This window comes from Mytilus galloprovincialis, chromosome 4 (genome assembly GCF_965363235.1).
Source record: "Mytilus galloprovincialis chromosome 4, xbMytGall1.hap1.1, whole genome shotgun sequence".
NCBI classification, from domain to species: Eukaryota; Metazoa; Mollusca; class Bivalvia; order Mytilida; family Mytilidae; genus Mytilus; species Mytilus galloprovincialis.
Window position 1 is genome coordinate 24611026 of NC_134841.1, and position 71273 is coordinate 24682298.

Genomic DNA, 71273 nt, shown 5'->3' on the forward strand with positions numbered 1-71273 from the left:
CAAGTTTTTCAATGTGATTGTTATTATATACTCGATTTAGTGTTTTACTAACATCAATTGTTAGAAATTTTATTTTACTTTTAGTAATATCCCACCATTCTTGTATATCACTATATTTGTCTTTACTATTTTTCCATCCTTCCCAAAAGATTTTAAAAGCATTTGAAAACTGTTCAGACTTAATTGTATTTAAATTCATAATCCACATACCCGGCCCTCTTTCTATATCATCTAGCTTAATTTTTGATGTAACTATTTCGTGATCATTAAATGGGAAATGAGATATACGAGTGTTAAATATTTTACTATTCAAAGATTTGCTGCAGAAAATAAAATCAATACGAGACTTCGAGTTTCCTCTTTGAAACGTATAACGTTTTGTATCTGGAAATCAAGATCTCCATACATCATCTAATTCATATCTCAATAAAAGATTTTTTAATTCAATTGTACCGACGTCATTATTTTGATGTGATGGCATTCTGTCTATTTTTTTTGTCTAAAGTACAATTAAAGTCTCCTAATAATACGGTGTAGTGTTCAACGCTATCATCGTCATACACTTTATTTAAGTTACGCAAATTTTCGGAAAAAGTCTTTCTATCGGTACCGTTGTTTGTTGTATATACATTAATAATATGATATACAGCATTATCTTTTTTTATGTCACACATTTGACATCTTCCGTTTTCATCGTAAAAGTTACATTTTCGGAAAAATTCTTTTGCAAAAGGAATCCCAACCCCCCTCGAATCAGAAGTTCCGCAATTCCAAACTGATTCACCTCCCCCAAAGTTTTTCCAATCATTACCCCAGTTATCAATATCAGATTTGGAACAATGTGTTTCTTGAAGACAAATAATATCAAACTTTTTTAAAACTAACCAATTAAAAATCATATCTCGTTTTTTATTGTTTCGTAAACCATTTACGTTTATAGAAGCAATTGACAAAGACATATTAAGTTCGAATAGTTTTTTTTTTTTTCCTTCGTCATTTAAATGTTTCATTAATAGTTATCCCACGATGACACACCAAGTCTGAGTGGGATAACTATTTTACATCTCAGCTGTTTTAGATTAGACGAAAAACCATTTACAATTCATAAAATCTAGTTTAGAACGCCACACAACCATTATAATATACTTTATACATTACTATATGATTTATACCCTTTTTGACCCCCGAACACGATGAGTAGATATCAAACAATGTCAACTCGCCCCACTGGCCAATCGGCCCAACCTATATCGCCACTTTATGAAAAAAAAAATCGCCCCACTCTTGTTTACCGACTCGCCCCACTTTTGAAAAAGTGTAAAATCAAACTGAACAATCACTGACAACTCACACATTAACGAAAAGGGTTTAAACCCCACTGAATTAAAGTCTGCCAACTCGCCCCACTTATAAAAATATCTTGCTTCCTTTAAGTATGTTTAATTACTGATAGTTCGTATCCAGTCGTCCTGGTGTAGTGGTTGTGTCGTGGCTTGATATGCCAAAGGTCTTGAGTTCGAATCCCAGCATATACACTGGATTTTTTCTATGTGAATTTTGATAGATAGTCTTTTCTGTATAATTGTATATTTAATTATAAGTTTTATAGTGGATTTGACATTCCCGCCAAAATGTTACAGAACAAAGGAAATCATACAAAGGAAGCATGCATAACAAAGAAACTCAAACTGGGGTGAACTGGTAGGGGTGATCCGGCTCAGATCACCATTGTTAGAACAAAGGAGCTGGGATGTAACTTGAATGCTTTGAACCTGATTATGTCTACTCGGTAAAATAAACTTAACGGATCGTTTATGTGTATACCTTTGTGTAAACAAATCAGGTAAAACTTTAATTATGAAGCGTCGTTTAAATACCGTATAAGGTGTTATAAACAGATACTTAATCATGTTTTCCACATATAACATTGGTAAGCGTCGTTTTAAAACCGTAAACGGTCTAATAAACAGATACTTATTCATCTTCTCCATATATAACATTACAGTTTGGTATATCTTAGCAATGTTTGCACTTTTTGCAGTATATACATATAGGCATATAAACGAATTATTTCTAAATAAAATAGACTTTACACGATTGACAGCGCTTGTTACAAAGAAGGTTTATTTGATCAGAGTCACTTTTATTTCTACTTATGTCGTTTGTGCCTAGACAGATAACAACCTTTTCAATATCTTTGTTTTCAGTTTTTTGAAAAGCTAGATCAATGTTTTGTTCAATTTTGTCGAAGGATCCTCCAGATATTGAAGCGTTTACTACCGAATCGTCGATATGTCCGAGACTCATGCAATTAGATGCTCCAAGGAGAACAGACACGTCTCTCGTTCACAATTCGTGTTGTCTGATGAGATGGATTCTTTGTCGTCTTCGTCAGTGTGAATGTTTTTTGTATTGTCTTGTCTTCCCTCTAATATTTCAGGACCTTTCACGCTAGATTCACAATTCCGATCACATCAATTTTGTACTCGATTACTCAAATTTTCACGATCAAGCGTATCCAAGTTCTTGATCCAACCTGTTTGCATTGGGAATTTCTACCGACTGCTACCAGACCGTAAAAGTCTCAAACTCGACCATTAACGACTACTTCACGACTGATCATGAAATCCAACCACTAATTCAACATCTTTTCGATGATCCCGACCAATTTACGATCTTTACATGATCTTTACTGGACTTTTTCGACTAAATCAACAATACGGTATGGGCTTTGCTCATTGTTGAAGGCCGTACGGTGACCTATAGTTGTTAATGTCTGTGTCATTTTGGTCTTTTGTGGATAATTGTCTCATTGGCAATCATACCACATCTTCTTTTTTATAATACTCGATCTCAACACGATTATGGCCAGACCAGATCGACCTGATCGTACACTAGTATTGGTGGCAGACATAATCGGTATTGGTCGGGTGAGAACATATTCAGTATAAAACATACAATGAATAAAATGTCTAATTTTCGAGCCCCGACACAATAGAGGAGAAATTAAGTCACCTTGTCCGTCTCACGGCCCGGCAACAGTCCGTACGCTGTCTAACTCTAGTTTGCCCCAACCAATAGTATATAAAACTTATATGCAATGCTTTGCACCACAAAACACAGAAAATATTTATCTGGGTTGTGTCAATTATTCCGTTTTATCGTTATGACCCTTTAGAAATGAAAAAATAGCCGAATTTTTAGTTTCCATTCTTATGTTTGCCTCAACAAAATGTTATGGAACTTACACAATACTTATAACCCCAAAACTCAGATCATGTTGGAATAGCGGGTCATCATACATTTATGTGATCCGTGGACAAAACTTGAAGTGTGGCGAGGAAAATGAACATGAAGCAACGACGCTGAGAAATATGTGTGAGGCTTCAGTAGGATGAACGTCGTTTCTTGTAAATGAGAGGCCTGAGAGACAATTGTAAGATTTTTTTTTTGTTTCTTGTAGAAAACAATGCTTAATTTGGCAAAAGGGTCCAAGAGAACCGAGTATTGGAATGCAGTAAAATAAATTCTTCACAAAGCACAATATGAATGAAACAAGAGGCTCTGGAGAGCATGTGTCACTCACCTGTGTCTCATATGGTTATGAAAAATGATTTATGTAAAATAAGGTGAAAATCATAACAAAAAGTACAACATACCCATATAACGATTAAGACCAAGTTTGGTTTAATTTGGCCTAATAGTTAAATTAATAGTAGGTCATTCCTGCAGTATAGTCTTACATTAGGAATAGCCAGAATAGTAAAATACAAAATGTTGGAATAGCCAGAAGACACCGGAGAGACCATAAGCTTTTAGTTTCAGTAGCAGTAAGTCATGGGGGAGACAGTCAAATGCTTTTGACAAGTCCATAAGGATAGCTGCAAGGTATTTATTTTGATCTAAGGCTAATTTTCAATCTTCAATCACTCTTAATAAAGTTGACTCACATCCAAAACCAGATCTGAAAGCTGCCAAAAAAGGACTGAAGATTTTATCAAAGTACTGTACTAATTGTACTTCTATGGCATTTTCAAAATTTTTTAAAATAGCCGGTAATACACTTACCGGTCTATAACTTCCCTTTTCTAATACACTATTCTTTTTGTGAATAGGTGCAACTTGAGCTTCTTTAAGACGGTCAGGGAAGGTCGATGATGATAATGATAAATTAACAATATCTGTAAGGGGTTTTACAATAGCAGGTTTAGCAAAATGCAGTAATTTAGGTGAGATACCATCTATACCAGTGGCTTTTTTAACATCAAGATCTGGAATATTATCTTTAATGGCCTAAATACTCGGGTGATCATCATCAACCTTTATTTGACTGCTTCCTATATTCTTTGCAACATTTATAAAATAGTCATTAAATACCTCACACACCTCCTCCTGTTTTGTAATTAAAACATTGTTTTCAGAGAGGACAGTTTCCTTTTGGTGTACATTTCCCTTATTTATAAGAAAAGGTTTCACTGTTGGCCAGAAATCTTTCGATTTCGGGCCTCCAGCACACCTCTCTACAAAATATTGGTTAATGGATTTATTTTTTAGTTTTGTAACATAGTTGCGTTGCCGCCTATATGTCTCCCAGTTCTTACTACCACTGAATTTTTTAAATTTATTATACAACATTTTTTTCTTATAAATATTATTATAGAGTTTAATTACTTTCTCTTTAGACAAAACAAATAGGCATTACTAATTTTTATTACCCTACACCCAAAGACATCGTTACTTGTCATAATTAATCTGACAGTTCAACTTTAACAGCAGATAATAGAACAACCCATTTGTCAAATAAGCCTTGGGTCATGAGTGAGAGGTAAATATTTACAAAACATTAAAATATTTAAATATTAAAAATTTATTGGTTCTTTATATTTTGCCAAAAATGCTCCTGTTTCTTTTATTTAAACTTATCAAAGTAGTTATTGAGTGGAAACCGTTTTTTAAAGTGTCCTATTCGTCCTATTTTTTTTTTTTGTAATTGTTAGCTAATTTTGTTTAGCCTTTTTCTAATTATTATTCATTACTTCAATTAATAAATTAGTATACATTTCTTAACATTATAATAAACACTGTAACATCTAAACCAGCAGCCATCCTTCACCGGGGTAAGTTGAGTTGCAGAGACCACGTGACAAAGAAATGGCGGGAATCGGAATTCTTGATGTGAGAAATTTGAGTTTTGAATTATGAATTAAGAATTTTTGAATTTTGAATGATCCTTCTTGGCTTTCGTACTTATCTAATCTGACGGTGTCTGGATGTTATTTTTCTTTTTCAGTCTTTTGGAGTTCTAACTTTGATCTCAGGTGACGGACTCTGTTTTTCGTTTTTCTTCTTCAATCAATTGCAGTTCTAATTATGATCTCAAGTGACAAAGTATGATCCTCATTTCTCTCTTCAGTCTTTTTAGAGTTCTAACTCAAATCTCAAGCAACGTAGTCTGGTTGTTATTTTTTCTCTCTGAATCTTTTGGAGTTCTAACTTAAATCTTAAGTCATGCTATTGTTTTGTGCTTGATGATGTTTGACATTTTGTTTCAGATGCTCCGTCATATTTGTTTATAGACGTTAGGATTGTACATCTAGTGTTGTTTGTTTACAATAACAATATGGTTTTAGTTCCCAATCATTAATACAAGAAGATTGGTTCCCGTATCTATTTGCTCGAATTATTTTATCCAAGATAATCAAGTTGTTCGTTTGAGTGATCTCTGTAGTTACTTCAAATATTCCCTCGCTTGGCATCACTTCAAATATAATAAAATAGCGTTGCTTCTTGTCTAACGTGGGTTTGTACAAATATTGCCAAAGAGCAGTCTTCTTTCCATGTTCTAAGTGTTTCAGATTAGAATGAATTAGTTTGGCATCATGAATCTTTTTCAAGATAAGTAGAGCACACTTTGACTGATGAGATTTAAAATAAGTGTTAATGGTTTCTACGACGAAGGTAGTAATATTTTTAATAACGGTATTATTTGTAGGAATAGTTTCCGATGTATAGCAAGCACAGCTTGATTCGGGAATAAGTGCATCGGTACAAGTCCTGTCTTTCGGAATTTTATTAAATAAACTAATTCCAGAATGTTTAATTTCTTCTTTATCCTTTTGTTGAGGGTTGTAACTATTGGTCGCTATATCAATTAAGGTTTTATGAAGATCCAATGGTGACGTCAGACGATTGATATTAGTTTGCAAGTTGTATTCTATATGAGGATATTTTTTCTTCAAAATTGTAGGCAGAACTATAGAAAAGAAAGGAAGTTTTGCTTCTATACGACCAATCGGTGTATTCCTTATCTTATCACTCATTGTTCCATGGTCACTCATAAAAAACAAAATAGACCTTTCCAAATGGCCACCTTCTTTCAAAAAGACTAGAAAATTATAAAAATCAGCATCTCCTAACTTCAGAAAGTTCGTAAAATCGTGTCCTATCTCGTTCAACCAGGACATCGCAAACTTCCTGTTGTTCTTGTACTTATTTAAAAAACGTTTAAAATAATCTATTTGAATGGCATGCTTCGGACTATCGCCATAACAAAGAGAAGATGTACCTCCTAGAGTAATATCATTATTTTCTAAAGTCATAAATATCTTGGTGAGTTTTGCCTGGTATTTTCGCTCGGAATTTATTGCAAGATAAAATGGCCGAAGGTAATGTTCCCCTGGAGATCCATTAAATCCACGACCTACATAATTAAACGTTGAAAGTCTAGGATAATCCTCAGAATACATCGTTGCTGCGCCTCTTTCTGAAAATTTCTTCCAAACAAATGGTTGATTGTCAAAAAAGTTTTTCTTGTTGAATGGCACACTATAATTTCCTGTTAAAAATGCCATAAAGTTAGGATATGAATTACCGCCTACTTTTGTATAACCATTAAAAACATAAGCGCTAAGTGTTTTTTCAAGATATGTAAGTGTTTTTGGAAGTTCACGAATAGCAGCAAGTCTTGACATACTGTCTACTCCAAATAACAGTACACTAAAGCTATCATTATCCGACTTAAAATATTTTTGTTTTTTCTTTATATGGTAATGTAATCGTTCATAGATATTTTTTCCTTCAAAGACACAAACTACTTTTGCAAAATCAGATTCCATAATAGCACTCCGTGACTCATTGAACCATACTGAAGTACCAAACAAAATTTTGTCATCGCTTTGTTCTTTTCGAATCACACTTTGATAATAGCATTCAATATGTTTTCCTTTTGTTCGATTTTTGTTTATATGTATCATCTCATCGTCATCAATATAAACTAATTCAGTGTTTTCGGAACAAACAATAGGATTTGGTTTCCAAAAGAACGGCAATATCGATTCATCGAAAGGATTTACTTTTGGAATTTCACATTTCTCGTTTCCATTTATATTAATGAAATTAAACTGAACATCGTCTTCTACATGTAACTTGAATCCGTATAAAATAACTAAGCAACAAAGCAAAAGAACCACTTGCTTTCGTCGCGTGCAGTAATTTATCGGAAAAGCCCTCATGGTGTATACCGTAACGTATAAACCAATTAATGTCCTGGCTAATGATGCGTTTCTCTTATTCAACACAAGAACATGTTATTCCTCTGAAAAAGAAATGAAAATGTAAAGATATACCTTTTTGGATTGAGTTTTGCTGGATTTTCTTCACGTGTTAAACTTGAAAAGGTTTTATTGAAAGTATAATTAATAAAGAATGCAATGTGATGATTTCAGTAAAAATGTAAATAAGTTTTGCACGATTGTCTTTTTTACCATTCCAACTAAATTAAGAAGTAGATATGTTTTATTTCTGCATTAAATGACTGATACAATAATGTTTTACATTACATCAAAGGCAAACATAAGAACAAAATATTTGAGGCATAAAGGGTCGCAAATCGATGACAGAAAAATCTGAACACTAAATGGGTAAAAAAATGGCAATAAAACACAGAAAAATCCTCCAAATACGAAAACGAAACATCCCAAATATCAACTAGAAGATGATAAATTCCTACTCCATTAATTGCTCATACTCGTGCTACTCAAAATAATTAAGATAAAAATCAGTGCTAATAAGCATTGGCGGTACGTAATACAATGTATGACAAAAATGAAGACGGGATTGTGATATAAACTCGTTAACTGTCATCTGTGAAACGTACATGAATATTCATAACGGCCAAACAGTCAATTAAGCAGCCGAACTTGACTATTTAATAAAGGCAACAGTAGTATACCGCTGTTCGAAATTCATAAATCGATGGAGAAAAAACAAATCCGGGTTACAAACTAAAACTGAGGGAAACACATCAAATATAAGAGTAGAACAACGAAACAACCGAAACATTAAGTGCAACAAAAAAAAAAAAAAAAAAAAAAACCGACAACGCAACACACAAAAACGAAATACATGATAACAATAGCCATTTTTCTGATTCAGTACAGGACATTTGAAGGAAAAATGGTGGGATGAATCTGGTTTTGTGCCTAACACACCAATAAACAATACAATAGAAAATTACGACATGCTTATAGTTATTAAAGTTACTAGCAGTAGGCTTATAATTTAATACGTCAGACGCGTGTTTCGTCTACATAAGACTCATCAGTGACGCTCAGAACAAAATAGTTGTAAAGCCAAACAAGTATAAAGTTGAACAGCATTGCGGATCTAAAATTCCAAAAAGTTGTGCCAAATACGGCTAAGGTTATCTATTCCTGGGATGAGAAGATCCTTAGTTTTTCGAAAAATTTAATGTTTTGTTACAGGAAATTTATAAAATGACCATATAATTGATATTCATGTCAACACCGAAGTGCTGTATACTGGGCTGGTGATACCCTTTGGGAAGAAACGTCCACAAGCAGTGGCATCGACCCAGTGGTGTAAATAGTTATCAAAGGTACAAGGATTATAATTTAATCTTTAATATATTTTTTTGTTCTGTTAAATTGTTCCTTTTAAAATTGTTACACGGTGATGACTGCTGTACCCATATTTTGACTATTTTATTTATTATGTCTCTTTAAATCACGCATCATTTTAAATATAACAGAATTTAAAGAGACTGTCATCAACGTAAGAGGTTTAGAGCTATAAAACCAGGTTTAATCCACCATTTTCTACATTTGAAAACGCCTGTACCAAGACAGGAATATGACAGTTCTTGTCCATTCGTTTTCTATGTGTTTTGTCATTTGATTTTGCCATGTGATTATGGACTTTCCAATTAGATTTTCCTCCGAGTTCAGTATTTTTGTAATTTTTTTTCTTTTTAATACGCAAGACGCGCGTTTCGTCTACATACGACTCATCAGTGTTGTGCCAAATACGGCTAAGGTTACCTACCTGTGATAAGACAAGAATTAGTATTTTAAATAATTCAAACTTTTGCAAACAGTAAATTAAAAAAAATGACCATATAATTAATTAACATGTAAAGAACGAAGTGCTGACTAACTACAGAATAAAAACGAATACTTGCAACAATTGAGGTCAGCACATGAAAACAGCACAGCCGAATCACTTTATGTATGTCAGCTGAATAGATAGACGCACAAAAGTGACGTCACAGGTAAATTACTAAAACTTTTCACAAAATAGGATATAGTTCAAGATTAGGTTTGTAATATTGATTTCTAGATATATATAACATGTACATAATATATAATTGTGTTAGTTATTAGAAAACTAATTGTATTATCTAGCTATGTCGCGGTATTTCTTCTAAATCAAATTGTGAACCAAATACATCGTGTAAGTTTAGTTGCCCCAAAATAAAATCTCATAAATGAACTGGGTGATTAATTATCTTCAACCTCACACAAGAATGGAACAAAAAAATCATTAATTACAACTACAAACGATAAGACATTTGACAATATCCGATCAGTATAACATAAAAAACATGAAAACTAACTACATGTACATGAATATTGGATAACAAATACCGTGACACGTCTTATAGCTATGCGAATTCTTAAGACATTCGACGACGTAATGGCAAACCATAGTCTAAGACGTGACAAAAATGTTCTTTAAAACATTTAAACAAAGATTATTTTTTAATTTTTTACTGATAATTATTTGAGCAAACACATATATTTTAATCGTTTTTATATGCATTTACTATGTGTAATTAAATGTGGCATATTTATTACATTCAAGTCTTACTATAATGAATCAAATTAATATCTTAGTTGATGCAATGCAATTTCTTTACAGCAAATACTCTTAATACGGCTTTAATTTATTTTTTGTATAATTCATCTTTATCTTGCGTTTTAAAGTCCTCGAAATGTATAATTTATACGTAGTAAATACTTAAAATTTTTAACAAATACTCTATATCTTTCTTAAAAGAGAAATTTTCTTTTAAATATGTTTACCAGGTTAGGTTATAAAATATAATAACCTCAAAGTTGGTTTTTGATAAATTGACCTCTTAATCTTAATGGTTATCAAAGGTACCAGGATTATAATTTAATACGCCAGACGCGCGTTTCGTCTACATAAGACTCATCAGTGACGCTCATATCAAAATAGTTGTAAAGCCAAAAAAGAACAAAGTTTAACAGCATTGAGGACCCAAAATTCCAAAAAGTTGAACCAAATACGGCTAAGGTAATTCATTCCTGGGATAAGACCCAATACGTTAAATTTTTGATGAGATCAAACTGCAATTAATTTTGGAACCCTGATTGAAACAAGGCCAAAATAAAAATTGTTTATACATGTTTAGATGCAACATATCGAAGAACCCAACGTATTCAATTTTAGTTGATCTCAATCTATTTTTTTTTATTTTGAACCACTAAGACCTTATGATGGACCAATTTGGAAACGGGGCTTAAAAATAAAACAATATATATATATTATACTCTGTTAGATAAGGCATATCAAAGAACCCCGATAATTACATTTTTGATGATACCAAAGAAAAATCATTGCTGACTCAAATGGGGCGAGAAACACAAAATCTAAATATACTGTTAGATTCAGCATATTAAAGAACCCACATAATTCAAAACTACAAATTCTAAATTGTTATAATTGTGTTATGGTAAATTTTGCATTCTTGTCTTGATTTTTGGTAATATGCTATGTCTGTTTGATCTTTTAAGCATCTTTGTTGCATATTTGTTTGTGTTTATAGTGATTGAGATTATAACACAATATTGACTGCTGTACCCTTATTTTTGACATTTTTACCTTTTATGTCTGTTTGTTTTGTTCACACATCGTTGTCAATAAAATGGAATTAGATGCGACTGTCATACAAGTGAGAGGTTTAGCTAGCTATAAAATCTGGTTTTATCCATCATTTTGTTCATAAGAAATTGCCTGTATTAAGTCGAGATTATGACAGTTGTTTTCCATTCGTTCAATGTGTTTGAGCTTTTGATTTTGCCATTTGATTAGGGACTTTCCTTTTTAATTTTACCCGGAGTTCGGTATTTTTGTCATTTTACTTTTTTTTACAAATATTGTTGATGGGGTGATTAAAAGTAAGTTGATAACCAATATCAGTCCCTATAGATACTAACAGATTTTTAACTGACTGTATATTCAAATCTGGCTCCTTTGCAAATGTTTTATTTCTAACTGCAATGGCTTGGAATTTATCAGGATTTGCGTTCATGCAATTAATTTAATACCAATTAAGAATTGAATGCTCTTTTTTGTAAATTTTTTGGGGTGTAAAAGCGTTGACCGAAGTATATTTTGTATGAAGCGCGGAAATGTGTAATGCAATTGATGAAGGAATATCACGAGATTGCTAGTTAGCCAATCAGATTAACGTATTATAATGAAACATACATCTAATGTTATTTTTCAATTATAACATTACTTTATTTTCCATGTACATGTTGTATACATAGTAAATTTTCAAAACTACCATCGGTATACGAGAGAGTAATATCGTTATATATAAATCATATAGTGTTCCATGTTCAATAAAATTAAATATGTCATTTACAGAAAATATTAAATGATAAAGGTCATAAGAATGAACCTTGGGGTCAAGCTTTCTAGAAATCAGGTCAGTTTTGTTGCCTACGATCTGTAAGCTAATTTTTAAAATACGTTGCTGTATGTCATGTCCTCTGATGTCGTTAATGAAAGCATTGTTATTCTGGGATTTAAATGTTGTTATGTACTATTATAATATTTTTTTATGCATTTCAATCCTAGCAAAATCCCGACATAGTGAAACCAAAAATTTTGCAGTCCTCCGCAAAGCATGCAGTATTGATGAATTATATCATAGACCGATATATAAGGGCGGAATACTAGGCCAGTCCCGGTCAGCTGGTCCCGGTTATTTTTGACAGTGGTGGATCTAGGGGGAGGGTCCGCGGATTGGAGCTCCCCTTTTTTAGACGATCAATGCTTTTGAATGGGGAAATAAAGTTGGAACACCCCGCTTTTTGTCCTGGGTTGGGAACCCCCTTTTAAAATGGCTGGATCCGCCCCAATTGATCAATTTTCGTTTTCATGAAAAGGCGGAAAACAGAAAATTATTGAAGTGTCTATTATAATAACACTTGCTCTGATTCAATTATTTTAGTTTTAACGCTGATGTTTCTTTTTTTTAATGAACTCGGTTGACATATTGATAGATACAACAGAAAATTGCAAATCAACAAAATAACAATTCAGCAAAATAAGTAATAGAAAAATATCATAAAAATAGAAAACATTGGCCCCGAGCTCTTAGATTATAGGACTTAGTCTAGTGTTCCGGAAATCATGGAATTGTGATACGAGAAAAATTATCAAATGATTTTCGTGCTCATTATTTGATAAGGTAAACAAATCTTCAAAATGAAAATGTTAGGTGTGCCTGTCAAGTATTAAGTCTGTTAGAAAATTGGCATGTTCAAATTTGTTTTGGTGAAAATAAAAAGTATTTAACTATAATTATCAAAATTTTGCAGTGGTAAAATAAATCGCATACTCGAGAATAAACTCCTAAAAATACTTGGAAATAAAGATATTTCAAGTATTAAAGAGATTTATGACAGAAACAAACTGTTGTAAAACGCCAAACGGATAGCTTGAAATGAACCCGCCCCGATGCCTTTAAAGCATACTATACGGTTTTACCTGTTTTTGAAAGCTGTACGATGGCATGCAGTTGTTTACATCACTATCATTTGTTTACAGTTAATCATTAAGTCATTGGCAAAACATTTTCAAAAATAAATCTCCACGACATCATTTAATTCAAGTGAATTCAAAATATGGTACGAACGGACCCAAGGGGCGACCGTGTAAGATGAGAATGCGTTTCGGGAGCGAAGCGGCACCAAATACCGTCGAAGTCATACGTATGACTTTGTCAGTATTTATATATTCTTTTTTTTTTAATGTTATGTACGGAAGCGTATTAGCGCCACACATTTTTTTTTTTATTTTTCTTCCTATGTTTGCGTTATAACGCAAACCTTTGCGATATAACGCAAACCTTTTGCGTTATAACGCAAACCTTTGCGTTATAACGCAAACCTTTGCGATAAAACGCAAACCTTTGCGTTATAACGCAAACCTTTGCGTTATAACGCAAACCTTTGCGTTACAACGCAAACATTTGCGATATAACGCAAACCTTTGCGTTATAACGCAAACCTTTGCGATATAACGCAAACCTTTGCGTTAAAACGCAAACCTTTGCGTTTAACGCAAACATTTGTTTTATCTTATTTCTTATTTAAGATTCAAAGGAAACAGTAGTTATTAATGGAGGAGGCTGGATATAATAAAATTTATCACCTTTGTAGTAATTGCAAAGTAAACTGCTTGAATAATTAGATCATATCAATGACTAATAATGAGCAGAATAATATAAGAAGATGTGGTATGAGTGCCAATAAGAAAACTCTCCATCTAAGTCACTATTCGTAAAAGTAAACCATCATAGGCCGAATTACGGTCTTATGTAGACGAAACGCGCGACTGGCTTATAAAATTATAATCCTGGTACTTTTGATAACTATTCAACACGGAGCATTGGCTCACACTAAACAACAAACTATAAAGGTCCCCAAAAACGATATCCAAGTTACTACTAGTATATATATTACAAAGAAAATTGAGTAAATTGAGGTTATACCTAAGAAAAAAATCAACCCTGCTAATATAGCTATAACCGAATATAAATATACTTCCAAAGTAAGCTCTCGTTTGAGAACTTTGTAAAGTAGGTTACATTCAAACAAGCTACCCTTTGGCAATAAATGTATAGAATGAAGATGTTTTATTAATAAAATTATGTTCTCTCTATTCAAATTGCTACCCAAGCATCTTAAAAATACTTCATTATATTGAAATGAAAATTCAATGACTTTCTATCAAAGAATCTTGATCATATTCTGAGATTTAAAAAAAAATGTTTCCTTATTAATAATTCATTTTAAAGCAGAAAGATCATTTTGTCTATTTGACTTGGAAGTTTCACAATTGTATGACATTATTTTTGATCTTTCAATTTTAATATGACTATATACTATATCTATTTTCTTGTTAAATTATATACTTTTCTGATGCACAAATCAGTCTTAATTTATGTATAATTGCACTTCAATTATTCCATTATTCCTATGCATATTTATTATAATGATTTGGCCTTGTATGTATGTTTCTTTTTTTTTTTATCTACTAGTAAATCACATCCGAAATGAATGACAGACGGACATATATACAAAACTTAATGAATAATTGAAATAAAGATGTTTGCGTTATAACGCAAACATAAGAAGAAAAATAAAAAAAAAATGTGTGGCGCTAATACGCTTCCGTAGTTATGCTTAAATCATGTATCATATTTCTCTCCTTTTAGACTTTTATGCGAAAAATGAAGAAAGCACTCTGAATTTCTGACCGTTCGTATTTCCTGTTTTGAAGAACGTTTTGCATCGCTTGTTTACATCGTCAAAGGTGCTTTCATACACGCCCGCGTTCCAAGGTCGTCAAAGCTATTTTTTTAGAAGACCCCTTAAAGCGACCGTTTCCAAGGCACTCGTCGTAAGAAACATGCATTACAATATGCGCACTGTTAAAGGGGCCGAGCCACCAACTTCCGAAGCAAGGTTGTCAGCTCTCCGAACTTTGCCGAAGTCCTGCGTTTGATTGCCGAGTTTATGAGCTTCGGTCCTTGATTGGAAGTTGCCGAGCCACCTTAAGCTTATAACTCAAATGCAAAAACAATAATTGAAAACTTACAAGTTGCATACGAAATTAAATGTGCTTGAATTATATTTTCTATTAATCATACTTATTACATGTAACAACATTAATGGCACTAATGTGTATACACCAGATGCGTATTTTGACAATTAATGGCTCATCAGTGATGCTTGAGGCGGAAAAATTTAAATATTCGAAATCTAATTATAAAAAAGAAGATGTGGTATGATTGCCAATGAGAGAAGTCTACACTAGAGACCAAAATGACACAGAAATTAACAACTATATTAGGTCACCGTATTTAAACTATTCAAGTAAGGTGTAAGTGGTGTATCATGTATGAGGGTTGACAGGTACAAAGGAACATAGGAATGAGGGACCGGGAAGTGGGAGTAGGGGGATTGAGAGTAAGGAAGTTATGGTGCTTAAGCGAGAGTCAGGAGCCACTGCCTACCCCCTCATTTTTACATAGATATATTCTTACCTTTCAGTACATTTGTTTTGCAATACAAATTCTAAATACTTGATTTCAATATAAATTCAAATTACCTATGACGTCATGATTCTGAAGAAGAAGAAGAATGAAAGAGATGAACCAGAATGACGACTGTTGACACAAAATCATCTTATGTTAGAAATTTCACTTTCCCTAGAAAAACATCTATATTTCCTAATCATCTTATGAAAATTAACCGTTTTCTCATGTTTTCTATATAAAATTTAACTTTATGTCATAGTGTCGGCCATTGTTTTAATCTACCTAGCAATAGTATTGTCACGGATGCATAAACAATAATTTTACCAAGACAAAGTCTAAAACTTTTAAAGACTAAGCCGATTTAATTTGGTGCAGAAAGTACAATTTAAAGTGTTTGCCAGTGGATGTATCTACAGTTTCTTTGTATCTCAAAGATTAAATAAAATCAGCTTGTTCAGTGTCCGTACTTTACTCTAACTTTTACGCAATTAAGTTGTATCATACACTGTTTTTATCCAAAGCCGTGTAGCAGTTCACTGTCAAAAAAATTGTCTTACACGGGAGAAAAAAACTATGGCAAAACTTATACAAAAGAAAGAACCAATCACAGTGGATATGATTGTAAAACTATTTGACCTGTATCCTGATAAATCTAACGTGTCCAACTGTATGTTACTGTGTATGTTATTATTGGCTTATGCTGGATTTATTTTAGATACAAACTCTCGCATATAGAAATGAGAGATACCAGTTTAAAAAAAAAAAACTTTGAAAGTGTTGTTCATAGTAGAAAGTCAGATATTAATAGACAAGGTAGTAGAGTTGTGATTGCAATCACGAACATGTCGGCTTGTCCTGTTTATTTTTTAAAACATTATTGTGACGTGGCACGGCTTAAGATTCATCAGAGTACATTTTTCGTTTTTTACATGTCCGAAAGAGATACTTTAGTATTGAATACATCGAATAAGCCTTTATTTTATACTAGATCCAGAGAAATTCTAAAAACCTTGGCATTTAAAATGCATTCTTTCGCCTTTTTTCTCGACTGGATGCTGCAAACCTACATCCTATAGAATTTTTGTGTTTTGTGTCAACGAACTTTGTATAGAAAGTAAATGATTTATGTTCGGTTGAACCCGTGAAAAAGAACATAAACAAATTTCTTTTCGTAACAAGGCATGATAAGTAACATTACGCGTAGTAATTTGCACTTGTGGATTAATCCGTGCATACTAAGCGGGAATATAAATCATTTCACGGTTCGCATTCACAGTCAGGATTCTACTTCGTCAAAATTGTATCCCCATTACGCCAGTTAATTTTCACAATCGTAGAAATGGACGCCATTGTAGGGATGACGCGCTGCCAATTTTGCTATTGCAAACCGATAAATTAATCCGCATAGCACCATTGCGATCCTGATATGTCAGTTGTATTTTAAATAGAGATGTCAAAAGATCTGAACTTTAATACTCGGATACTCGGTCATGATACTCGAGTACTCGCGAGTACTCGGATGAATCTTAAAAGTCTATCGAAAAGTTTAGATTTTAGGTTGGATGCAGTGTGTTTGTTCTAACCTTTCAGAAACATATTAACGAAAGACAAACGTACTACAAAAATAGCTTGATCCTCTGATTTTTTTGTGTCAATTAAACATGAATTACCGACCGCCGTTTCTACAATCAAAATAGAAATTATTATTTGTATACGTATATTTGTATACGTGTTCATGAACCATTTTCCAATAAAATCCTAAATATTTGCATATTTAGTCCGACAAAATAGATAATATATGTATCGTCTGTTCATGAGGAGTTGGTATTTTTCATTATACGACTTGATTAATTTACTTATGTTTTTTTTTCGTGTTGTTCAGTGTTACTTTTTCTGTGTTTTGTTTTTTTGCACTATCGTTTGTCTGATTTTTTTTAGTTTAAATGTACATCTTCTCATTCCAATCACGTTAACATAGAAGTTTTGATTAACAAACAAAGGTAAGTTTTTACGGCTTGTGATCAGTTAGTTATTAATCCATGAAAGTGTTGATCCGTGTGCAAACACTGTTAAAAATGTCTCTAATCAGTTGCGTAGGGTTCACCGCAGGTAACTTTGATTTTGTTCTTGTTTAGAAATATGATCTGGTTAACAATTTCATTAATAGTTATCCCATAAGGACGCGGTGTGTCAGTGTAAGATCATCCCGAAGGCCGGAGGCCAGAGGGTGATCTTACACTGACACACCAAGTCCGAATGGGATAACTATTTTACATCCCAGCTGTTTTAGATTAGACCGAAAACCATTTACAATTCATAAAATCTAGTTTAGAACGCCACACAACCATTATAATATACTTTATATATTACTATATGATGTATACCCTTCATGAACCCCTAACACGATGAGTAGATATCAAACAATGTCAACTCGCCCCACTGGCCAATCGGCCCTCACTATATCGCCACTTAATGAAAAAAATCGCCCCACTCTTGTAACCGACTCGCCCAACTTTAAAAAAGTGTAAAATCAAATTGAACAATCAGTCTGACAACTCATTTATTTAACGAAAAGGGTTTAAACCCCACTGAGTAAAGGTCTGCCAACTCGCCCAAGTTATAAAAATATCTTGCTTCCTTTAAGTATGTTAAATTTCTGATAGTTTGTATCCAGTCGTCCTGGTGAAGTGGTTTGTGCCGTGGCTTGATATGCTAAAGGTCTTGAGTTCGAATCCCAGCAAATGCACTGGATTTTTTCTACGTGAATTTTGATAGATAGTCTTCTCCGTATAATTAATTATAAGTTTTATACTGGATTTGACATTCCCGCCAAAATGTTACAGAACAAAGGAAAGCATGCATAACAAAGAAACTTAAACTGGGGTGATCTGGTTGGGATGATCCGGCTCAGATCACCCCTGTTAGAACAAAGGAGCTGGGATGTAAGGCGAAAGACTGTTAGACTTTTTATTTTTTGTTACAAGTTGAGCACATGAAAACATTCCTTCAGGAGGAAAGAACGTTGCTGGTACTACTATAACAAATAATATACTCAGGATAAACATATATATGTTGTTAATTGATTTTATTTAGTATTACAAAGGGGATATTTCAACGGAAGTAAAGTGTGCGGAAATGTGGAGAGAAATATATCAAGATGTATAACAGGCAATCGAGTATCCGAGTACTAAAACTGTACTCGAGTACTCGGCCTTTCGAGCGAGTACCCGAGTACTCGTTGCCATCCCTAATTTTAAAAGATAAATATATCTACTAGCTAATGAGCATCAGTTAATGATTTTGTCTGCATTGATTCAACTTAAAACTATTGTCTAATCGGTTGTCAGGTGGAATTTTTGATAATTCATAAACATTTAAAAAAATTCTAATTAAATATTTTATGGAAGGGCAGACTAAATTTTTCTTAGTTGTTGAAGACTATAAATCTTAGTTATCACACAGATTATTTTTTTTCGAAGATATGCATTTTCATCATCCAACTTGAAAGACTGTCGTCAAGTAATTTTAGTAAAAATATAGCTATTCGAACACACCTACTCTGTTTTTATGATTCATTAGATAGGTATTTCACTTGACCCATATATTTCATCTTTTTGTACTGTGATTTTTTTATGTTATAAAGTCAACATGTAGCTTAAATATATAAAAAATGATAGAATTGGAAGCGAGATGATGTATCAAATATTCTTGCTTTGTACGTTTTTCAAGACAAAAATATTCAAACTCAAACACGCCCTAACTTAAAAAGATGCACTTGATTTTCTCTTTTCGATACAATTGTTACCCATTTTTTAGACTTCTTTCTTGAGTCACATAATGGAAGGACAGACACGAAAATTACTGAACTAATAGATTAATATGTTATGCGTCCGTGGTAAATTTTTCAAAAAAATCGGAGGTTATGCATTTTCTACATCCAACTTGATAGATACCCATGTCGTCGACTTAAAATCTAATTGTTCTGCTTAACTATGTAATAGATAAATTGAAACCTTATGCAAATGGTGTTTTTAAAATAGAACACTTCGTAATTGAGAAGAAAATTGTCATTTTATTTCTATCTATTAACTTTTAATGTTTATGTTACTATAGTAAACATTACAGTAAGCATTTATCGCCTTCTCTAACAAAGAGCATCGATTCTTTTGTTCTATTTCAACTGGGTTTCCGACTGTAGAGGGACAGTCAAACACATAAATCGAAAAAAAAACTGACAACGACATGGCTTAAAATGAAAAGACAAACAAACAAAAGTACTCATGACACAACATAGAAAACTAAACAATAAGCAACACGAACCCCACCAAAAACTGGGGTGATCTCAAGTGCTCCGGAAGGGTAAGCATTTAAAGCCATATACACATGCTGGTTGAACTTATTTCTGCTACTTGCATTCCTTTTTTTTAATGTTATTTTTACCTTTTAGATTTATTGCAAAATCCCTCAATTCAACACAATATTTATGCACAAATTTCAAAATAGATTTCAAACTAAGAGCCTGCCTTTTTTGAAGAACAAAAGTAGCTAACTTCGAGAAAATATCGATGTAGTATGAGAAAATAGATCAATATAATAAATTCAATCAGGAGTTGTCTCCCATAGGCCTAGGTCTATAAATTAATTATGAAATTTAATTTCGCCAGATTTCAGTTGCTTCCAAAGACTTAATGTTTTGTCAATGTCATTGTTTATAATTATTTTACTTTGTTTATATATATTTGTATACTTGTTTTGTTTAAATGTTCTTTAGTTCAAATCATTTTACTCACTCTAAACATAACTGTTTTTATTTTGGAATTCATTTGCTTGTATAGCTTAAATTTTGGCAGTCAGGATTATACTTTGTCAAAATTATCTCCCCATTACGCCAGTTAGTTTTCACAATCGTAGGAATGGAAGTCATTGTAGGGATGACGCGCTGCCAATTTTGCTCTTGGAAACCGATTAATTTATCCACATAGCACCATTACGATCCTTATATGTGACCAGCCACGACATATCCAGACTTATGGAGGTAGAACGTCATTGTGAGAAAAACGCCGTTAACTATATGTGACTAGCCACTTCCAGGCTTAGGAGGGTACAGTGTCTAAAATTTGCTTTTTGTATATTTATCTAGAATATTCCGAAACAAAACTCTCTGTCATGTTATTATGCCATATTTGTTGGAAATATAGCAATGAATCGAGTCATTTCGAATACCGGTATGAAAATAAGACTGTTCTATGACGACTTTTATTTATTGAAGGCACTAATTTATAAAATACAAAATTATTGTATTTATTGGCTCTTAGTAATGTTCAATAGCGTATTTGAATAAAATTTCAAAGACTTTAATTTACTACAATACAAATGTATTTATCAAAGTTAAACAGAGAGTTCGATACATGAAAGTTGTTATCATCAGCTGCTGACATTGTGGTTGTTTATGATAATAAAAGTTGAGGATGTAGTTGTAAACAGTTTGTCAAGTTTTTGGGTTAGGTTTTGTTAATATAAGTGAATTAGAATTAGTTTTTGGCAATCGAAGTCATTGCAGTACAAAGTGTGACAGGCTTTTTTACAGCTAATTAAATATATGTTTATATTTAATCATGGTACAAAAGTAGAACGAAATTCAAAACAGTGTGGCTGTGGCCATTGATTGACACATTAAATTCATCCATTGACTGGGACAATTTAGGTGAACGTTTGTATGTAACGACCACTGCTCACTATGTACTTTTTAAAGACACTTAAACTATGGGGTCACCAAAGGTTCTCAACACCTTAATAAAGTCATTCGAAAAACTAATCAGAAATAAAACGATGTTTTTATTTATATCAATTATATAAATCAAAACATAAAGGTTATTCGTGATTAATTTTTTGAATTATTTTATAATTAAAGGCGTTAAGAAACCTTTGGTGACCCCACAGTTTAAATGTCTATCGTAGGTACGTCGTGAACAGTGGTCGTTACAGACAAACGTTCATGTAAATTGTCCCAGTCAATGGATGAATTTAATGTGTCAATCAATGGCCACAGCCACACTGTTTTGAATTTCATTCTAATTGATGTCATGTGGTTTTATTTGTAGATTTCTAATTCTTTTACACTGTCCAGCAAAGAGAATGGTTACCATGTTAGTTGGTGTTAATTGACGGCTAATTTGAGTGAACTTTATAGTTGTAAACATTAACAATGTAAAATTGTTGGGATTTTATTAGTTGTATAAATCCTTCTATATATTAAAGCCTGCCACTTGTCCCTGCAAGTGACACCATGACACAATATAAGCGTTGCTTCTTGTTTATGACACAAAAATAGTTTATGGTCCATGTGAGCGTTCCAGTTATTTATTTGATAAATATTTTATGTTCGTTTAAGCGAAACTGATTAGAACATAAGTCATGCATGTCTCTAAATATAGTATGCGTCGCGTAACAGTTTATAAGTAGGTGTTCTCATATGTGACCAGTCACGACATATCCAGGCTTATGGAGGTAGAACGTCATTGTGAAAAAACGCCGTTAACTATATGTGACTAGCCACTTCCAGGCTTAGGAGGGTACATTGTCTAAAATTTGCTTTTTGTATATTTATCTAGAATATTTCGAAACAAAACTCTCTGTCATGTTGTTATGACATATTTGTTTTAATGGCAATGAAACGAGTCATTTCGAATATCGGTATGAAAATGAGACTGTTCTGTGACGGCTTTAATTTATTGAAGGCACTAATTTATAAAATATAAAATTATTGTATTTATTGGCTCTTAGTAATGTTCAATAGCGTATTTGAATAAAATTTCAAAGACTTAAATTTACTACAATACAAACAATTCTTAGCTTTATTTTAGAACATGTAATTAAAATTGTTGAAATGAAGTTAGTTTATTTGTCAAAGTAAGCTTTAAGAATTTTTTTTTTTAAATTCGTCTTTTAATTTAGATTTGTCAGGCATGTCTCTAAACATAGTATGCGACGCGTAACAGTTTATAAGTAGGTGTTCTCATATATACATTTGATACGGTACATTTATTATGGATATATTTCAGACTCCATTTATGAAAGAAAATTTATAATGCAGAACATTTTTTTGTAGCTCTATTTTAGGACATGTAATTTAAACTTGTTGAAATGAAGTTAGTTTAAAATTTGTCAAAGTAAGCTTTAAGAATTCCTTTTTTTAATTTAGATTTATTATGCACGTCTCTATACTTAGTATGCGACGTTAACAGTTTATAAGTAGGTATTATCTTATATGAGATCTTGGATACGGTACATTCGTTAGGGATATATTTCAGATTTCATTTATGAAAGGAAATCTATAGTGCAGAAATTAGATTTTTTTGGTATCAAATCAAAATAGTAGATTCAAATATTTTTCACTTCAAACGACAAAGTAAGACTTCTTTTAAACTATATATGATGTATAGTTCGGCGTCAGCAAAAAAGAAGCCAAGGAAAGTGTTTATCTCTTCTTCACAACTACGTATTTCATTGAATCTCGATATTTATCATGTTTATAATTTTTCTAACAATGACGTTCTACCTCCATAAGCCTGCAAATGTCATGGCGGGTCACATATATGCATTTGATACGGTACATTTATTATTGATATATTTCAGACTTCATTTATGAAAGAAAATCTATAGAGCAGAGCATTTTTTTTGTAGCTCTATTTTAGAACATGTAATTTAAACTTGTTGAAATGAAGTTAGTTTAAAATTTGTCAAAGTAAGCTTTAAGAATTCCTTTTTTTTAGATTCGTCTTTTAATTTAGATTTATGTATTTATCAAAGTTACACAGAGAGTTCGATACATGAAAGTTGTTATCATCAGCTGGTGACATTGTGGTTGTTGATGATAATAAAAGTTGAGGATGTAGTTGTCAACAGTTTGTTAAGTTTTTGGAATCAGTTTTATTAATATAAGTGAATTAGAATTAGTTTTTGGTAATCGAAGTCATTGCAGTACAAAGTTTGACAGGCTTTTTTCTGCTCTCTATATTAAACATGGAAGCTTCTCCTGATAGAGATGCATCAGATACTGAAGAACCGGAACCTAGGCAAAATTCCGATCAACGAGAAACGGACAAGTCATTAGCCGACTCCAGTGCGTTTGCGGCCATGGATTTGTTTAAGACTTATTTAGACAATAAACTTCATTCACTGAAAAGGGAATTAAAAGAGGATACAGCCAATACACCCGATGAGGTGGTGAAGAAAATAAAAACAGAACATTCATATGAGTTCAAGTACAATGGAAATAAGACTCAATTCGATTTTAACAGTGAGATAGATTCTGAAATCAAGAAGACAAAACGGGCTGCAGAACATGATGATTACAGAAAGATTAAGGATATTTGTTATACTGTAAGGGATAAGATCCATAAGAGGAATAAGTGCATTAAAATTGCTGACAAATCACCCGCAGGTTGGGATACCGTTAAGGAGTACCTTTCGGATGAACTTGCCTCCGATTCGGACGACGAGAAAAGGATAAGATATGCCGAGAACAGAGCGTTACGTGCAAAGAAGTTCTGTAAACAGAAAACATTAAAGAAACCTGGAAACAGTGTTACACTTAAGTCAATTGAGCCGCCACGTGTTGCACCTGTTGCAACGGCCACTTCAGCAAATGTCGGTGGTAATTTTCGTGCCCAAAGGAGCAACTATGGACCTGTAACATATTTCTGTTTCAGCTGTATGGAGCAAGGACATTGGAGGAGAAATTGTCCCAAAATTATCAAAGTTGCCCATGGTCAGCAGTGAAACAGATATAAATGATAAGTATTATTTAGATTCTCCACTGTTTTGTTTAGATAATGAAGACAGTAATCTAACTTTAGACTCCAAACTTTATGAATATGAAAACAAAAGTTTTAAAAACAGATGTAGTGTAAAAGGTAGACTTAAAAGTCATATTTCATATTGGAAAAGTATTGGTGCTAGTGAATTTGTTTTAGATAATCTTGAAAATAGATATTTCATTCCTTTCATTTCTACTCCTCCCAGAACAGTTCATAAAAACAATAAGTCAGCGTTAGACAATGAACATTTTGTTACGGAAGCGAAATTAGATCTTTTGAATAATAAATGTGTAACTCAAGTTAAAATTAGGCCCCATGTAGTTAATCCGTTAAGTGTTTCGACTAACAAATCAGGGAAGAAAATACTGATTTTAGATTTACGAGAAGTCAATACACATGTTTTGAAGAACAAAATAAAATTTGAAGATTGGAATATTGCGTTAGAGTATTTCGATAAGAATAATCACCTTTTTAAGTTTGATTTAAAAATCAGGATTTCATCATTTTGATATATCAAAACATCACCATACGTTTTTAGGATTTTCATGGAATGAAAAATATTATGTGTTTACGGTGTAACCTTTTGGCTTAACGTCAAGTCCATACATTTTTACTAAATGTTTAAGGACCTTAGTGAAATACAGGAGAGAAAATAATATTCAGATTCTGCTTTATCTTGATATCGGATGGGGTACAAATCAAGATTTTCAGTCAAGTTTGTGTGATTCGCAATTTGTTTTTAATTCATTATCAAAGGCTGGTTTTGTAGCGAATCTAGAGAATTCAACATGGACTCCATGCCAAGAATTAATTTGGTTAGGTTTAAAATGAAATTCAAAAGATTATTCAATTCAAATTCCAGAAGATAGGATTAAGGATTTAATAAGTATTATTGAGAAAGTCAGTAATAAACTTCCTTGGGTGACAGCTCGGAATTTAGCTAGAATTGCAGGTCGTATTATTTCTATGTCACCAGTTTTGGAAATGTTACTCGTATTATGACTAGACAATTATATAAATTAATAGAATCATGGTCAACATGGGACACAATTTTTAGAATGACAGATCAAGAGATAATAGGCGAATTGATGTTTTGGAGAAAAAATGTACATTCTCTCAATTTCAAATATTTGTCTGAATATAAAATTCCTTCTGTTATAATGTACTATGATGCAAGTAATTTTGCTGCTGCAGCATATTCTTGTCATTCAGATAACACTGTTTTTCACAAAATGTGGACAGATATGGAGAAGAAACAAAGCTCCACTTGGGGAGAGTTGAATGCTATCGAATCTTGTTTAGATACGTTAAAAACAAAATTGGAATCTAAGATTGTTTGATGGTTTACAGACAATCAAAATTGTGTACGAATGATACAGTGCGGTAGTAGAAAACAAGAATTACATTCATTGGCAATGTCTATATTTTCTATCTGTTTGCATAGATCAATAAGTATAGATATTCAGTGGATACCTAGAAATTTAAACACGGAAGCTGATACAATTAGTAAAATATTTTATTTTGATGACTGGGGAGTGTCCTCAGAATTTTTTGCGTATTTAGATTTTATTTTCGATCCACATTCTTGTGATAGGTTTGCAGATAGCAATAACAGACAGAGAAACTGAGAAATTTAATTCAAAATATTTTACTTCTGGCACTTCAGGTGTGGATGCTTTTGCTTTCAATTGGAAATAAGAAAACAATTGGTTAGTTCCGCCAATAAATTTGGTAAATAGGGTACTGAAATATTGTGTTATTTGCAAAGCTATTGGAACTTTGATTGTACCAAAATGGACATCTGCATCATTCTGGCCTTTCTTATTGAATTATTAACAGTTCATTTCAAATATTTTAGAATTTAAAGATTCATGTAAAAAGTCAATTTTTTGTTCAGAAAAGGTAGCGTTTTAGCTGTACGCATTGATATGTCATAATACAGAAGTTTTAATTGACATAGTCATGACAGTTTTAGTTATCTTTATTATACTTTATAGTAAAATATGTGAATGAATTTGTCGTATAGATAAATAATGTATTAGATACTCAAGGGATATGAATGAAGTATTTTTGAAAAGACATTATGCAAGGTTTATTTATGTTTTTGTGACTGCTGAGGCCTATTTGGGTGAACAAGAGTGCTGTTGAGACCCACTTGGGTAAACAGTATTGGGATGAAAATGTGACTGTCGAGGCCCACTGGGGTAAAACAGTGGGTTTTGATTTTTAGAGAAGTGAAGCGTATACACGTCAGTGCTTGTTGTATATAAATATAAATATTAACGTTTTCTTATGATTGTCAATAGTTTTGGTCACTAATTGCAGTTAATTTAAGCATTTTTGGGGAAATAATTTTTATTTTATTTTTAAAATTATACATTTTTCAGATTTATTCAGCGTTGGCAGATGGAAAAAAATGTGTTTAGAAAAGAACAATACGCTATCAAAATTGGGTTCTAAATTACCTGAATTAATCTTGGGTTCAAAAGCAGATATACTAGGAAAAAATATAATTATGGATTTAAAGCTTAGTGCAAATGGTGTAAACATTTTAATGGAGTGAAAACTATGCCTGCTTTAGATTATCATGTTTGTTTATACATTATATCTTTATTGCAAACGAAATGTTCCGTAGCTAAATTGGATATAGTGGTTTATTCTTTAACATGGGCACATCAAATAGCTGGATTTAATAATCCTTGTCAATCTTTGTTAGTAAAATATTTAGTCGAAGGAGGAAAGAGACAATTATGTCGTCCGTGTATGAAGAAAGACATCATTACACCTGAAATTCTTAAGAATTTGGTTTTAAAGTTTGGAACTACTTCTAGCTTATATGATAAACGTTTAGTAACAATGTGTTTAATTGGATATGCCGGATTTTTCAGATTTTCTGAGATAGCAAATATAAGGGCTTGTGATTTATCTTTTTATGACACACATGTTAGCATTTGTTTTAGAGAAAAGTAAAACTGACCAGTACAGAGATGGAAATTATGTTCTGATAGCCAAAACTAATAATGTCCAGTTCTCATGTGTTACAAGATTATATAAAATGTGCTGATATCAATTTAGAAGAGGAAAAATTTATATTTCGACAGATATCTTTTTGCAAAACACTCAATTGTTATAGATTAAGAGATTCTGGTCACATCTCTTACACAAGAGTTCGAGAATTATTTTTGGAAAAGTTACATTTATTAGGTTTAAAGAAATGTAATTTCGGTTTACATTCTCTACGTTCGGGCGGGGCTACAGCTGCTGCAAATGCAGGTATTTCCGATAGATTGTTTAAAAAACATGGTAGATGGAAATCACAAATGCAAAAGATGGTTATATTAGAGAAAATATTGTTCATCAACTTTCTGTATATATGAATATAGGCATTAAATAAATATATTAATTCAATAGTGCAATTATTTTTGTCCTACACGCCTTTTCCTTGTGTCGATAAGCGTTGGTTCTTGTTTATGACATGTACATGTACTTTAAACTTGTTGAAATGAAGTTAGTTTAAAATTTGTCAAAGTAAGCTTTAAGAATTCCTTTTTTTAATTTAGATTTATTATGCATGTCTCTATACATAGTATGCGACGCGTAACAGTTTATAAGTAGGTGTTCTATTTTATGCATTTGATACGTTGCATTTGTTATGGATATATTCCAGACTTCATTTATGAAAGGAAATCTATAGAGCAGAAATTTGATTTTTTTTTGGGTATCAATTTTAAATGTAGATTCAAATATTTTTTCACTTCAAACAATAGTGTAAAACTTCTTCAAAACTTATATATGATGTATAGTTTAACGTCCGCAAAATAGAAGTGTTTATCTCTTCTTCACACATACGTATTTCATTTGAATCTCGATATTTATCATGTTTATAATTTTTCTAACAATGACGTTCTACCTCCATAAGCCTGCAAATATTATGGCGGGTCACATATGTCAATTGTATTTTAAAAGACAAATATATCAACTAGCTAATGAACATCAGTTTATGATCTTGTCTGCACTGAGTCAACTTAAAACTATTGTCTGATCGGTTGTCAGGTGGAATTTTCGAAAATTCATAAACATTTAAAAAAATTCTGATTAAATATTTCGTGGAAGGGCAGACTAGGTTTTTTTAGTGGTTGAAGACTATAAACCCTAGTTATCACACACAAAAAAATATAATTTTTCGAAGATCTGCATTTTCATCATCCAACTTGAAAGACTGTCGTCAAGTACTTTTAGTAAAAAAACAGCTGTTCGAACACACCTACTCTGTTTTTGTGATTCATTGGATAGGTATTTCACTTGACCTATATATTTCATCTTTTAGTACTGTGATTTTTTTTTATGTTATAAAGTCAACCTGTAGTTTTGATATATAAAAATGATAGAATCTGAAGCGAGACGATGTATGAAATATTCTTGCTTTGTACGATATCAAGACAAAATATTTAACTCAAACAAGCCCTAACATAAAAAGGTGCACTCGATTTTCTCTTTTCGATACAAATGTTACCCAATTTTTGGAATTTTCTATCGAGTCACATGATGGAAGGGCAGACACGAAAATTACTCAACTAAAAGATTAATATGTTTTCCGTCCGTTGTAATTTTTTTTTTAATCGGAGGTTATGCATTTTCTACATCCAACTTGAAAGATACCCATGTCGTCGACTTGATATCTAATTGTTCTGCTTAACTATGTACTAGATACATTGAAAACTTATGCAAATGGTGTTTTTAAAATAAAACACTTCGTAATTGAGAAGAAAATTGTCATTTTATTTGTTTCTATTAACTTTTAAAATGTTGGTCACTATAGTAAACATTACAGTAAGCATTCGTCGCCTTCTCTAACAAAGAGCTTCGATTCTTTTGTTCTATTTCAACCGGGTTTCCGCCTGTTGGTCACCATGATTTGTATTAAGATATCTTGTATCTTAAACACTTTGATCATATATACGATAGGACATGAATAGAAATAAAGGTACATTGTAATAAATAATCGCAAAATTCAGTGTACCATATAAAGATAAGGAACTGGTCCGAGACCACAATTATTTCGTAGTGTATATCTTTTAGAACATAAATGAAAATAAAAAAAATCCCACCTGCGCTTTCTCAAAGAAACTTTTACAGTGTGTTGTACTACTTTTGGGACAAATTATATCAAAATTATAGAAAATTTCATCGGCTCTAACTCAAAATATGGACAATTTTATGTTTTGGGCGTCTTGAAATCTTTTGACAGCTTCCGAAGTGCTAATTTTAAACCTTTTTCAGCTGGTCCAAATCACTATTTTCCTTTAAAATTCTGGACCCAAATTTTTTTACAGTTTATTTCATCCCACTACTTGCAATTTGAGGCATTAAACATGGAGAAATAAATTTGGAAGGGGTATAAATATTCATGGCAAGTAACCCACTGTCAACACTAGGGACTATATTTGTGGTCTCGGACCAACTATCCACTAATTTGCAAGTTCAACTGAACTGTTTTCCCTTTTAATGATTACACAGGGACTTTTGTTTAGTAAATTATGGTCATCGAGAATTTTCCATGCATCTTGATAAAATTTAGAATGGAAATGGGGAATGTGTCAAAGAGTAACAACCCGACCACAGAGCGGATAATAGCCGAAGGCCACCAATGAGTATTCAACACAGCGAGTAAATCCCGCACCCGTAGTCTCAGCCCTGAACATTCGTTCAGTGATATTACATCTTCATATTAGATAGTAAAACGAAACTATACTAATATATTTTCTTTATCATGTTTACATTCACATGTGGGTCATTATCAAAAAAAGTGCATATTTCGACGAGGTAATATTTTGAAAAATGATGTCATTGTTTAAAACATTTATATGTGGCCCGCTATGCTATAGTATGGTAGCAACGATATATAGAAATATGCAATGGGAAAAATGAAGAGTTTCTTTAATTTTAACAATTTTATGTCATCCTTTGATAGAATCGTGTCAATGGTGTTACCAATTTAAAGCATACATTTAGGTACTAAATATTATTGTTTAACATCAAGCAACTGTTCCAATTTGTTGTTTAGGTTTAAATTACGACTTATAGACATTATTCATATAGCTGTGCATTCTATTTAAACATAAATTTCAGAATACATTGTCGAACAAAAGTTGGTTGTCCTAATTATGGCCTTTGTAAATACTAAAAAATACACTCAAACTGAATATATGTGAATTGTATAAGATTAAATGATAATAATATACCTAATCCTTTGTACACGACCTAAAAACACTTTCATTTATGAATAAAGATAAAAAAATGTCGCATTTTGATATAGTAACACCACTGACCCTTCAGTAACTCCAATGACACAAAAGTATCACCATTGACATCACATTTCACATTTTACCTTTATCAAGTACTGAACACAAAGCCAAGATCACCGGGCAAAAGAAAAAGATGAAAAAATAATTTTCAGGCTAAAAAATCTCAAATTATATAACATAACATCCATAACTAAAAATGTCAATAGTGTTATTAAATAGTGTCATTGGTGTTACCAGCATACATCAGTTTGTGAAAACTGTGTATATGTAATACATGATATTGTTGAATCTTTGTTAAATAAGTATTGTTTTTCATAAATAATATGATGTTTCGCTTGTTAAACATGAAAGAAACACAAAACAATGCTGATTGTCATGATATATTCAGTGGTGTTTCTGAACTGGTCAATGGTGTTATTTTATCAAAATGGTCTCACCATTGACAGTAACACCAATGATTTAAGGAGTATTTTAAGATTCAGTTACGAAACAAGTGCTCCATTCCCCTTTTCTATATGTTGTTACAGGTGCATGTTTCTATAATCAATATATTTCATTATTCAAAGTTAAGGAAATGTTTTCAAAAACATGATTTTTATAAAGGGTACACCATGGACACTATTTCCAATTACGATATGAGCTTTACTTAATGCTCTTCAACTTTGTACTTGTTTGGCTTTATAAATATTTGGATATGAGCGTCACTGATGAGTCTTATGTAGACGAAACGCACGTCTGGCGTACAAAATTATAATCCTGGTACCTTTGATAACTATTTACACCACTAGGTCGATGCCACTGCTGGTAGACGTTTCGTCCCCGAGGGTATCACCAGCCCAGTAGTCAACATTTCAGTCTTGACATGAATATCAATAATGTGGTCATTTTTATAAATTTCCTGTTTACAAAACTTTGAATTTTACGAAAAACTAAGGATTTTCTTATCCCAGGCATAGATTACCTTAGCCGTATTTGGCACCACTTTTTGGAATTTTGGATCCTCAATGCTCTTCAACTTTGTACTTGTTTGGCTTTATAAATATTTGAATATGAGCGTCACTGATGAGTCTTATGTAGACGAAACGCGCGTCTGGCGTACAAAATTATAATCCTGGTACCTTTGATAACTATTTACTTACTTTTACGATTTTTTCACTAAATCTTCAACACAATTGTTTGTTTTCTTTTGCATAACATGCTTTAATACAGGTAACATTGCTAAGGGAAAAACTGTTGTAAATGCCCAAATTTTGCGAAAGATAACTCTTATCCTACTAATTTGTCCTTTGGTTACACCATTGACTTAAAAAATGTTACATTTCCTTCTGGTGAAAATTTTTATTATAAAACCAACAAACATCTCCTAAATCATTAAAAAATGTTTGTATGTATCAAAATGCAATAAAAAGTGATAAATCATAATAACAAATGATATGAATAATATTCCTATTTCAAGTCTGAAAGGATTTATAGTAAAAAATAACAGTTGATTCTGGCTATCTTCAAGGGTTTGAGAAAACATGAAGGATGTTTTTATATTTTTATAACATTTCATACTCTAAACTGTATATTGTGTATCACAAAACATTCATCTCTAACATATGCAAGTGTTATTTTGATATATTTTCATGTCTGTGACTTAAAAAGATCCAATAACATAGTTTTGCATGTTTTTTTGATAATGACCCATGTACAGTATGAACAGAACAAGTTTGTTATTGTATCATTGAAATCTATGAATATTATAATACAGCGTGAAAACAATGCATGTTTAAGAAATTTTAGAATACTGATTATAAATTTTCTTTCTTTAGAAATGTTTTTATTTTAAAATAAGCTTAGAAATGCGTTTATGCATGCCTTCGGAGAATATAACTTGTCTAACGGGATGAAAATATGTTTTCACATTTTTTAGAAAAATTCTCATTCATTTTCAACCTAACCTCAGGAAGTGAGTAGGTACTAGGAAACTATTTATACTCACCTACTACTTGTATTTTGGTTAACTATTTCCTGTTCTTTTTAAAACAAATTTTCTTGTCTATTATGCCCGAATATATATCTTCAATGTGTCCACACACTACATGTTTTCAATCTACATGAACAGAATTGGATTTCAACATCCTGTTCTATCAAAATTTACATTTTTTGTTAACAATCTATAAGTAATTTGATACTCTCTACTTTTAACGTGTACTAGGCTGAAGTTAACGAACAATAGCTAGCGAACAATAAGCTAACCCGAATAATCCAGTCGTTATATTCGACTCACTATCGATCGCTACATTAACGCCTGATGCATTCACCTATAAAATCCTTCAGCCAGAAATTTAAATACCGCTATGAATCGGTCTCCCTAATTAGCGACAAGAAGAATTTTAGCGACAAGAAGCGCCAAGAAGCGACAAGAAGAATTATTTTAGCGACAATAAGCGACAAGAAACTATTTAGCGACAAGAAAACATATTTTTTTAAATTAAAATTACTTATTCCAATAAATATTAAAAGAATATGCAAAAGAACACAATTTTAGCGACAAGAAAGTTAATATTGATAGAAAAAAATGAAACATTTATTTACATAATATTTGATCATTTATTATGTGTAATAGTCAGTATTACGTTTACCCTGTTGTATATGGAATAACTTTTCCTTGTGTTTTAGAACATATTATTTATCTTATAATTTGTGTTTTAAAACTCTTTTCGTACAATATATATTAAGCTCACAAACTGAATTATTTGTACATCATTGTCCTGAAAATATAGAAACAAATTGTGAAATACAAAGAACTGAAATCAAACAAGAGTAAAGAAAATTGAAATGTGAATATTTTCATCATTTTATTTGTGTATTGCCTCATTAAACGATATTTATCATGTTTATGCATATTGATTGAAGATGAAAGGAAATTAATGACAATCTTTTCAACAGGTGTTCACTATTCACAATGATTGTATATTCTGACGCGTGTAATTGTATAGTCTGACGCGTGTACAAAGTTGAAGGTGTTAATTGGATGTTATTGTAGCAATAAAACAGGGGACACGCGCCTCGTTAATCTCATTTGATGTTCCACATTGTGTGTACTATTATTACCTTAGGGTGAAGCCACATCTAAAGTTGTTCCTATCAAGAACAATGAAGTATCCTGTTAGAAAGGAAATAATATTTCATGTTTTTGTTTCAATAAATCCTTCAAAGGAAAGTTGAAATTTTTTTGTTTTTGTTTCCATTTTATAGCGTGTGCTTTTCCTTTGCTCTACCAAACTGACTGAAGCCATCCAACTTGTATGTTTAGTATAAAGTAAATTGTCAGCATTTCAGTTTATTACATATGGAAACAACAACACTACAAGGTCAATTAAATAGTTCAACTGAGAAATAAACAAACACAGAAAGGGTAGACGATGCATGAAGATACTGTTGGTTTTTTTTAACACATATACATGCCTTTCATCGTTAGGAATTAATCCAGTTACTTTGTACGTCTTTGATACTGCGCGGTATCAAACGATCCCTTTGGTACAGGGTTTCAATTTCCTTTTGGGCAAGGGAAAAAGGTTACGACTCGAATGATAACAATTTGGTTTCTTGTGTTAAAAAGAATGATCTATATTGTAAACAAATAAAAAAGGAATTTATTGCTTTAGAACCTCAACCTAATGATTCTAATTTGTTCATCCTTAAACGGTATTATGCATCTCTGAAAAGAATGAATTCTTACAAAAAAAGAATTAGTTGGTTCGATAAAATGCCTGGCCATTCACTTGAAACAATGAATAAAGCCATAGCAGAGTACATAGGAACTTATCCTATTGAAGAAGTTAACAAGCATGGTAATGCTAAACTGACAAATCAAGAATATATCAGAACATCACCTGATACTAAATCGCAAGTTAGATCAGAGATAGAAGCTGGTAAATCAGTTAAACAAATTTTCACTGATAACTTTGAATCTGAACATCAGCCACGTGACTCAAAATATGTTCAAAACGTTAAATATCATGTAAATAATGAAAAAAATCCTTTCAACAAACAAAATATTGCTGATGATATGCAAACTGTCATTAAAATGAATTCTGCCAAGCATCCTTTTTTGAAAGAAATTGTTCAGACCACAGGCAAACCACCAAGTGTTATCTGCTACACAGATTTCCAAATGGAACATTTTGCCAGTGCCTGTAAATCATCAATAATTGGTGTTGACAGAACATTCAGTTTGGGCGCCTGCTTTGTCACGACAACTGTTTTCCAGGAAAACAAACTTAAACGCAAAGGGAAAAACACAAACCCAATAATAATGGGACCAATTTATTTGCATTGGGATGGTGCTTGCCACACCTAACAACGTTTTTTTTTAACTCATATTGACTCAGTGCTTGATACAACGATTAGTGATACCTTGCTTAGTTATAGCAATCTTGTGATTGGTTCAGATGAGGAAAAGGCTTTAGTTTAAGCTATCAAAGACAGTTTTCCAACATCTGAACTTACATTGTGCACAAGGCATTTGAGTGAAAATGTTACAAGGCATTTGAGAACAAAGGTTGGCGTAAATGACAAAAACGCAAAACAAGTTTTATCAGACTTATTTGGGGATAGCAGTCTGATAGAAGCAGATACTACGGTAGATTTTTCCACTAAGGTAACTGATATAGAAAGAAAATATGAAGACTTCGTTGGTCCATATCTTACGCAAAAAGTTATTCCTAATTTAAGGGATTACGTGTACAATTCACGAAAAACAGAGTCGAGAGATAGTGACCACATGACATTGTGTTCAGCTTTCGTAAGCATGCAAGCACATTTTTTCTTAATCTCCTAAATTATGGCTAGTACAAGAGAAAAAAGAGATAATGCTGGTGATAAACTCAAAGACATAATTGACAGTTTGAAGCCGAAAACAACAAAACAAAAAGAAACACACGAGAAAAAAAAAAACGAAGATAGCGACAGTGAAAGCGATGGGGAATTTGCGGAGTCCTTTGAAAAGTTAACTGAGGATAATGACAATGAGGAAATTGATGCCTTAGAAAACGAACTTAAACGTTTGAAACCCGAGAAAGGAAAAGTGAAGTTTAAACGAAAAATTGAAGAGGAAAAAGACAATCTTAAAAACCTTCAACTACTGCCAACAGTGCAGCCGTCCGTTGCCGCGTTGGTTCAAAATTCTACAAAAGGTGAGCAAAATCATGAATTTTCTGACATTATTGCATGTAGCACAGAGAATCAGGCAAAGCAATGCAGATTGTTGATTTTCTTTTGCCAGAGCCTATCCCTCAGTTCCAAACCATAACACATGCCGGGGATATGGAATTTCGGGTAAACAAAAAGAAAACCTTAGACAAATTTCTATCGAAGAGTGGGGTTTCGCTAACATTAGAATTTTACAGGAATTGCTAAAAAGGAATACCACGTTAAATGTTAATACATATCTTAACTATACAGCTGACATATTCCGTCTCGCCTCAAAATATGTTTGGTACTCTGTCCTGTTCTATGACAAAGAGTACAGAGACATGCAGGCGGAGGAAAAATTTACAAGGGGGACGTATCGTCAGGATTTAAGAGATTTCAACTTGTGTCTAAACGTGAAAATCCAACAACGAGAGCCATGAACTATGCCACAAAACCGCATGGAAACAATCTGCTAATAACGATCGTCGGCGAGGCCCATTTTACCCGACGGGCAAGAAATCTGCAGGAACTTTAATAATAACTCTTGTTACCGCCAAGATTGTCGAATGATGCACCATTATGCCATTTGTATGTCAAGCAGTCATTCTGCTATCTCAGGTCACGGACACAGCAGTGCCACTCATATTGATAAAGTCGCAAAAAAACCCGTATGCGTCTCAGAATTAGGATTAACTCATGCAGCAAAAAACTTAAATTGTTCACGTTTTGAGGCGTGGTACCGATTGCTGCCTGCTTCTGTTGACGACAGAGATTTTATTTTAAACGGTGTAAAAGATGGTTTTAAGCTTAGTGTTGTTTATGGTCCGCATCTGCTTGTAGATAGGAAAAATTAAGGACCTCATTAATTTGTTTACTTATTTCTTTTGTAGGATCACTTTCTAAATGTTTGTAAAATTTTGTATTTGAAAGCTGACGATTCCCTTCTTCAATGTAGTCGGTTTTGTTGATCTCTACAACTGCACTTCCTTTGTCTGCTTGTTTAATAACAATATCATCACGGCTTTTTAAATTATTAATGGCTTGGCTTTAGAAAGCATTTCATTTATTCCAGAGTTGATTTGTTTATATGAAGAGATAGAAAAGGAGAGTAAAAGTTGGAGAAGCCGTAAAGAACAATTGAATTAAGTTTCGTCCCAACGTTTCATAAATCTGAAGGACTTTACACCCGGTGTTTGTGGTGTCAATTTTAATATTCAACCCGTTTGGTACTTTGTTGTTATAAATATATGATTTAATGTTTGAAACATGATGTTCAACTTGTATTTTCTGTTTTGTTAAACTTCGTAGTTTGTTAAAATAAGTTCTTTGTTCCATGATCTTAGCAGGAAATAGATATGAAAGGATTACACACAAAAATATGTGTAATGCGTCATTATGCGTGTTGCCTGCGAGAATAATATATAACACGCATCACACATATTTTTGTGTGGAATCCTTTCAAATCTATTTCCTGATAACACTTGCTCCCAAAACTTCATAAAGAAGGGATTCCGGGAAGACCGATAGTATCTGCAAATGGCCATCCAACCGAAAAAATATCTGAATTCGTGGATTACCATCTTAGACCACATGTAAGAACAATGCCATCTTACATTCAAGATACTACAGACTATTTGAAGAAAATGAATTCATTAAATCCCTTACCAAACAACACAATTTTGGTATCGATGGATGTGTCTTCTTTATACACAAATATTCCCAAAAATGAAGGAATAGTCGCTTGTGAACAAGTATGGAACAATCGTAAGGATAAACATCCCCCAACTAGTTAAGCAGCTTACCACACAAATCATGCAAATGGTGATACAAGCATGAAACTTTGTAAGAACATGCCTTTAGGTGTATGTAATCATATTAGGGGGGTAGCCACGAAAAAAAATTATCCGATCATGGCGGCCATCTTGGATTTTCGAAATGACGTCTTCACAGGGAACAGACATCATATGTATGGCCCGTTTTGCTTGTATTGTATCCAAAATGTTACAAAATGGAGTAAATCATTGTTATATAAGATAAAGTATCACTTTCGGTCAAATATCGGTCGATAACCCACTCCTGGTTTTATGAATATCCCGAATATGACTGTTTTATAACCCAAATAATGTCAGTCGTTATATTCAACAAATCTTCGACTAATCTTCGAATGCTACATTAGGTTTAATAGGTTATGGACCAATAGAGGGAGTAATTTTATTCTAGTTAACCTTTTTGATAGTGTGTGTTCTCATTGTTATAAGACGTGTCTCGGTACTTGTCTATCCCAAATTCATGTATTTGGTTTCGATGTTATATTTGTTATTCTCATAGGATTTTGTCTAATGCTTAGTTCGTTTCTGTGTGTGTGTGTGTGTTACATTTTAATGTTGTATCGTTGTTCTCCTCTTATATTTAATGCGTTTCCCTCAGTTTTAGTTTGTTACCCCGATTTTGTTTTTTGTCCATGGATTTATGAGTTTTGAACAGCGGTATACTACTGTTGCCTTTATCTATCCACCGTTAATATTTTAAGTTACGAAGTTTTATTTGCAATTCTGATGGGATATTGATTTGAAGGAATTCTATCCCTATTACTAACACAGTTCTGTAATAATACTGTTGTTAATACATCAATTAATGAATTAAATGCCCTCCCTATTCCTCTAAATATTCGGCGATTAACCCACGGAGAGGGTATTAAAAGCACAATGAAAAAAGAAAATGCCAAGTACTATAATTTGCGTAGGATAAAATTCAATAATACTATACTTGACAGAGACCAGAAACGCAATGTGTCACCGATACCATCTGGAAGTTATAGTGATGTTACGTCTCCTCAACTTTTTAGGCGTACTCCTCGTTCTATTAAAGATCAACAACAGTATCCAGTTGAAAATGTGCATAAATGTTTCATTTGTGATAAAGAGTGACCTTTATCTGTCTTAAGAGAGGCAATGACAATGAAAATAAACCAACGACTAGTGGATTGTGCAACAGCTCTTCAGGATAAACAACTGTTGGCAAAGCTGAGTAGTGGTGATGTTATAGCACAAGAGATGAAGTATCACCTGTCTTGTCTCGCAGCTGTATATAAAAAAGAGAGATCAAAGAGACAAACAGAGATCGAAAGCAGTTGCTTACAGGAGGAAACTATAATGAAAGAAACTGCATTAGCTGAGCTGGTCACATACATTTTTGAAACTCAAAGAAACTCTGAAGAGTCGGTTGTGTTTCGATTAGCAGACCTGGCAAACCTGTACGAGGAAAGATTAGCACAGCTTGGTTCTTCTTCTGCACAGGTACATTCTACTCGACTGAAGGACAAGCTATTGCAAAAGATGCCAGAATTGGAAGCACACCTAAAGGGCAGAGATGTACTTTTGATGTTTGAAAAAGATATAGGACCAGCTATAGCGTTTGCTTGTGATTATAATGACACCATGCATATGGCAAAGACGGCCGAAATGATTCGCTGCCAATTAGCTACAACGAAGACAACATTTTCTGGATCCTCGGTCTCTGAAGATATCAATGATAGCATACCCCCACCTTTGTTACAGTTGGTGAAAATGATAGAACATGGACCTGATATCAAATCGCAGTTAGACAACGTTTCTACAAAGTCTGACTTAGCTGTGGCCCAACTTTTAATGTTTAATTATCACCCAAACAGCCAAAAGGTTAAAGTACAACAAATACATTCAGCTGATCGTGAGATACCATTTTGTGTGTATCTTGGACTGTTACTCTTTGCAAAAACCAGGAAAATACATCTTATAGATACATTATTTCAACATGGGTTATGTATCTCTTACGATCGGGTACGGGAAATTTCAACTCAACTAGGTGAAGCTGTTGTTGAACGTAATATAAATGAAGGTGTGGTATGCCCGCCTTTATTAAAGGGCATATGTTTACCACAGCTGCAGTCGACAACATTGATCACAACCCAAGCTCAACAACATCAAAGTCATCTTTTCATGGGACCGGAATCTCTATTTTTCAACATCCAATTAAAGATAATATCGGTGTTAGAAGGGATGAGTTAATATTACCTACACATAAATCAAAATCTAAAAAGGTACCTGAACTCCCTGCTGCTTATATGAATATAAAACCTGCATATCTTAAAACAAAACCAGAGCCTCTCATTCTGCCTGACGATATTACTAATATACTTAACCACAATTATCTATTCATGAGTTTGCAAAATGAGTATGGGTGATATAATTAAATACAGTGAGGTTAACAAGTGAAGATATTACGTCCGAAAATATTTCATGGTCATCATTTCATTCTTCAGAGAGACGCGGACCAACTGTTGAAATGAATCTTAGCTGCTTAATGCCATTATTTCAAGAACAAGCTCACTCAGTTGCTACCATAAAACATTCGATGGATAAGCTCAGGGATGTTGTGTCGTTTCTTAATCCTGGTCAAACTACAATGATTACAGCAGACCAACCGCTATTTGTTTTGGCAAAGCAAATTCAATGGGAATGGCCAAATGAATACGATGAAAACAAATTCGTTGTTACGTTCGGTGGCTTACATATTGAGATGGCATGACGTGGGAAATATTTAATGATGTTACCGAGGTTTTTGAACGATTAAGTAAGAAACCTGTATTGGTCAGTGACGCTGTGAGTTGATAGAGGCATTTGTTGTGGCCATGTACGACAGAACTACAACAACATTTGACATCAACGAATCCAGACTTGAACTATTTGCACGCAAGCAAAGACAGTATGACACCATTCGACCCACTAGAGCTGCACTGCTTGATCATACCAAACTAGCTACATACCGAGGTGGCCATATATGGGGACAGGCAGTCACACATGATCAACATCTACCTAGTCCTGGTGATTGGGAATGGGTTAAGGAGAACACAGATGGAATGTGGATTCTTCATTGGACACAATTAGCAGCAATTGCTGCATCTTGCCAGGAGTTACACAAATGTGGCTGCAAGAAAACTTGTTCTGGTAATTGTAAGTGTTGCAAAGCTGGCTTGACCTGTACAACATTGTGTTCATGTAGCTGTTAAAACGGAATACATCGGAAAATATTGTAGATTATTACACTAATCATTCATCCAGCATGTCTAACATAATTACCGATATATCAAACGGAAATTTTTATCGTATATCTATACCACTATTATTTCACTCGAGTGTACGAACTTTTTCGACCCAAACCGGAAGTGGTGATTTTTTTTTACAATTGTTGTCTGTTTGACATATTTTCATATCATTTTATTGTATTTCAAATAGTTTTCATGACATATATAGCGTTGAAAATGATAAGAACAGTTTTTCAATCTCCACGATTGAGCAAAATGATGTCAATTTTTAATTCAAGATGGCCGCCGTGAAAAAAATCGAAAACATGTTGGCTACCCCTCTAATATGATAAAGTACTTCCTAATGAACGTCTATGCCAAATCCCTTGCTTGTATCACCATTTGCATGATTTTGTCCAATTTCGGTACTAAGCCGCCCCACTAAACAGACTGTCTGGTTAAGTTGCTGAGACTAGTGCTTGAAAACAACAATTTTGTATTCAACGACCAGCACTACTTGCAGGTTGACGGTACCAGTATGGGAACCAAAATGGCACCTTCTTTTGCCAATATTTTCATGGGGAGTCTCAAAGAACACATCCTTTCGAATGTACCATACAAACCCTTGTCTTGGCTCCGTTATATTGATGACATCGACATCAAATGCAACGAAACTGCAGAACGTCTGCAAGAATCTCTCGATTTCTGTAACAACTTTCATCAATCGATAAAGTTCACATCTGAAGTTTCAAATGAGAAAATTGCGTTTCTCGACACCACCATAACTTTAGAAAACGGAGTCATGACAACCGACCTTCACACCAAAAAAAAACCTGATAATCACCAATTTCTCTCTCCGAAGAATGGTCACCCGAAACACTGCTCCCGGAGCATTCCGTACAGCCAAGCCATCAGGTTACAACGGATTTGTTCATCGGAATTAAAATTAAACCATCGTTTGGGGCAACTCAGACAACAACTCAAATCAAGAGGTTATAAGAACAAAAATAATTTCAGAAGCTTTCGGTAAAGTAAAAGAAAAAGACCGAACAAACCTACTTGAATACAAAGAAAAGACGGCCCAGACAAATAAAATCCCGTTTTTTGTTAGCTTTCATCCTCACCTGACACATCTTTCATCAATTGTCCACAAACACTGGCGTCAATGAAAATGATCCTTCCTTAAAAGAGATTTTTCCATCACCTCCCGTTATGGCTTACCGCAGACCCAAAAACCTCAAAGATATTCTAGTAACATCCTAAGTATCTAAGCAGGAGATATCAACAATCGGAGGTTATAAACCATGCGGAAGGGGCAATTGTAAGTGCTGCAAAGTCGCCAACACCGAAACCCAATTCGTCAACACAGTCACAAAGAAAAAAAAAACAATATATTTATAACATCAAATTGCAAAACGCAAACTGCATTTATGTTCTAACATGTGGAACTTGCAAATCACAATATGTTGGTGAAACAAAAACACCATTTAACATCCGACTAAATAACCATCGGTCATTTTATACAAAAGAAAGGATATGCCCAATTACAAGACACCTTTTAAGAGCAGGACATGATTTTGAAAAAGTCACATTTCTAATCATTGAGAGAAATCAAAATTGGGATACACAAGGAAGACAAAAAAAAGAGAGATTTTGGATGCACCAGTTACGAACTCTTGAACCTAATGGACTCAATGAGAGAGACGAAAAAAAATTTAAAAGCAAATCAAAACCATAATTATCTTTAAATCATAAAAATTAATTTATAAAAATTCATATATAAATGTGTTAAACTTTTATTCCAACTTCATGTAGTTGCAGCGACAAACATATTTTACGCAACATCAATCAATATGTTACACTTTTCCTCAAATCTTGTATAGATTAAGCTAAAAAAATATTTTTTTTGTCATGCATCCGATTTCACCTTGAGAGATGCACACGCCTGATGAAGCTAATTTGTTTAGCGAAAGATTGCGTATTTCTATATAAAATCTAATAGAACTTTTAATGTATTAATTAGCGTGTTTAAGTTATATTCTTAGACATTTATATAATTTTAATTCAGTAACTGTTACAGTATCAGTTTATTTCCACAAACTAATCCACGCTTAAATAGATTGAAAGTTGATTGTTGCTATTTTTAGACATTATATACATATTATATTTATATATATATGTATGTATTTGTCATATGATACAGTTTTGTGTGCCATTATGTCGTTTCCTTTAAAAATACCGTAACAGATTACTAGATTAAGAAGAATGAGGCTATCACAGATGTGTCTCTTTTAGAATAATTCAAGAATTTCAGTTACTCAATAAAAGAAAGAAAGAATCGTTTTCGTCCGTATCAAATGTATATTATTTATAAAAAAAACAAGATATATGTATATAACAACCATGTATCCCGAAAGAGGAAACCTAGTTAAAATAAATCTACATATAAAAACGAAGACAACTCTTTAGTAGAGATCAAGTGACGAAGTTAATAACTATAGGTCATGTGTATTGTTTATTTTCATATCGCTTAAGCATAGCTCAAACACTTTGCTATATTTCCGGTCCTAATTGGTTACATCACCTCATAGTTAGATATTCGAATAAGATTTTTGATTTCAAAATAATTTCACAAATATCTTAACCCAAACATATTTAATTTACTATATTCCGCATATATATATATATTTCATTAATTTAAGCCGAAGTGATTGGAATACTGTAGTCATTCTAGCTATACTAACTCTCAAAATGCTTTTCCGGTATGTATCATTCATTATAAGAAAATATGTGTTGCTTATTTTATTCCTTTAAAATATGATGTATGTTGAAATGAAAGCGACAATGTTAATTCAATTCTATATTTTATTTCTGATCATATCCTTTAAATTAAAATTAGAATAGAGTAAGAGTGTGGTAACAAAAGAAGATTCACAATAATTGTATTTTAAATATTTTGATTTAAAAAAACCAAGATTAATCTGAAATGAACGAGGACATGAGTAAAAATGTTACAAGACTTTTAGAAAACCTATTTACTGAAAATAAATATCGCAAGTGCTCAAAGGGTTCCGGTAAGGAAAGAGCATCTTCAAAATTGTGAAATTGTGAAATTTTCTTTTTGCGTACAATCCCCCATGGTCATTAATCTGATTTAATGTTATACAATTTGTCAGCGGAGAACGAGGTAAATGTTTTTTTTACAGAATATTCTTCTTAAAGTAAGTTAGCTTTAGATAATTTTCAATGATAATAACAATAATCATAATAATAATGAAGCTACTACTTTAACTTACAAAATTAATGTTAGCACAGAAAAATGTACAAAAAATAAACAAAATACGTATGTTTATACGTCTTATTAAAATTAAGTCTATATCAGGCCAGCACAAGAAGATTACGCATGGTGCTTTTGCTGTTTATCCAGACCTACCTCATTATCATCTAAGAATCCTGAATCTTGTAATACTTTTGATAATAATACCTTATATACTACATAAAGTAGAGATTTTTGCAAACAAATTTCATAAAAATAGAGTAAGCACTTTCCTTTTTTTAAAGCTTCAAAATAAATTCTATCAATACTAGCAAAAAGTAAAATCACAAAAATACTGAACTTTGATGCACAGACACAATAAATAAAATAGTCAAAATATGGGTACATCAGTCATCATTGTATAACAATTTTAAAAGGAACAATTTAACAGAATACAAAAACATCTACTATCTACGAACACATTCATTGATTTGAGTGTCTGACGTCAGAAAATTTTATACGTCACATATTAAAGTTTGTCGTTCAATGTGCATACAAACAATTTTAAAATTTACATGGGAATGTTAGCATACAGGGTTAAAAAATCAAAAATTTGTAAGAACAAATTTCAGAAATAGACCGAGATTTAAACTAGTCCAAAAGTTATATATAGAATTTATGAGAATCCGAAAATAGTTAATTCCACTACGCGATTGAATGATTTTGACGTTTGTGGTTCAACGTATATTGTAATTCATAATAGAAATATATCATAATGACATATAATAGAACAACATCATCTTTTAAAGTACAGAGTCACGTTATAAGAACAAAAGAAATACAAAAAGTCGCATACAAAACAAACCACAAAACAATGAACGCAATACAAACACATTGACGAGATGTTTAGGTACCGAGCCACGTGAAACGAATATTACATAAAACCATTCAACAGTAAAAGTAATATTAATAATAGAACAAAGACAAATGCAAGAACTATGAAACACGTTGTTAAGATGATAAACAACATCAGTAAGCAGAATCTATACATCAAGACCATCGTGTATCATTTGAGAAGTTGATACGGAATATTTATCAACAAGGTCTTGGTACCTTCCAATGAACTTTTTTTTTTAGAAAAAAGGACGAGACGTTCTTTGACATACTCCTGGTTCATCAACTTTCTACTCAGACACTGATGACGTTTTACAAAGTCTGAGTAGGAGCTGCAAGCTCTTGAATATCGAAGAAGTTGGGAAATATATATCCCATATGCAGGTGAAGTTGGTATATTGCTACTAAGGTGGGGGACATTTATAATTTCAAAATTAAAATCGTCTCGTTTGTCATAGATTCTGGTACTGAGATGACTGTGTAAGTCAAATTCGAGATACAAGTCTAAAAATGAGGCGGAGGAAGCAGTGTCTGTTGTTTCTTTTATCTCTAGTTCTGGGGGATATATTAATGGAACCCAATCAGAAAAGTTCGGATTGTTTATGGAAAAAACATCATCAATATATCTGAAAGTGAAATTAAATAATCTGGCTTCTTTGACCCTCTTGTTTTTGACAAGTGTCTGGAGGAACTCCGATTCATATGAAAATAAGAAGAGGTCGGCAAGAAGAGGCGCACATTTTGTTCCCATAGGAATGCCGACAATTTGTTGGAAAAGTCTACCTCCAAACCCAACAAATATGTTGTCGATAAGAAACTCCAGCATACTGACCACTTGTTCTTCTGTGTAGCATGTTTTACCTTTTTGTTTGTCACTATTAACGAAATATGCCTTATGAAATCCAAAAGTAATAAATTTATAGCGTATGCTACCATTTTTATGTAGAAAGGCATTGTGGATTATTTCTTTTAGGCGATTTTTCAATTTCACATGGGGAATGGTGGTATACAGTGTTGAAAAATCAAAAGTTTTGATGGAACTAATTTCAGAAAAAGATCGAGATTTAAAATTGTCTAGAAGTTCTTTAAAAAATTTTAAGAATCCACATATGGTTAATACCACTACGCGAGTAAACAGTTTTACAGCATTTCTGAAGACCCTCTTTCACTGCAGACAGAATTTTAGTCAATCTAATGGACAATTCTTTAGTGGAACATGAAGATGAGCCAGCAATATACCGTTGTTTGTACGGAATTTTATGAAGCTTGGTATCCAAATTATACAAACAAGGTAAGTCCTCCGATTTGGTGTTCAATGTAATGTTTATTGAAGCCATGAAGGACTTATGATTTGCTAAAATCTCATCCTTGTCAAATGATATGTCTTTGTATGTGGAATTACCTGAGTGCTCCTTTATACCCAATTCTTTTACAAGACATTCGTAGTAATACGATTTACATACAAAGACAATATTATTTGAAGCTTCGTCCGCAGGAACAACAACATACTTATCATGAAGAGTTGATAGACATTTCATGGCCTCTTTGTCTCTGAAAACGGACTTTTGTCGATCGTTCACAGTTTTTCAACTGGTGAATGCGACGTTTTATCAGAGACCTGATAGTTTTAACCCATTCTGACAAAGTGTCCAGTTCAACTTCTTCTCGCCTAGCCCATGCTCTGGCGTAGTCCTCAATGGAATCCATAATTATTTTGAAGTTATGGTTCCAATTGATGTGTTGGGGTTCTCTTAACTTAGCACCATGAGAAATCACCTTTCGGAAATTCTTTGCATCTCTACATATTTTTTTATAAATTAAATAAATGTGTTAGGATGGTGTTTGGACAAATATTGTTAAGACTGTTCAAAGATAGCCTCAAAAGGCATATTTTATATAGGTCCTACACCATCCTTAATCCGAAGACATATCTAAGGACATTTTCTATGATATGTTATTTGACATGGTCCCAGGATACGATTTTCACTCATGAACCTAAATATCAGAGAAGAATATTTATTTATTAATGGATGGTGTGAATTATCATTATCAATTACTTATCAATTCTTTTTACCGAACCAACTTTATCGAAAGTGGTGTCTGACATGAGACCTATATAATTATGTTATAACATCATACTGTACCGACTAAAGTGTTTTCTAACCTCAGACCATGATTTACATAAGACATAAGACAATAACTAAAGTGTTTTGAGACATGAGACTTATTGAATTTAGCCATGACATTAGACACCGATACACTTGCACACTTTGGTCGTCAGATATACGATGCATACTATTTATTTAGTTATATATATTTGTTTGTTTCATTAAAATTTATAGTACGGTTTTACTTTTTATTCACCTAATGATAAGTTGTACTGGAGTATTTGAATTATATTTTGTAGATTTAAATAATGTTCCTCATAATCAATCTGATGTTTGTATACCTAACTGTTGGCCGTGTCAATACAGATGCTGCAAGAGGAAGGGAATGTTACTTTTCAACAAAATGTCGTTGTTTCTCATTTTTACCGACACAAAACTACAACGCTGTATGTTCCAACTCAAAGTTGCATGCCATTCCAGTCTTCAAAGATAACATACACAGCATCGATTTAAGCTATAACCGTATACAAAAAATTCAAAACAAACATTTTAGTAATAATGGCAATCTGAAGGAATTAAATCTGTCACACAACAAGATTAAATCATTATCAAAGAACTCTTTTTATGGACTGCGAAAATTGTCGATGCTGATTGTAAGTCAAAATGCAATAGACAGTGTAGAAACTAACACATTTTTCTATTTACAGTCTTTGGCATATTTAGACATGAAACACACTAGAATCAATGTTTCAACTCTGCAATCTCTTCTGTTTCTTAAAACATTAAGAATGGACTTCATACTGAATGAGAGTAACAATTTATCATTTACACTTTTGCATTTAAAACATCTTGACCTGTCAGGAATGTCTGGTAGATGTGAGGCTAGAACATTGACCGAGGATGTGTTTAAATTTATTCCTAACATAGAGGATTTAAACCTTTCCGCGTGTAAAATCAATTGGATCTATAAGGGAACTTTTAAATTCATGAGGAATCTTTCAATATTAGACTTATCTTATAATCAATGTCTTACATTTTCAGAGGCTGAAAATGTAACTCACGATTTGATATACACCTCTATCAAGGTTTTAAAAGTGAATAAAATTCATAAGACATTTCAAATGAATACGATGATCAAAAGTTCACATTTAAGAAACTTGAAGGGAACAAATCTTATAGAACTACAAGTAAATAGTAATAGAATACAAAAAATGGAGAAAGGGGCATTACTTCAGCTACCGAGTACACTTCGTACAATATCCATGTCCGATAATGAATTTTCATACGGCGATTATCTTTCGGATGTCATCTTTTTACCAGTTGAACATGCAAACATTTCCGAATTGTTCAAATCTCACATTCCTTCAAAACACGAGGAACGTTGCGAGCATCGAAACGAAAGCAATTTTCAGGAAGAGGAAATAAAAAACCACATTTCGTCAATACGACCAAATTTTGTTCCTTTGCCACTGAGGCTGAAATCAATTGTCTACCGAAATTGTTTGATTCGATACGAAATACCAGCAATGAAAATGTCGGAAAACTCAATCGAGTATTTTGATGGTCATCAAAATATGTTCTTCTCTTTGATAGGTCCATTGTGCCCCCTTGATCACATGAGATATTTGGATTTGTCTGGTAATATGTGTTCTAATGTTTCAAAAGTTTTTTTCAAGTGTATCGGTAATCTACAGATACTGCGATTACAAAATAATCTTTTAGGATTTGTTCTGCCTGATGATGTTAACGGTGAAGTATTACAATATCTTCCAGATCTTAGAGAAATAAACTTATCAGAAAATAGAATACCAACATTACCATATTATTTTTTTAAGTCACAAGTTTCAGTTCGACGTTTATACTTAGATGGTAATTTGTTAGATTATCTTATATTCAAGATTGACCATATGAAGAACCTTAATTTTCTAGGTCTATCTAACAACCGATTTTCGTATTTGGATAAACCAGCAAGGGATCAGTTAGAAACTGTATTTAAGAATAACAAAAATTTAAGCATTGATATAAGTGGGAATCCTCTAAAGTGTACGTGTGATACCAAAGATTTTATACAATGGATGGGAAACACTGAAATCATATTTAATAACCTGCATTTCTATTCGTGCAGATTATCTACCGATAAAAAACAAAACTTAAATAATCCAAATCGTTTATATGAAGTTTTGCAAAAAGAATGTGTCTCTTACACGTCCTTAGTTATAGGCTTAATATCATTGGTTGGTTTGTTTGTTTCCATTCTGACTTTTGGGTTAGTGTACAGACATAGGTGGAGAATTCGATATATGTACTACATGGTTAAAATACGATATTTTGAAACTAAGCAAAAGACTCACGAGAGGAAAATATACAGATATGATGCTTTTGTGTCATACGAAAGTAATGATCGATCTTTTGTCCATGGACAATTTCTTCGAAAACTAGAGAACGATGCTGGATTGAAATTATGCATTCATCAAAGAGATTTTCTCCCGGGACGTGATATTGCAGAAAATATAACTTCTGCTATTCACGACAGTCGTAAAATTGTCGTCATAATGTCTCCAAACTATCTAGATTCATATTGGTGTATGTTCGAATATAACATGGCAAGAGTAGAAAGTATTTATTCAAGAAACAAAGAAAATATTTTATTTCTTGTTTTCTTGCAACAAATGTCACCTAGAAGTTTGCCGTTACTTGTTTTAGAACTTGTGCAGTCACAATCGTACATAGAATACCCTAATGATGAATATGGAGACACAGTTTTCTGGGAAAAACTGAAAGAAGTTTTGACATAGACGCCCTTATACTTTAACTATGCCAAAGACTTATAATTGACGTTGATTTGCTGAACCTAAAGCTGTCACAATTACTTTCAAACCTAACACTGGGTTAGCGGGAAAAATTCGTTTGGTCACAATGTTCTTTATAAATAGAGGTATACGTAGGAAGTGTTACCAAACTAACATTCAAGAAGATTTAAAAGAGGTTTGTTTTCTAATGTGAACTCTTTTTTTTATTATTTCGGAAACTTTTAACATATGTTAGCTGTGTGTGTTAAATTTTAGTGTTGTGTTTCTGTTACCGTCAATGATAAGATAACTAAAATTTATAAAAGTTTTAAACGTAAAAAAACAAACTCTTATTTCTTAACCCGGACTTGTCATTCGGTTTATTTTTCACTAATTTGCTCTATCTTGACATATGAATAATAATTTAAGTTTATAAATACCACCGCTCATATCTCATTACTTTTGTTTGTTTTCAATTTATTGTATTCTTATTGTCAATAAGTGTTTTATTGATTCATATTGATTTTATAATAAAAATAGAGGTTATGGGTAATCGTCAAGGATACAGGAACCATACGACAGAAACAATCAAAACACAGAGTGCTACAATCTCCAACAGTTCCAAGAAATTATTCACTAATGAAAAACTGACGTGAAAAGAAATATTGTAGACAAACGAATTAATCACTACATCCTGCGTCAAAACTGTGACAATGAAGATTGTATTGCACTTGTAGTATCTATTAAGTAAAGGAGGAAATAACATCTATTTTAAAGCTGTAAGTGTTAAATCTAAAGTGGATTTTTTAAATCAGATGATCCCGTCTGTTCTGCGTAGACTTTACAAAAAAGTTTTTGGCTTTTCCCATTCTTTGTCATTGAACCTGCTTAAAATTATTACAGAAACGCACAACCTGTACATTGAAGTCATATCTGTCGTGTTTCTTAACCTCTTGTATCTCTATAGTTGTGCATATAAGAGTCACTGTAACTATCTTTTATTTTTATATTTATCACGAATTATTTCTGGTTTTCCGTTACCTTTGATACCTATGTACACTACCGGGTCGATGCCACTGCTGGTTCACGTTTCGACCCAGGGGGTATCATCAGCCCAGTAGTCAACATTTTGGTGTTGACGTGAATATCAATATGTGGTCTGTTTTATAAATTTCCCTTTTACAAAACTTTGAATTTTTCGAAAAACTAAGGATTTTCTTATCCCAGGCATAGATTACCTTAAAGGGAAATCACACTATTGTTTATACGCATCGCTTTCGGCGCCGCTATAGTGTCGCGGCCGTATTTGACGTCGCCGTTTTCAATTCCGTCGCAGTGGTTGCTTATTTCTAAAATGGCGTCCCGCTCGAAGGGACTTTTCACTAAAGCAGAAGAAAGCAAACCACGTTTTAATTTAAATGCAACAATGAAAATGCTACTTGAAATGGACACAATCACAATGTATGGCAACAAAAATAGCCGATAGTGGTCTTGATATGGTCTTGATATGAATTACCGTCCGCTCAACTCATTTTTGTATTAAAAAAAACCTTTAAGTTTACTGTAAAGTTAGTATATAATCAAATCAAATATCTATTGATCTCGCAGATTTCTTAGTTGTATGAAACAATATTGTAAAAACGAAGAGATACTAAAACGTGTTGTCGATCATTTCAATATAATCAACACGTAAATTGGCGAATATGAAATTATTACCACGAGAAACAACATGTAAGCGTACAGCTTCCAGAACTTGTAGTTTTCTGTCCAGCATAGGGACGTAAACAAGAACAAGGAGTTTCTGTCGACTGTAAGTTTTCTCATATCACATGAAACGTCATTACTATATAGTCTTCTATATATATACTACATGTATAAACAATTCATATCTTACGTCTCTCTTTTCTCTCTATTTTTTTCTTTATCTTTTGGGGAGGTGGAGCACAAATGCACGAACACGAGTGATTTCTGGAGTAATTATATAGTTGTTGAAATATCAAATGTTATTTAAGAATAACGCAATTTAAAAATCCCTGTAAGAAGCATACAAAATTTTACATCGGTTGCTTGCTGTCGAAATCAATGAAAACTTAGCACCGTATTATAAAATAAATCATACTCAATCTTTCTTTAATGCTTTGTAAAGGCTTACATAATTTAAGCACCAAAAAAATATATGTTGCTGTATTTCTTTAAACTGTAGCTACATACAGCAAACTGTACGACTTGCAGATTAAAACATACGACGCTAGACGTCATAGAAATATGGGAATATCAAACATTATGCCTAGTTATTTTGGTCCTATTGATGACTACAACAACAAAAGTTCCACACTGTATATTTGGCTTTACAAGTCACCGACAAGAGAAATATTTAACACACAAATACATGTATTTATGTAGAGTAACATATATCTTTCCGAGCGCTAAACTGTAACCATCACACCAGGGTCCGTCTTGTAAAAGAGTATTCAACTCATATAGAAATGCTGTTATGTCAGCAACGTCGTTTTATAATGTTAATAACAGAAAAATCTATAGTTCCCGCCGAAATTCGACGATAAGATTATTTCCGTTTTAAAGGATTTAAAACATCGGTGACCCCCCTTTTTTATTTATGCTTTTAAAATACTCCATGAAGCTGCAACTTATGCACAAGTTTGAAGGGAAAAACATTAGTAGATTTTTTTTTATTTCAAGAAAAATCTATTATAAATAGCAAGTAAAAATGGCGGGAAATGGCCAAAGGCCTCCAAAAATAAGGAAACAGAGACAATTAAATGTGTTTAAGGTACAAATAACATTTGACTGTATTTGATATTCCAGTTTAAAATCGTTTTCAATAATTTTGCCATTTTAAAGCAATTTAGAGCGCTATTTCTATATTTTGGTATGATCTGGTATAAAGCGATTCTTTCAGTTTTGATGACGTCATATCTCGAAAATAACATCGGTGACCCCAAATTTTTCCGCCTAAAATATTGTAATAAGTATGATCTGTCTACATGCAAAATTTCAATGAATTATTATTAGTAGTATAAATAGTGTGATTTCCCTTTAACCGTGTTTGGCACAATTTTTTGGAATTTTGGATTCTCAATGCTCTTCAACTTTGTATTTGTTTGGCTTTATAACTATTTTGATATGAGCGTCCCTGATGAGTCTTATGTAGACGAAACGCGCGTCTGGCGTACTAAATTATAATCCTGGTACCTTTGATAACTATATATATATATATGTTTGTTTGACGTAATAAAATATTAAATAATAATCTTACATTTATGAGTCGTTAGAAATAACAAAAAGAAAAAAGAAACAAAGATATACGAAAAAAGCTACATTAAATTCAAACATTATACAGGAAACCAGTCAGAAAAAGAGTTACAAAAATGCCAAACTTCTAGTGACTCGAATGATTCAACGTCATCTATCGACCAATGAAGCAATCGATATTGAGGCAGAATATAACAACTGGATTAGTCGGGTTAAACTAAAAAAAGAAATTCCATAAAAACTGACAATATGAACGTTATTTGTTTTTCAATCAACGAATCGAAAACAACTGTCACATCCTTGACTTGGAAAGAGCATTCTCTAAGGGAAATAGTGGGTTTATTGCTAGCCTAACATCCCGTTTGAATGAGTTTTGTTTCAAGTTCCTTAAAATTTGAATGAGCAACCTAAACAGACATAATAGGTTGATATGCCAAATTGGTATCCAGAAGCCAAACAGACACCATAGAAACTGTCAATTAGCAGTAAGAGAGGGATGAAAGATACCAGAGAGACAGTCAAACTCATAAATCGAAAATAAACTGATAACGCCATGGCTAAAAATGAAAAAAGAAAATCAGACAAACAATAGTACACATAACACAACATAGAAAACTAAAGAATAAGCAACACGAACCCCAACAAAAACTTGAGGTGATCTCAGGTGCTCCGGAAGGGTAAGCTTATCCTGCTCTACATGTGTCATCCGTCGTGTTGCTCATGTTATAACAAATCCGGTAAATAGTCTAATTCGGTAGGACAAATTCATGAAAGGGAAGGGGATTGTAGTTTTTTAGTTACGACCTAAGGAACATATCCGATATCATTTGTGAGTACGAACATACTGAATTATATTCAATGTATGAATCATTTACAATCTGGACATCTCCCCCCCCCCCCCCAAATATTTTTTTTTATAGCAAAATGCATACAGAAATATCCATCTTTTTCAAGTCATGTGACAAATTATTAATAAAATTGTAAATATACTTATTGATAAGAACATTATAATCTACATAAATGGGAAATGGTCGAAAATTATTTCTTTCTGTTGTAAATAGTATACATTCATATATATATATATATATATAAATTCCAACTGAATCCGAAGTCTTTAAAGACTTACATGTACATGTAATCCGTTGTACCGATTACAATTTTAGTCTGGTATGCATTAGTTTATTCATTACTTGAAATTGGCCTTTAACAGCTGTTAGTATCTGCGAGTACTTTTTTGGTGTATAGAATCATTTCGAGATATTATACACATCCGTCTGGAATGATTGTTCTGAATATGATCTTGGTTCATTTGTCAGTGTGTAATTTAAAAGGTTTTGTTCTTTTCGCAGATACCTCAAGCGATAGGGTAACCATTTTTAGTGTATTAATTATAAATTCATCATCGAGATCAGGATTAAAATTTATAAAAACAAACACGCGTTTCGTCTACAAAGGACTCATCAGTGACGCTCTAAAAAATGATAAAATTATCAGTAGCAAATTGGGAGAACAATTAGAGAGGTATGTACTCTTGTTGTAGAGATACATTCAAAAACTGACGTTATAATTGATGAAAAATAAAATTGAGAATGGAAATGGAAATGGAAAACAACGTTTAACGGCTTTCTTGAAGAACGAAACATACAACTCAACATCAAAACATCAAGACAACCAAGGCACGACTTAATTTTGTTCAGACGACTTTTTATGCTCCTACTTACATTAAAATTGGAGAAGTTTTGATAATTTCACTCGTACAATCTGCCTCTTGTAACTTTCTGATATATGTATCATACGTTTGTATTATCCTCTATTCAGCTTAGTTTTCAGATGAGCTTGTGCCCTCCGTACTATCTTGAGAAAGATGGAAGTGTCAATTCTGTATGTTGGGGCTGATTTGATTTTAGAATCACTAACGGTTGTTTTATAGACGAACTGTAATTCTGCTGAACTAAATTTTAAGTCCGGTTAAATTTTGTAATATGTTATGTTGTTAATTATCATTCAGATATATAATCGCCAAAGGTTACTATTAAAATGTTGATTATAACAACAGAATTATGTACTCAATATTTGAGGTATGTTAATATCGTTTACTTGATATTCTTTAAGTGCGTTTAAAAAAACATCAATCTAATCAATCAAACTAATGCATCGAAAACCTAGAATACCGTTGTCATTGCCAAGATACTATGACGTGTGGTATGATTGTCTATCGAAAACCTAGAATACCGTTGTCATTGCCAAGATACTATGACGTGTGGTATGATTGTCTATCGAAAACCTAGAATACCGTTGTCATTGCCAAGATACTATGACGTGTGGTATGATTGTCTATCGAAAACCTAGAATACCGTTGTCATTGCCAACATACTATGACGTGAGGTATGATTGTCTATGACACACCTGTCCACCACATTGCATTTGACAAAGATATTAGCAATGATTTGTCATCGTATGACTTTCATAAATGGGAAACTCGTGCTGTAAAGTCAGCTTAAAAAGGCCAAACATGAAAAATGTGAAACATTCAAACGAAAAAAGTAATGTCCATAATAATCAATACAATTTACGAAAAACAAGGCAGAATATGTTGGGGTTCTTACCATGTCCTTGCATGGGACATAAAAAGAAATTTCAAGCCTCAGATTGACAAAAATCACAGAAAATAAAATGCATTAATAAAAGCAAGGGACAAAAAGACTTCTGAGAGTACTCACAGCTACTTAAAGCTAGATCAGAGCAATTTTAATAAACAATCACGTTTTATAAACCCTATGATGAATGAAATATGTTTGACAAAAATCCAAAACCTATGCAATTATTCAACAATTAAAGGCTAGACAAATACTTGAAGTTGAAGATGATGATGACAGCTCTCTATTACGTATGGTGATGCACTTGGTTGTAGTGTGGCGTTCGAACAATCTCAATCTGTTTATTCCGGAATTATTTTGTAATAATACGAAACAAGGAAAAATAACATTATAAACAACAATGATGTTCAATGACTTAATAAATATTTTCGTGGAACTCGGTAACTATTGGTGAAGTTATTTACAGAAAAGAGTTTATTTTGTATTATAGAAAGTTCAGCATCGGTGACTAAAAAGGGATCGAATTGTCTATGTATGTTGGAAAAGGCGAATATTCCTGGTTAAAGTATATTACTTTGTAGTCTGTCATATAGGGCGACATACATGTGATTTTATTGTCCATCTACATTTAAAGTCTATTGAGAAGGTCGCTTTTCAAACTAAATAATGAATGGTCACCAACAATTATCCAAATCAGTTTGGAGGAAACCTGGTAAGTAAAACATATTTAAATGGTATTCATAATTGTACTTTTAACCATTTTATTTCCCCTCATTTTATTTAATCTTTTGAGTTAAGTTAATTCACTATTTATATCAGTTTTGTTATAAGGTAAAGCTATTATTGTATATTTATTTTGATAATGCGCCTTATGAAGGTAAAATAAATAAAATATACAATAACGAAACCTGGTTACAATATGTAAGCATCCATTTCGTCAGATTAACGTGTCAGACCACCTTTTACAATTCTCTTTTTAATCTACGATATTTTTTTCCAAATTTCACAGCTTTTACAACTTCTCAGAAACCTGGTATATCTTAATTGTACATTCGCCTTTCTACGTGCCTATTTTCAACCAATTTGCAAAATATTGCCGTGAAAAAAACGACCGTTTGGAAGGCGACTATATAATACTGAAAAAAAAACCTGGTATAATATGGAGCGCAGTTATCCTCATTTGTTAATGCAAAATCATGGAAAAGTAAATTTTAGCTCTAAACATATTTTCACTAAAAAGGTTTATTTTTGTAAATTTGTCGATTAGTTTACTTAAACCATAAGTTACATGTAGTAAGTAAGATATATATTTTCTCTGAAATTGAATATGTATAACGCATAAAGAAGCTTAAAAAATAAAGCACATTTTATGATCTGTTTGATTATTTTTTCTTTTAGGATTATTATAACAATATAAAATAAATGCGTTTTAAGTTATTGAATAGAATTTTATAAAATAATTACACCTTATGTAAGAATCCTGGGTTTTGATTGGTTAATAGCCAGTGTATTTTCACTAATTTACTGTTATCGAATGAATATCGTTCATTTTTTAACGCCGCCGGGGGATATGCAAAAAGGATATGCCTTTTTTACCCTCTCTGCCGTGGTATTAACCAAAACATACTCTATCCGACTGGACGCTTGTAACGTCACGATCATCAATGCGTTGCTGACGTTAACATTCGGTGTAATCAAACAGATATAGCATGTTCTTGAGGGGTATTTGCAAAAAATACCAGTCTTGAGAATGAATTTCCCTCGACTTACGGCTCGCGAAATTTAACATTCTCTCGACTGGTATTTTTTGCAATTATCCCTCCTTAACATGATATATTGGTTTACGATAAAAACAAGGGTTATTTCAAAATACAAATTTAACTCATGCTATTTTGTATTAATTTTGATAGGTAAAAAAAAATCTATATAACCATATGAATATTATGTATTTTGTATGAAATTAATAGAAATTTTGATATAAATGAACACAACGGGGGAAATAAGACTTCTACCCAAGGTTCATATTACTGTTTTATAATTGAGTCAATATTTTTAACATGTTCAATGATAGAGGAGTAACATGCTACCGAAATAATTGAACCAACTTATTTTTTTATAATCATTATTTTACAGAAAGTTCCGGACTGATGAAAAACTTAATAATTGTATGGCTTGTTCAAAGTTATGCAAATGTGGTTTCTGGCAGATTATGTCCATCAAATCCACTTTGTCAATGTACCCTCTTTAAACAAAATATGGATTGTTCTGATAGAAATATAACAGAAATTCCTGCATTACCAGCGCATTTAATTGAAATAAACTTCAGTAGAAATACGATCAAAGAAGTCCCGGATGACGTTTTCTATAACAACGGTTTACTTGAAATATTGGACTTATCACACAACCTTATTTCTAGTTTACATCAAAGGTCATTGTATGGACTAGTGAATGTTAAAAGACTACTTCTGAATAACAATTATATATCATATGTACATTGCTTAACCTTGACTGCATTGCAGAGCTTGATTGAATTAAACTTTAAAATGAACCTTTATGACTCATTGGGTTTGAACGTAACGGGACTTACGCTTATAACAGCCAAATTAGACTTTCGACAACCGACCAATATGACGAGAAAGTTTTGGAGCATGCCGACCCTCAGGAATATGGATGTATCTGGTGTGACTGGTATTTGTAATGTTACAACGCTAACATCAGAAGTATTCAAACTGTTGCCAAAACTTGAAACAATAAATCTTTCGGCATGCTCTATCAATTATATTTATATAGGAACATTTCGTAAATGAAGCAACCTAATCCATCTAGATGTGTCGTTGAACCGATGTTTGAAGTTTTCAGGTCTAGAGAATATTACCAACGATTTGCCATATACATCAATTAAAACATTGAACATAAACAAAATTCATCAAGCTAATGAATTAACTACAGAAATATCAATAAGACATTTCCAGAATCTCAAAAATACAACCCTAGAAACTTTACACATTGAAGGCAACAGAATTCAACTAGTTGAATCTGAAGCTCTTTTGTATATACCAAAAACCATGCGAAATGTTTTTGCGGCGGACAATCAATTTTCTTTCGGAGGATTTATTAAGGATGTTCTGAATATTTCGATACACTTTGTAAATGTATCAAATATGTTTACACCACATTATCCTATTGAAAAACCAGAAATATGTGATTTTCCTGAAGACAGGTGTATTCGATCAGAAGATGGACATAAACGATACTTGCAATCGCTTGAAGAAGAACAGAACAATATTCAACCTTCTATATCGATCCCTCCAAACATGACAAAGGTTATTTACAGAGGTTGTAATTTACGATTCGAAATTCCTTTTCTCCGTGTATCAAGCAATAAGGTGAAGTTTATTGACGCTAGTTTTAATATTTTTTACTCGTGGAAAGGACCAGTTAAGTCATTCAACTACCTTGAGTACTTAGATATGTCGAACAATTTTTGTACAAACGTATCAAATAATTTTTTCTTGAGAGTTCCAAATTTAAAAAATCTTTATGTTCAAAATAATCTACTTGGATTTGTCTTGCCGAAAGATACAGATGGCGCAATACTACGATATGTTAAGAAGCTTCAAGTTATTAATTTAGCATATAATAGAATCCAACGGCTTCCATGGAAGTTTTTTAAACAGCAAAGATTGTTACGAAAGTTGAATATAAGTAACAATATGTTAAATAATATCACATTTGATATAAGTCATATGGATCACTTGATGTACCTTGATATTTCAAAAAACAGACTGTCATTCCTTTCTCAAAGTTTCCGTGACCAGCTGCAAGAAAAATTCAAACAGAATGAAAAACTGAAAGTTGATATAAGCGGGAATAATTTTCAATGCATTTGTGACAATGTTGATTTCGTTCAATGGGTTTCAATATATCATCCACATCTTGACAACTTACATTTAACAAGATGCCAGCTTAAAGACAGAACCAAACTTTACCTGAAGGAAGCTCAATATATATATGATATGCTTAGAAAGGAGTGTTCATCATATACTGCTCTGGTCATAGGAATTGCTATACTAATCGCCTTCTGTGGTTCAATAGTTCTTTTGGGTATGATATATAGATACAGGTGGAAAATACGTTATCTATATTATATAATCAAAAGTAAATACCATGGAACAATAAAAGCACCAAGCAGCACTGATACTCGCGAATATAAATACGATGCATTCATTTCCTACGACGAAAATGACTCAAATTTTGTCCACAATAATCTTCTACATCAACTTGAAAGAGACGGAGGACTGAAACTATGTATCCATAAAAGAGACTTTGTTCCAGGAAACGACATCGCGGCTAATATTACGTCATCTATTCATGTTAGTCGGAAAGTAATCATTGTCATGTCATGTCACTTTCTAGAATCGTACTGGTGTATGTTCGAATACAACATGGCAAGAATGGAAAGTATTTATTCCAGAGATAAAGAGAATATTTTATTTATGATTTTCTTGGAACAAATCCAACCTGGGCAGTTACCACTACATATTCTTGAGCTTGTACAAGATCAATCTTACATTGAGTATCCGAATGATGAATATGGCAACACAGTGTTTTGGGGAAAGCTAAGAGACGTTCTTGTAGGTTAATATTGGTACAGATAAGAAGATATAACAGTTCTGCTTTTCGAAGTTCTAAACTGTCAGAACGGATTTAGAAGAATGACTAGTAGATGTTAGCCCTCATCTTCATATACAATAACGTAAACTTTGATTCCTTAAGTTTCATAATCTGTAATAAATAACACATTCCCAACATTTTACAATATTTCGAAACATGTGTCTGGGCATTGCAAAAATTCATGTTTTTCTCTGACTGTTTGTGACATCTTTACACTTAATCCATTTGATGTTGGATGTGTACGGATTGATAATTTAGTCTTAGATGCATGATTTTTAAAATTAATTATTATTGGCTTTAAACTAGCTATATAGCTGTCAGTAACTGCGAACTCTCTCAGATCTGTACTTTTTATTGTTGGGATAGCATTTCTGTATGCTTCCATCTGATGACTTAAGCCTTTTTCAACTGATTTTCATTGGTCGTTCTTATGTTGTACTGTTACACTATTGTCCCAGGTAAGAGGAGGGATGGGATCCCACTTGCGTGTTTAACCCCAACACATTACGTATATATGTGCCTGTCCAAAGTCTTGAGCCTGTAATTCAGTAGTTGTCGTTTGTTGATGTGCTACATTTTTGTGTTTCGTTCATTTTTTGTAAATAAATTTGGCTGTAAGCTTTCTCGTTTGAATTATTTTACATTTGTCATTTCGAGGCCTTTTGTCATTGACTATGGGGTATGGGCTTTGCTAATTGTTGAAGGCTGTACCGTGACCTATAGTTGTTAACTTCTGTGTCTTTGGTCTCCTGTGAAGCCGGACTTGTCTCATTGACAATCATACCACATCTTCTTTTTTTATATATATATCTAACTGATGTATACCATTATTTAGATAATGGAAGGGTGAAGCGCTCGCATAAAACGTTAAATCCCGCTATATTGTTTATTATTATTATCGTATTATACAGTATTTATAACAGCGCATTATATAAAATTAAATAACTCTAAGCGCTTTACAACATATATCCATTCACATATATAAGTATTCACAATAAAATATGAAAGCTCATGTTAAAAAAAAAATATTTTGAAACAAACAGATTTTAAAAATACAGCAATTTGAAACAATAAGATTTATATAAAATGGGCATGATGAAATTAAGGAGATATTGAATCCGTACCAATAAAACTAAGTTTAAACTTCGAAAACATTTGCAAATTTTTTTATAAAATAACCAAAAAAGTAAGTTAAAATTGAAAAAAGTAATCGCTTTAAAGTTAAAAAAAAAATACAATGATATAGAAATATTTTAAGAACTATGAAAAGCATGTCTGAATAAATGAGTTTCACACAATGGATGTTTCGTAGATCACTTGGTTAATCACTCCACAGAACGGCTGCTGCTTTCTTTGTCGAATCTTCCTTCCCCATATGTTTTAGTTCTTACACGTGGCGTTGTTAAAATCATGGAATTTTTAGATCTAAGTGCTCGCATTGGTTTATATATTTGAACGAGTTCTTGTAGGTAGACAGGTGCCTTCTCGTGCAAAGCTTTGAACACATACACAAGTTTATACTGGCATTGATATGTTACGGACAGCCAATGGAGGGACTTGAGGATCGGTGTTATGTGGTTATACTTCCTCTTCCTTGTAATGACCCTGGCTGCTGTGTTTTGGACACTTTGTAATCTTTGAATAGATGTTGCTGACAGTCCATACAGTAATGCGTTTCCATAATCTAAACGAGAGTTAACCAGAGCGCATACTAACGTTTTGCATGCTTCTTCGGTAATAAATGGTCGGATTCGTCCAATGTTTCTGATCTGATTAAAACATGATTTTGAAACATCACTAATTTGTTTGTGTTTGTCAAAGCCAGAAGCCAGTAATTCTTTAGTTGTCATTGTTTGCTGTCTGTTATATCTGTTTTTCATTAATTGTTTTGTCATAACTCAGCAGGCAATTGAATTTAATGATTTCAAAGAAGGGTGTGTGGTATAAAGTAAAATTCCAAAAATACTGAACTCCGAGGAAAATTCAAAACGGAAAGTCCCTAAGGCTTAAATTAAAATATTGTTTGTTTGCAGTTTACCGACCGACCCTTGAGAATCCTCCCGACTGTGAAAATTTTATTGCTTTAAATTTGAAGAATTGTTTTTTAATACTTCTATTGACGCGATCCGGAACTTTGGGTCCTTTCCGGAAATGATTTAAAGTCTGGGTCAATTACGCATTTCAAGTTCGGTTTTTCTTAGCTTCCCGTCAAGCGTTCATGTGACCATTTAATGATAAAGCACATGGAAATTGTTTAGGTGGCACGGTAGTATTTCCTGGCCCATAGGGGATAATGATAGCCTTTTTAGAATTTTCACCCATTTCTAACACTGCAAAAATTTCTACATTCACAGTTAACTGAAGTACTTTCATTTTACTATTCAGAAATTAATTTGAATGTGTATCATGATCGTTTACTTTTTTTGCTATTTTTAAAAACCTAAGGCCACTAGTGCATTTAGGTCTTTTATCGCGCAGTGAATACAAAATTTAAAAAACTTCCCAAAAATCCATTTTCATCTGTATGTAAAATTATTTCATATTTTTCTACACCTGATGCATCCCTCAGTTTGGGACAGTATGTTCAGTTGATACTGTATTTTAAGTCCAATCACACTGTTCAGATACATTGACCTAAGTAGGGTACACAAAAGAGGAACCTAAATTATGGAATGCAAATACTACCGTGCCACCTTTACAGGTATCCATAAGTCACAGAGGAGTACTTTACGCTGTCGTCTCGTGTCAATTTTAAGACAAATAACAAACAAAAAAGTTTATTAGTAAACTGTTTATACAGATTCAGGCACATGTAATGATGTGCGATGATATCATTGACGATGATGCATCGGATATTCATAACTGACACGATAACCATTCTGTCTCAAACAAATCGGGTACAGAATCTGTGGAGCCTGACTTTATGGAACCAATTTCAGTGGTTAAATAATTCGACAGCAGCTTGAAGTATGGCATATTTTCTACAAATCGTTATGAAGACGACAAAGATGAAACCACTCCTCCGTGACTTAAATCTTCATGGATATCAGTAAACACGCCTGTACGGAGGAAGGGCTCATTTGAAATGTTACTGGATATATATCATGCCAAATCAATAAGAAGCAACCCTAACTACGCAAAGATGTAGAGAAAATGAATAGTTAGCTTGAAAAATAAATATACTCTCTCTATTTTAAATCTATCTTCGATTGCAATGAGTATGCTCCTTTATGATAAGGGGGGCTGCCCCACTCATTGCAATTATTCTCTTTCTTACAATATTAAATATACCCAAACTGTATGGCCTGTGTGAATTCAATTAAAACATGTCCTTAGGAGCTATGCTGCCATTTTTTTTATGCATTCAAACATTTCAGTACAGACCATTTACTTTTAATGGGGTGCTATGGATTTCACCCCAAACTTTAGATAGTAAAGCCTGGCAAAAATATAACCTTATCACATATAATTAAATATTGTTAGAAATATGAAAACAGTCGAATGCCGTAATACTTTTTTTCAATTGAAGAAGATTCAATGGTTATTTTTTTTTTATTAAAACTACACTCTTTAATACATTGTCTTATAAATCTTTAATATCTACATTTTTCTGATCAAAATACTCTACTCATGAAAACATTCTAGTCAAGAAGCATACATGTCTGAATATATTTCTTTAAAACAGTTCTAGTCATAATGACATTCCTTGTTTATAAGTGTTCCAGTATTTAATAATTATACCATATTTTATGTCATAAATTGGATAATGACACTATGTTAAAGTTTCAGTTTTGGTTAAAAAGTTTTTTATCTGAAAATGCCTGTTCATTTGATGTTGGTTTTCAGCATGTCCAGTGTTTGTTGTTTTAAAATGTTTTTTTTTTCTTCACAAGAAACCTGGTTTAGTGTAACTGCTTGTTCAAACTGTATTTTGGCTGATAAAATAAATTTTCTTATGGTTGGGGCCTGTTATCTAACTCCCACGTGAATAGATATTTTTCGTATCACACCGTACGGCGTGTGACGTGATATGAAAAAGTGATATCAAAATTACGTAAATTTGATTGGCTTATCTCGTAAATTTCCAATATTTTCATTGGCCGTTGATCAGGTCATTATTCACTGGAAAAGGTCATGCCGGGACTACTTTTTTTCTTGACAACTGATTGTTTACTTCCGATTTTCGTCTGCTTTATCGTCTGCATTATCTAACATAAATCTTATCATGGACGAAGAAATAAAGAAAGGAACCCGTGTACGGTTATGTAACGGAGCAAAGGCATTATAACTGGCACAACTTCCAATTTCAATTTCCCTCTGTATGCGACAGTAAAACTACCGATGGACGTCCGCAAAGCTACAAATACAATACAGTTATCTCTACTCTAATGCAAAACAAGTTCATAATTAAATTTCAATCACAATTTCAGTGTAAAATCTTTATTAAAGAAAATTCCGCGAAAAGATGTTATCTTCTTTGGTCCCTTCACTACGTGACGTCATAGGTATGCTTCCGGTGTCATACATAAACACCGGGCTTTTCTGGCTTCTGTGCCGCTTCAGAATGTAATAAAATTTGATAAAAAGAAGATTTTAAGGCACAACAAGTGAGTTATTTGTTAATTACACAAAATGTATTGTACAAATAACGTGTCAATACACTTGTTACAAATTAGATAACAGGCCCCAACCATAAGAGAAAGATCAGTACGCGTTGCAAAGAAAAACGGCCGTAGCAACACAACTCGCAACAAATAGGCCACGCACATACAACTTTTTGCCATAAGAGAAATAGGTTTAACAACTTGTGAGAATAAGATATCGCTTGATATCAACTCTCGTTATTTAATTTCAATAATAATAAACTCGCCATAGGCTCGTTTATTATTATTAAAATTAAATAACTCTAGTTGATATCAAGCGATATCTAATTCTCACTCGTTATGAAACCTATAAAAATTTTCCTACCTACCGACCCTTCAGTCTGAAGGTACAGTCGGAAAAACTGCAAACGAACATATTTTTAAGGTTGGCCTAATCAAATGATAAAATACATCAAACTAATGGACAACAACTGTTATGTTCCTGACTTGGAACGGGCACTTTCGAATGTAGAAAGTTTGTGGATTGAACCTAGTTTTATAGCGCTAAACCTATCACTCGTATGCCAATGAGACAAATAAGGTTTAAATGTAGTGGACGATAGCAACTATATCCATCCGATCAGCCTTCAATAATGAAAATAACCAAATATCGTATAGTCGGCTATAAAAAGATCGACATGCAAAATATGGATCATATCATTTGAGAAAGCAAACGGAATAACTTTTAAAAAAAACAGTGTATTAAAAACAAACATGACAGACATGAACCAATGACAACCACTAAACAACAGGCGGGAAAAACATGGTTGTGAGCGCAAAAGCGTACCCTAACCTGGATCTTGTCAATTTGGTCATTTAAGAATTCCGAGCTCGGTATTTTTTTTTAAAGTCTTCTATTTATAATAGACAAACCGCCATTCTACCATACTAAATGAAAAACCTGATTAATTTAATAATACAAAAAAGAAGATGTGGTATGATTGCCAATGAGACAACTATCCACAAGAGACCAAAATGACACAGACATTAACAACTATAGGTCACCGTACGGCCTTCAACAATGAGCAAAGCCCATACCGCATAGTCAGCTATAAAAGGCCCCGATAAGACAATGTAAAACAATTCAAACGAGAAAACTAACGGCCTTATTTATGTTAAAAAAAAAAGTAACGAAAAACAAATATGTAACACATAAACAAATGACAACCACTGAATTACAGGCTCCTGACTTGGGACAGGCACATTCATAAATAATATGGCGGGGTTAAACATGTTAGCGGAATCCCAACCCTCCCCTAACCTGGGACAGTGGTATAACAGTACAACAGAAGAAGTTTATCTTAATATTGAGGCATCTCTTTCTTAATTTAAATTATGTCAATATCGTTAACTTCAAATTCTTTCGTGCATTTATAATGAAACCAACTAATTCATCGTAACTGCGGAACCGTAACTCTTAGCTCATTATGTTATTTTTTTACTATTTGTCCAGTCTGTCATAGAGGGCAGGTACCTAATTTATTGTCCCTTTGCATTTAAAGTCTTTTGAACACGTTGGTTTTCACAAGAAGTAATGAATGATCGCAATCAATGATCAAAATCACTTTGGAGAAGGCCTGGTAAGTAAAAGATACTTTTTGTATTACTTTTTTTTTATTAGAGTTTAACAGTATTACATTTATGTAATTCTTTGAAGCTTATATTTTTGCCTCTTACTTTTTTACTTTGTACCATATTATTTTTAGTTTGTTAAATGAGCTCATTATTTGTTTTATATTGTGGAAAGCGCTCAGATGGTAACTGAAGTATATTTGTTTTAATATTCAGAAATGACTTTGAACATGCATATTGTTTCATGACCGTTTACTTTTCGCTATCTTTACAAACTGAAGGGCACTGGTGCTTTATTGTCTTTTAGCACTTTTAAATGTCTGCAGTGAATACAAAATTCTCAAAAATTCTCAAAAATTCATTTCCACCTGTATGAAAAATTGTTTCATATTTTTCTACACCTGATTCATTCCTGAGTTTGTATTCATGAGTAGACTTTTAAAACAATAAAAAAAAAGAGAATTTTGTTAATATAAAATTTTTACCTCGTTAAATGGTGTGTTTATAAGTAATAAAACTAACATTGCAAAGAAATAGCATTTTTTCATAAATGAACAAATTTTAAAGGCTTTTTTTTATATATAAAATTCTACCTTTAGTTGAAATGGCTATTTAATAAAGGACGAAACATTTTTTTTCTATAATCATCAATGAAAGAGGGGTTTAGCTTTTCTGTTACTTTTCTTGGTCTTGATTGAGAGAAACAAAATGTTAGTAGGTAAACAATTTTCGTCTGGCGTAAATACAAAATTTAATACTGGTTTCTATGATGAGTTTATTTATTCAAATCGATTATCGAGATTTTTTGCTCATTTTAAATTCAATGAGGAAACGTTTTGATCATCATCCAGCAAGTGGTACAATCCTTTTGATATATTTCATAATATCGATATTTTATTTTCTAAATAGCCAGTACTTCAAATTCAAAATTGTTGTAATGAAGTAAGGCGAAAAAATGCGGCGGCTTAAACATGTTTGTGAGATCTCAACCCTCCCCCTTTACCTCTAGCAAATACAGAAAAGTAAACGCATAACAATACGCACATTAAAATTCAGTTCAAGAGAAGTCAAAGTCTGATGTCAGAAGATGTAACCAAAGAAAATAAACAAAATGACAATAATACATAAATAACATCAGACTACTAGCAGTTAACTGACATGCCAGCTCCAAAATTCAATTAAACTGATTAAAAAATTATGTCTACATCATATGAATATCAGGCACAATCCTCCCTGTGAGGGGTTTAGCATCATACCATCATAACATATATGAGAAGAACATAACCCGTATCATGCCAACAACTGGTGTATTAATAATAAATGTGTTTAGTTCCGATGCAAAGACCCTATAAGTGAATCAATATTAACGCCAAAATATGCAATCTTTAGTGACCTGACAACAGTATCGTAACTATATCCCTTCCTAATAAGTATATTTAAAGGTTTTGTTAGCTTCTGAGGTGAATACTGGCATTTTTGTGCTTCATAAAGAATATTTCCATAAAATATTGGGTGTGAAATACCTGAACGTATAAGCAGTCTGCATGTTGAGCTATATTTCCGAATGATGTCCTTATACCGATGATAAAATTTAGTAAATGTTTTGACTAGTTTGTGATATCGAAAACCCTGGTGTAATAATTTTTCAGAAATACATAAATTTCTCTCGTTAAAATCTAAAACATTGTTACATACACGAGCGAATCGTACAAGTTGAGATATATAAACACCGTAAGATGGTGACAAGGGAACGTCACCATCTAAAAATGGATAATTAACGATAGGAAATGAGAAATCATCTCTTTTATCAAAATTTTTAGTATTAAGCTTTCCGTTAATGATATAAATATCAAGATCGAGGAAAGGGCAGTGGTCATTGTTAGTATTAGCTTTATTTAATGTAAGTTCAACAGGATAAATTTCTTTAGTATACATACTGAAGTCGTCATTATTGAGAGCCAAAATATCATCCAAATATCTAAAAGTATTATTAAATTTGTGTATCAGATGTTGTTTCGATGGGTCTTTGCTGATTTTTGTCATAAATTGTAACTCATAGCAATACAAAAACAGGTACGCAATAAGTGGTGCACAGTTAGTCCCCATTGGAATTCCGATAACCTGACGATATACGGAATCTCCAAAGCAAACAAAAATGTTATCTAGTAAAATTTCAAGAGCAGATATAGTATCAAAGCATGTCCAATTGACATAGTTTTTTTGTTTATTGCTACTAAAAAATGACCTGAAAGAGTTTGAACATATATATATTCACATTCTGACTTTTTAAATGCCCATTTAATTAGGTGTGTGAATTTTTTCTTAATGAGAATGTGAGGCAATGGGGTATATAGGGTAGAAAAATCAAAACTTTGAACAGATTCAAAATCACCAATATAAGCATGCAATTTATCAAGTACTTCCAACGAGTTTTTGACACTCCAAAAGTTATTAATTCCACTATTTTCGAAGGCCTTATTTGAACAATTTATTATCAGATTTGTGATTGTACTAAGTGTACTGGTAAGAAGAATAGATAATTTAGTAGTGGAACAATGGCTTGAAGACGAAATAAATCTATATTTGTAAGGTCTTTTGTGTAGTTTCGGAAGCCAATACATAGTTGGGACTTTCATTGTTTTTGGTTCTGCTTGTAAAGCGGTAGCTAAAAGTTTATGTTTGTTACAGATGCCGTTTTCTGAAAATGGAGTCAGTTGGAATGTTGGTGAATTGGTGATTTCTTTTTGTAGAACCTCAATGTAAAATTTACGTCAAAAAATAATAATATTGTTAGCAGCTTTATAGGCCGGGACAAACATGTGACAACTTTACTGACGTTCTTGATCAGATAATCGGTGGTAATATATGGCTAGTAACTAATATATGGCTAGTAACTAATATATACTTCGTCTCAATCGTATATTTTTTCATGATTGATTTCAACCTTAATATAATAGATTCAGAAGAATAGTAAATTAACTGCATAAATTTATATACGGAACGTAAATAATGCTATGTTGATCAGTTTCTGTCGCATGAATAGAAACAAATCGACAGAAAACATAGCCTATTTGTTTAACAAAGGAATTCTGACGATCTGTTGAATTAATATCAACAATTCTTATAAGATCAGTATACTTATATGGAATACGTTCGTTCATATGATTGGTCGAGAAGCCCTTGGCGTTCCGTAAAATTTACGAAGGGATCATTTCAAATTACATTGTAACCACTTGGAACACTTGGCTTAATATTTTTCTTGTGAGCAGCAGCCTTCTATCAAAGAAATCATAAAGGTAAATACAAGCCCTTGAGTATTGAATCAACTGGGAGATATACACTTTGTATGCAGGTGCTGCTAAAATGTTGCTACAAAAAAATGGAAAGTTAAAAATTTGGAAGCTGAAATAATCTCTTTTGTCTGAAGGTTTTGTTTTCAGCCGACCATCATTGCCAATTTCTAGATATAGGTCTAGATATGAGCAGATGTAACAGTATCTAGTTTTTTTTTATTTATCTCAATATCGATGGGATAAATGCGTTCAACATACTAGTAGTTACAACATTTTGAACTATTTAGTGAGTGATATCATCTTTTTAGCGGTAAGTAAAGTTAAAGGATACTGTTAACTTTTTTTTTATTCGCCCTGTATAAAGTCAGCATCATATGAACAAAGGAATACGTCCAACAAGGTGGACTGTTGGTTCCCATTGGAATGACGATTATTAGTTGAAAATCACATCCTCTAAACGTAACAAACATGAAACAATATGTATTTTGATGAGCTTATACAAGTAATAATTTACTTTTTTAAGAACGATTAAATCCCCCAAAAAATGAAAATCATGATGTATTATTTCATTGATTGATAGAGGAACCATATCCCCAAAGGGGACAAAATAAATTGCCAAAATGCACCAAAGATCATCTTAGTTTAACATGTTTTTGAATTCGTCTTGAAACCATCTCATTATTGGATTCTTTATCTGTTTTGGAATAAAAGTACCAGTAAAGCTAAGTAACCTACATCAAATAACAATATTATATTGGAATTCGCTCCTATGAAAGTCTATGTCAAATTACAGTAATAAAGAATATTAACAAAAATACCGATCGCCACGGTAAAATCAAATAATGAGCGAAAAGGATAGTTAATAAAATTTGAAAAAAAAACTAACACTCGAATATACACCTGGAAAAAAGTATTGCAACACCAAATTGAAATTGAATTAAAAAAAACACTCATTATTTTTTTGTGATATAATTTGGTAAAATAGAACTAGTTAAACATTATTTAAGTATCACCTGAGTTTGATCAATAAATATCGACTCGATAAGTTTTTATCTGCACATGCAGCTACTGTACCCGTAAACAGCAAAAAAGATGTTTTGATCCTCATTGTTTTCAACACTTTAAATAACCAAGTTTTTAAAATTA

General features: G+C 32.6%; 2 protein-coding genes and 1 long non-coding RNA gene across 4 annotated transcripts; 2 read left to right on the top strand and 1 right to left on the bottom strand.

The window, feature by feature from the left end:
• Nucleotides 1-4694: 4694 nt before the first annotated feature.
• On the bottom strand, nucleotides 4695-33926 carry LOC143071679 (uncharacterized). The gene is made up of 2 exons (XR_012976948.1): nucleotides 32770-33926; nucleotides 4695-7594 (listed from the first exon to the last, which is right to left on the bottom strand). It is a non-coding gene; the product is annotated as an uncharacterized LOC143071679 (long non-coding RNA).
• Nucleotides 33927-44114: 10188 nt separating this feature from the next.
• On the top strand, nucleotides 44115-50589 carry LOC143071680 (toll-like receptor 4). 2 transcript variants are annotated; one of them, XM_076246158.1, is made up of 2 exons: nucleotides 44115-44215; nucleotides 47586-50589. In XM_076246158.1, the coding sequence occupies exon 2, from the start codon at nucleotides 47595-47597 to the stop codon at nucleotides 50079-50081; it is 2487 nt and encodes an 828-aa protein (XP_076102273.1). In that variant the 5' UTR covers nucleotides 44115-44215; nucleotides 47586-47594; the 3' UTR covers nucleotides 50082-50589. The 2 variants fall into 2 exon arrangements, with proteins under 2 accessions (XP_076102273.1, XP_076102272.1); XM_076246157.1 differs by having other exon boundaries at nucleotides 44148-44249.
• A 5524-nt stretch (nucleotides 50590-56113) lies between these two features.
• LOC143071681 (toll-like receptor 4) lies at nucleotides 56114-62416 on the top strand. The gene is made up of 2 exons (XM_076246160.1): nucleotides 56114-56657; nucleotides 58079-62416. The coding sequence occupies exon 2, from the start codon at nucleotides 59011-59013 to the stop codon at nucleotides 60586-60588; it is 1578 nt and encodes a 525-aa protein (XP_076102275.1). The 5' UTR covers nucleotides 56114-56657; nucleotides 58079-59010; the 3' UTR covers nucleotides 60589-62416.
• The last annotated feature ends 8857 nt before the right edge of the window (nucleotides 62417-71273 follow it).

Coding starts and splice junctions, on each gene's coding strand:
- LOC143071681 (XM_076246160.1), top strand. CDS start 59,011: ATGCGAAATGTTTTTGCGGCGGACAATCAATTTTCTTTCGGAGGATTT.
- LOC143071680 (XM_076246158.1), top strand. CDS start 47,595: ATGTTCCTCATAATCAATCTGATGTTTGTATACCTAACTGTTGGCCGT.